Genomic DNA, 69,956 nt, shown 5'->3' on the forward strand with positions numbered 1-69,956 from the left:
ATTTCTTACTACACCTTCAATTTTTTTTCCAAACAAACTGTATTATTTTTTAAAAATGTGTTATATTTGGTTATGAAGGGACAGACACAGATTTGGGGGAAAATACTATTGTACCTTTCTTATCCACTATTCCTTTCTCTATTATGCTTCTTTAGATAGAATACTTACAAAACCCTGGAACCTGTCAAATCTCTACCAGTTCCTAATAACCACACAAAAAGTCCTGCTAGGCTCAGAAGTCAGCGTAGTCTAAGCAGGACAGCCGCTTTAATCTGTCAGAGACTGAGGACACACCTATACCTTCATCTGTAACTAGAGCCCGTAGAGCAACGAGAGGAGGAGACCACGTTTTTCTCTAACACTTTCTTCTTTTCTTTTTTTAATGCTCTTGGCATTTTAATCTTCAGAGCTAAGATTTATTGTGGATGCTGTTGTACACAACTTTAAATCATTCCCTTTTCCTAACTGTTAAGTCAATAGACATGAGCTAGTGAAAGACAGGGAAGCCCGGCGTGCTGCAGTCCATGGGGTTGCAGAGTCGGACACGACTGAGTGACTGAACAACAAAGCAGAGTAGCATTCTGCTTTGAAGTTCTTACAAGATGTGAAATATTCCTAAATATTACCAAGTGACACAGAACTTTTCCGAAAACCCCATGGCCTAAATGGAATCAAAGTGAAAGTGAAGTTGCTCAGTCATGTCTGACTCTTTGCAACCCCGTGGACTGTAGCCCACCAGGCTCCTCCGTCCATGGGGTTCTCCAGGCAAGAATACTGGAGTGGGTATTTTGTTGAAGTTATAAATACTAGTTTACAAAATAAATTGAAGACTAAAACTGATATGATACAGTTTATATTATTCTTCCTCATATGATTCTTTAAGTTTTGTAAACATTAATTGGCTCATGAAGGATAGAATATTCTTCCTAAACTATTATAGCCAACAAACTCTTTTTACTCTTTTTAAAATTAACTTTTATTGGAGTATAGAAACTAACAAAGCTGTTAGTTTCTACTGTACAGAAAAATGAATCACTGATATATACACATATATCCTCTCCCTTTTGCACTTGCTTCCCATTCAGGTCACCACAGTGCATTAAGTAGAGATATACTCTCTTAATAGTCCTATTAACATCAATCTAGTCTCATAACAAGCGCTTCCCAAGTGGCTAAATGGTAAAGAAACTGCCTGCCGATGCAAGAGACTCAGGAGACATGGGTTCAATGACTGGATCAGGAAGATCTCCCAGAGGAGGAAATGGCAATACACTCCAGTATTCTTGCAGGAGAATCCCATGGACAGAAAAGCCTGGGGGTGGGAGGTGGCGCTACAAGTCCATAGGGTCACAAAGAGGTGGATATGACTGAGCATGTTCACACACATTCCCATAGGAAATTGAACTATTGCAATGTCTTAATTACTTTGTACATAACATTAATGATTCTCAATTATTCATTTCTGCATATTTAACTCTGATAAGAAGAAATGTGTGTGTATTTCAACTGACTTATAGAATTTGAACATATGAAGTACACAAGATTATTTTCACTCCCAGTTTCATCTAGAAATTCTTACCTGTTCTTTAAAGTATATAGATGTTAAAAATAAAAGCAAATAAACAAAATTGTTTTGTACAGCTGATAAAGCTATGCTAATTAGGTATGAAACTGACCTGCAGGATCACAGGAATATTGGCCACATCCAGTTTCCATAATGGGAGGAAGGGCCTTGAAAGAGATTTTGGCAATTCAGCCATTTAGAATTATCCAGCTTCTGAAACCAAGTGGTAGATTTTGGCCAAATACTGAGGTCAATGCCAATCTTCAGTGTACTTAACTACTAATCTTTTTCACTTTCTCTTTTCTGGCCTTTCATTTTCCTCTTTATGTTTCTATCCTTTCTTCTCTGTTACCATTCTTTCTTCTTTTTGCCTTTCTTCAACTTCTTTGTCTTCCTTCTTCCCCTTCTGTCTTTCTTTTTCCTTCCCCTTCCAACTTTCTTTTTCCTTTTCCTTCAGCAGAAATGGAGGCAGGAGCACTCACTTCAAAGGACTCTTAGATCTTCCTACATGCTTACTCTAAACAGTCTTCCAAGAAGTGAGCATGCTCCCCTAGGCACAACCATGCTAGATGCTGTGATGAAAATGCTGAGTTAAATATCACCCTTTCAGTCTATGTTTAGATATCTTCAGTCAGGTACACACTCTGGTATGTAACAGAGAACTGAAAAAAAAAAATCTAACTTTGTTTTGAGCAAGCAGAAACACTTTTTATAGAAATCAAGTCTTCGTGTTCTCAGTTGTCCAAGATTTTCAGAATTTCTAGAATCTGCTATAATGTTAGAGTAACAATTAAGCTTAATTAGTCCTCAGAATAACCCTTTGATACAGGTGTTATCACCAGAGATTCTCAGAAGTCAAGAGAAGTCTATTTTTTCTATATGAACATTTTTTAATGAAGAAATGTCAACAAATATTATAAAAACTGTAATTAATCTTAAAAGGTCATATAGAAAAAAGTAAAACTATAGCACAAAAGAATATAATGCAATATTGCATATACAGTCAAAAGATAATTACAGGTTTTATTACTAAAATAGGGATTTATAATACCCTACCTGTAGCCTGGACACGACTGAGCGACTGAACTGAACTGAGGGATGTGTAAGAACAGACTGGTTCCAAATAGGAAAAGGAGTACATCAAGGCTGTATATTGTCACCTTGCTTATTTAACTTCTATGCAGGGTACATCATGAGAAACGCTTGGCTGGAGGAAGCACAAGCTGGAATCAAGATTGCCGGGAGAAATATCAGTAACCTCAGATATGCAGATGACACCACCCTTATGGCAGACAGTGAAGAGGAACTAAAAAGCCTCTTGATGAGAGTGAAAGAGGAGAGTGAAAAAGTTGGCTAAAAGCTGAACATTCAGAAAACGAAGATCATGGCATCCGGTCCCATCACTTCATGGCAAATAGATGGGGATACAGTGGAAACAGTGTCAGACTTTATATTGGGGGGCTCCAAAATCACTGCAGATGGTGACTGAAGCCATGAAATTAAAAGATGCTTGCTCCTTGGAAGGAAAGTTATGACCAACCTAGATAGCATATTCAAAAGCAGAGACATTACTTTGCCAACTAAGGTCTGTTTAGTCAAGGCTATGGTTTTTCCAATGGTCATGTATGGATGTGAGAGTTGGACGGGGAAGAAAGCTGAGTGCTGAAGAATTGATGCTCTTGAACTGTGGTGTTGGAGAAGACTCTTGAGAGTCCCTTGGACTGCAAGGAGATCCAACCAGTCCATTCTAAAGGAGATCAGCCCCGGGATTTCTTTGGAAGGACTGATGCTGAAGCTGAAACTCCAATACTTTCACCACCTCATGCGAAGAGTTGACTCATTGGAAAAGACTCTGATGCTGGGAGGGATTGGGGGCAGGAGGAGAAGGGGATGAAAGAGGATGAGATGACTGGATGGCATCACCAACTCGATGGATGTGAGTTTGGGTGAACTCCGGGAATCGGGGATGAACAAGGTGGCCTGGCATGCTGCAATTCATGGAGCATAGCCATAGCTATGACTAGAAGAACCATAGCCTTGACTAGACAGACCTTTGTTGGCAAAGTAATGTCTCTGCTTTTTAATATGCTATCTAGGTTGGTCATAACTTTCCTTCCAAGGAGTAAGCGTCTTTTAATTTCATGGCTGCAGTCACCATCTGCAGTGGTTTTGGATTCAAAGCGTTGGACACGGCTGAGCAACTGAACTGAACTGACCTGTACCCTAAGATTCAGCTGCAAGTTCAATCTTTAAAGATAGAAAATTTCTTTCAGTTCTATCATAGTGAATTTCATTTGGAGACAACACTAAAATGATAAGTGTGAGGCCCTTTATGAATATAAGTCTTGGACCAAGTGGTCTCTCTGATGGCCCTTCTAATCAGGATCTTAAAAGTCAGTGGTCCTCAACACAATCCAATACAATATCACCAGTTTAATTGTGCAATGCTCTACCTACAGTCCTGAAATGACACTTAATAGACAATAAAACCTATCTACACACATTAAAAATATGTCAATCACTGTAGCCTCAGTTGTAGTGTATAGGATCTCTTTGGATTTTTCACCTACAAATACACATACACTGGGTTTCAAAAGTTGTTTGAAATATTGGAAAAATCATTGAGCAGGATTTTAAATGGTTTCCAATATCTGAAAAGAAGTAAGAAAAAGGGCATCCCTGGTGGGCCAGATGGTAGAGAATCTGCTTGCCATGCAGGAAACCTGGGTTCAGTCTCTGGGTTGGGAGATCCCCCAGAGAAGGGAATGGCTACCCACTCAAATATTCTTATCTCATCCTAAACGAAACAAAATCACCCCTAATAAGAATCATTATATAGTGATTGAAAAAAATCTGAGTCAAAGATTATAATCCAGGATTATACACTCATTCAGAAAGAGCACAGTTCAAATCCAAAGCCACATCATATGACATTTAATCCAGTATATTGTGTCAGCATGTCACAACTGCCTCTTTATTTGGAATGGTTTTTCAGGGTGACATCTGACCTTTTTGTGTCTTGTCCAAGATCTGTTTATCTTTTCAGACATGGAAATCATGCAGCACATATTTTTCCTCAATACAAATAATATACAAATCATAGTCCAACTTGCTGACATTGATAAGTGATATTCAGTTCAGTTCAGTTCAGTCGCTCAGTCATGTCCGACTCTTTGTGACCCCATGAATCGCAGCATGCCAGGCCTCCCTGTACATCATTAACTCCCGGAGTTCACTCAAACTCATGTCCATCAAGTCGGTGATGGCATCCAGCCATCTCATCCTCTGTCATCCCCTTCTCCTCCTGCCCCCAATCCCTCCCAGCATCAGAGTCTTTTCCAATGAGTCAACTCTTCACATGAGGTGGCAAAAGTATTGGAGTGTCAGCTTCAGCATCAGTCCTTCCAATGAACACCCAGGACTGATCTCCTTTAGGATGGACTGGTTGGATCTCCTTGCAGTCCAAGGGACTCTCAAGAGTCTTCTCCAACACCACACTTCAAAAGCATCAATTCTTTGGTGCTCAGCTTTCTTCATAGTCCAACTCTCACATCCATACATGACTACTGGAAAAACCATAGCCTTGACTAGACAGACCTTTGTTGGCAAAGTAATGTCTCTGCTTTTTAATATGCCATCTAGGTTGGTCACAACTTTCCTTCCAATTAGCTATATATAACCAGTTCTTTGTATTGACATCCAGAGGCTATGAGGACTGGCTGGACTCTCTTTTATTTGAAGTACTTATATAACCATTTATAAATTTTCTGTTTATACATAACACTGCCTACTTGATGTATTATCTGGCACATAGATAGGCATCTCAAACATAAAACTACTAAATCCCACTCTTCATTTTCCTCACCACTAACACACATATATACCCCAAACTTGTTCCTCCCTTAGCCTTATTCACCTTGGTAATAACATGTCTAAATATTCAGTTTCTCAGGCCAAAAGCTAAAGCATGATCCTTCATTCTTTTCTTTGCCTCCTGTATTAGTTTGCTAGAACTGCCCTAACAAAATACATGAGATTGACTGGCTTAAACAACAGGAAGGTATTTTCTCACCTTTCTGGAAGCTAGAAGTCTGAGACCAAATTGTCAGCAGGATTGGTTTCTTCTAAAGTCTTTCCTATGCTTGTAGACAGCCTCTCTCCTCCGTCTGTTATCACATGGTCTCCCCACTTTGTGCACCTGTAACCAAATCTTTTCTCCTTATAAACACACAGATATCCTGGACTTGGCCCATACCAAAACCTCATTTTAAGTCAGTTACCTCTTTAAAGACCCTCTCTCCAAATACAATCTGAGGTACTGGGGCTTAGAACTTCAATACAGAAATTTGAGAGGGGAGACAATTCAGCCCTTATCACCTCACTACCTTCCTACCTATATCATCAGCAGATGTTTGTACTTCTCTCTACCTCCACAGCCTCTGCCTTGGTCCAAAACACTATTAACTCTTAATCATTACTCTAAGAGCCTCCCGAGTCGTCTCTTTGCTTCCAGTCTTGCATCCTAACATTCCAGTTTCTATGCAGCAACACAAGTGATCTTTCTCAAACACATATAGGATCTTATCACCCCCGAGATTAAATCCCCACAATAGTGAGCCATTATAATTAGAATACAACACAAGATCCACTAAAGCCTTTGACTCTGTGGATCACAACAAACTGGAAAATTCTTAAGGGGATGGGAATACCAGATCACCTTACCTACCCCCTACGAAACCTGCATGCAGGTCAAGAAGCAACAGTTAGAACCATACATGGAACAATGGAAAATTGGGAAAGGAGTACGTTAAGGCTGTATATTATCATCCTGCTTATTTAACTTATATGCAGACTACATCATAAGAAATGCTGGGCTAGATGAATCACAAACTGAATTCAAGATTGCCAGGAGAAATATCAACAGCCTCAGATATGCAGATGATACCACTTTAATGGTGGAAAGTGAAGAGGAACTAAGCCTCTTGATGAAAGTGAAAGAGGAGAATGAAAAAGTTGGCTTAAAACTCAGCATTCAGAAAACTAAGATCATGGCATCTGGTCCCATCACTTCATGGGAAATAGATCGGGGAAAAAAAGGAAACGTGACAGACTTTATTTTCTTGGTCTCCAAAATCACAATAGATGGTGACTGCAGCCACAAAACTAAAAGATGGTTGCTCCTTGAAAGAAAAGCTATGACAAACCTAGGTAGCATATTAAAAAGCACAGACATTAGTTGGCTGACAAATGTCCCTATAGTCAAAGCTATGGTTTTTCCAGTAGTCATATACGGATGTGAGAGCTGGGCCATAAAGAAAACTGAGCACCGAAGAACTGATGCTTTTAAACTGTGGTATTGTAGAAACTCTTGGGAGCCCTTTGGACAGCAAGAAGATCAAATCAGTCAATCCTAAGGAAAATCAACCCGGAATACTCATTGGAAGGACTGATGCTGAAGCTGAAGCTCCAATACTTTGGCCACCTGATGCAAAGAGCTGAGTCATTGGAAAAGATCCTGATGCTGGAAAAGATTGAAGGCAGGAGAAGTGGATGACAGAGGATGAGATGGTTCGATGGCATCAACAACTCAATCGACATGAGTTTGAGCAAACTTCAGGAGATGGTGACGGACAGGGAAACCTAGAGTGTTATAGTCCATGAAGTTGTGAAGAGTCAGACATGACAGTGGCTGAACAATGAACAACAAATGGAAAGAAACCTATGTTACTCATTTATGAGGCTAATCAACTTGTTATATAAAGTATAGAAGTACATGGTTGCCCTTGTTCCTTATTATTATCATCCTCATCCAGATAGCATTCCCTGTATTTTTAGGACATCACACTGTTCTCCAAGGGCTTTCACATTTATCATCCTCTTTTCATGAACACACAAGCAGTATGTAAGCTTACCAGGATAGTCTCCATGTCTATATTGCAGATGAGAAAATAAATATACAAAAAGCTAGTGGCAGAGCCAAGAATCTTTCAATCCCCTGGCAAGGTAAAGGTTAATTCTTTGACAAAAAATAGAAGGAAAGCAACTATAGTCCACAAGCCCAGTTCACTGTTGACCATTTTTCTAGGGTTAAGATAACACTATTAAACAAAGGAAATTCTGACTACCCTTTCCAATCTTAAGATGGTTCCTACAGCACTCAAACCTTTTCTTATAGACTTTGTACCTACTGTATTCATGACTGCTGTTCACAAACTCAGTTATTAGACTTAGCTATGGAGGAAGCCCTGAAAATAAACAGCTTACTGAATTGGAAACATAAGTTGGTCAGAATAATTGCCCATTTCTTCTTGCCAAAAGGATTAAGTTGTAATAGTATACCCCATGAGGAAATGTAAAGCATCTTGCTTCTTGTGTAACTATGTGGGAGTCTGGTAAACAGAGGTTTCAACTTTGTGTTGAGTCCATGCCACAGATATGTAGAAAGTCCAAGGCACTCCCTGACACTGGGAGAAACTATAGAGGCAATGGGGTTTGCTTTGGAGTTACAAGATTTCCCTTTATGCTTTTGTGCTTCTTGGTATATTTGCCATGTTATTCCTATAACATGCTTTCATACTTCCCCTACTTTCACACTAACCTCAACAAAAAACCTGTAATTCACTTTCATTAAGGTTTACTGAAAACTGCTGACAATGTCATCTCTGCTAAGATGTATATTTCAACATCTCATTTACATGATTAGTACTTTAATTCTGTTCTGTACATTTTTATTGGAGTATAGTTGATTTCCATATAGTCAAGGATATGTATGGTCTTCCCAGTGGTCATGTACAGTTGTAAAAGCTGGACCGGAAAGAAGGCAGAATGCAAAACAATTGATGCCTTTGAACTGTGGTGCTGGAAAAGATTTCTGAAAGTCCTTTGGACAGCAAGGAGATCAAACCAGTCAATCTTAGTGGAAATCAACACTGAATACTCGTTGGAAGGACTGATGCTGAAGCTGAAACTCCAGTATTTTGGTCATCTGATGCAAAGATTTGACTCAGTAGAAAAGTCCCTGATGCTGGGAAAGATTGAGGGCAGAAGGAGAAGATGGCTGGAAGACATCACTGATGCAATGGAAGTGAACTTGGACAAACCCCAGGAGATGGTGAGAGACAGGGAGACCTGACATGCTGCAGTCCATGGGGTTACAAAGAGTCAGACATGACTGGGCAACTGAACAACAACAACTGATTTACATTATTGTGCTAGTTTCAGGTGTACAACAAAGTGAATCAGTTGATATTCAAGAGGACGGCAAGGTGGTAATTTCTTTCTCGTAGCAATAATGAAGACAAGACAGTGAGTTTCCAAGTGGTAGCAATAGTCAAAGTCTTACAAATGGTTCCAAAAAACACTGTGGTTCAATATGGTCTACCCATTTGAGTAAGAATCCAGCCAGAAGTAGATGGTATGAAAAATTCCAGCTATTGAATGGAAAGAAGGGATTATAGATAAGAACCAGACAGGCTCTCAGAGTACCACTCAAGTGGCCTGGAGACCAGATTAGGGTCTTTTTAAACTTTTCTGATTTTAAAAACAAAGAGGGTAAAAGTCCAGTCATAAGAGAAAGTTTTAGTCCAGGGTACTCCAAGAAGCATATACCAAGACAGGACTAAAAAAAAAACTTCATTCCAAACTAACTAGACGATTTACATTTCACTCTCTGAATAAACCTATCTTCATGCCTATGTGTGTTCTAAGTCACTTCAGTCATGTCTGACTCTTTGCAACCCTATGGACTATAGCTCACCAGATTCCTCTGTCCATGGGATTCTCCAAGCAAGAATATTGGTGTGCGTTGCCACACTTTCCTCCAGGGGACCTTCCAAACTCAGGGATCAAACTCGCATCTCTTATGTCTCCTGTATTGGAAGGCAGGTTCTTTTTTTTTCAGTGTAGCATTGTTTATTTATTTATTTATTTTTATTGGTTTTGCCATACATTGACATGAATCTGCCACAGGTGTACATGAGTTCCCATCCCTGAACCCCCCTCCCACCACCCTCCCTATATCATCTCTCTGGGTCATCCCAGTGCACCAGCCCCAAGCATCCTGTATCCTGTATCGAACAGAGACTAGCAATTCATTTCTTACCTGATAGTATACATGTTTCAATGCCATTCTCCCAAATCATCCCACCCTCTCCCTCTCCCACAGAGTCCAAAAGTCTGTTCTTTACATCTGTGTCTCTTTTGCTGTCTTGCATACAGGGTTATCATTACCATCTTTCTAAATTCCATATATATGTGTTAGTATACTGTATTGATGTTTTTCTTCCTGGCTTACTTCACTCTGTATAATAGGCTTCAGTTTCATTCACCTCATTAGAACTGATTCAAATGTATTCTTTTGAATGGCTGAGTAATACTCCATTGTGTATATGTACCACAGCTTTCTTATCCATTCATCTGCTGATGGACATCTAGGTTGCTTCCATGTCCTGGCTATTATAAACAGTGATCTTCTACACAGAAAACCCTAAAGACTCCACCAGAAAATTACTAGAGCTAATCAATGAATATAGTAAAGTTGAGGGATATAAAATCAACACACAGAAATCCCTTGCATTCCTATACACTAATAATGAGAAAGTAGGAAAAGAAATTAAGGAAACAATTCCATTCACCATTGCAATGAAAAGAATAAAATACTTGGGAATATATCTACCTAAAGAAACTAAAGACCTATATATAGAAAACTATAAAACACTGATAAAAGAAATCAAAGAAGACACTAATAGATGGAGAAATATACCATGTTCATGGATTGGAAGAATCAATATAGTGAAAATGTGTATACTACCCAAAGCAATCTACAGATTCAATGCAATCCCTATCAAGCTACCAGCGGTATTTTTCACAGAGCTAGAACAAATAATTTCACAATTTGTATGGAAATACAAAAAACTTCGAATAGCCAAAGCAATCTTGAGAAAGAAGAATGGAACTGGAGGAATCAACCTGCCTGACTTCAGGCTCTACTACAAAGCCACGGTCATCAAGACAGTATGGTACTGGCACAAAGACAGAAATATAGATCAATGGAACAAAATAGAAAGCCCAGAGATAAATCCACACACCTATGGACACCTTATCTTTGACAAAGAAGGCAAGAATATACAATGGATTAAAGACAATCTCTTTAACAAATGGTGCTGGGAAAACTGGTTAACCACTTGTAAAAGAATGAAACTACAACACTTTCTAACACCATACACAAAAATAAACTCAAAATGGATTAAAGATCTAAATGCAAGACCAGAAACTATAAAACTCCTAGAGGAAAACATAGGCAAAACACTCTCCAACATAAATCACAGCAGGATCTTCTATGACCCACCTCCCAGAATACTGGAAATAAAAGCAAAAATAAACAAATGGGATCTAATTAAAATTGGAAGGCAGGTTCTTTAACACTAGTGCCACCTGGGAAGCCCCCTTCATGCCTACAGATACAGTTATCTTTCTGCTTGGAGTCTAAGCATCTTTCAAACCCATCTTAAATCTAAACTCTTTCCTGCTGAGTCAGACTTTTTACCTGTTCCCCTGGAACATGCTAAGGTCTAACTCTGACTATGGATCTAAAGGCAACAAAGGATAGATAGGGGTGTATCTTGAGGATAACAGCCACCCTTTCACAGTTATTACAGGATCTTTAAGCATCCTCAGATATGGAAGGTAGGCTGCTTCCAGGAGTAGAGTGACTCACAAGTATAAGATTCTCAACTTCATTGAAAGACTTGATGAGGCTGGGGATTCAGCTTATGCTATGATTCTGAAACCTACAAAAGTAAAATTTGCTCTGATTTCCAGCAAGATTACCACTGAAGCTAAAAGAAATAAGAGGTTCTTTTAAGTCCACCACAAAAGCTCTGCCTCTCTGACCATTCATTGAGCCCAGAGTCTAAAGACCTAAGCCTGTCATTTTCCTTCTTAAGCACTTCAGTTTGTTCAGAAGTAGACATCCCTCCACTTGACCTTTTGAGCATCTTTGTTGCCACACAGGTAAGCATAAGAGCCACTTGTTCCTACAAGGCACTTGCTTTAGTACACTATTTGCCAAAATCAAACATAGGTGATAATATGGTTAGCTGTGATACCACCATTTTCCATGGATTACTGCATCCTGATTCACAGTTATCAAAGGGCTCAACACTACATTCAGATCTAAGGACATGACCAAGCCAGCTCCCAAATGTTCTTTTTAAGTGTTTGTTGTATTGGACCATTCCTGACAGCAACTTTTGTATTAGTCAGTACCCATTCACCATTTATTTTAATATAAAGAATATAATATTTAAAATTGTTGGTGAGATACTAGAAACCCTAAAGAACAAAAAGAGGATACAGAATATCATAGAGGTAGTAACTGCAGAAAGGGCTACCACCTCCAGGCCTAAGAGACTGGGATGATCGGAACTTAGAAGCTTAAAGGAAACTTGCAGACCTGAGATTGCACCTCTGAGGAGGGTGCCAGCTGGCTAGTGTTGGCTCTTTGAAGTAGCATGTAGAAACTGGTTCTATGGGTATTGGAACAACTATAACCTGGAACTAGCCATGGAACCAGTATATTGCTGCAGTAGTGCTGACAGGAACAGGAAGCAAATAGAAAGGAGTAAGTCCCTTCTTTTCTAGGTTCTAAACTCCCCCAGACGAGGAGCCAGCTGGCAAAGAAGAATGAGGTTTGCAGAGTTCCAGGCCCAGAATGTAGAGCAGAAAAGAACAGGTTTGATGAAAAGACAACCTACTGAATGGGAGAAAATATTTGCCAATGATATGAACAATAAGGGATTAATATCCAATGTATATAAACAGTTCATACAATTCAGTATTAAATACAACCTGATTAAAAAATGGGTGGAAGAACTGAATAGGCTTTTTTCCAATGGGGAAATACAGATGGCCAGTAGGCACATTAACAGATACTCAACTGATTCATACTGTTGTTGTAACAGAAACCAACAGAACATTGTAAAGCAATGAAAAAAAAATTTTTTTAAGATACTCAGTATCATTAATCTTCAGTTCAGTTCAGTTCAGTCACTTAGTCGTGTCCGACTCTTTGCGACCCCATGAATCATGCCACACGCCAGGCCTCCCTGTCCATCACCAACTCCCGGAGTTCACTCAGACTCACGTCCATCGAGTCATTGATGCCATCCAGCCATCTCATCCTCTTTCATCCCCTTCTCCTCCTGCCCCCAATCCCTCCCAGCATCAGAGTCTTTTCCAATGAGTCACCTCTTCGCATGAGGTGGCCAAAGTACTGGAGTTTCAGCTTTAGCATCATTCCTTCCAAAGAAATCCCAGGGTTGATCTCCTTCAGAATGGACTGGTTGGATCTCCTTGCAGTCCAAGGGACTCTCAAGAGTCTTCTCCAACACCACAGTTCAGAAGCATCAATTCTTTGGCGCTCTGCCTTCTTCACAGTCCAACTCTCACATCCATACATGACCACAGGAAAAACCATAGCCTTGACTAGACGGACCTTAGTCGGCAAAGTAATGTCTCTGCTTTTGAATATACTATCTAGGTTGGTCATAACTTTTCTTCCAAGGAGCAAGCGTCTTTTAATTTCATGGCTGCAATCACCATCTGCAGTGATTTTGGAGCCCCAAAAAATAATTCTGACACTGTTTCCACTGTTTCCCCATCTATTTCCCATGAAGTGATGGGACTGGATGCCATGATCTTTGTTTTCTGAATGTTGAGCTTTAAGCCAACTTTTTCACTCTCCTTTTCACTTTCATCAACAGGCTTTTTAGTTCTTCTTCACTTTCTGCCATAAGGGTGGTGTCATCTGCATATCTGAGGTTATTGATATTTCTCCCAGCAATCTAGATTCCAGCTTGTGCTTCTTCTAGCCCAGCGTTTCTCATGATGTACCCTGCATATAAGTTCAATAAGCAGGGTGACAATATACAGCCTTGACGTACTCCTTTTCCTATTTGGAACCAGTCTGTTGTTCCATGTCCAGTTCTAACTGTTGCTTCCAGGGAAATGCAAATCAAAACCACAGTGAGAAATCACCTCACAACTGTCAGAGTGGCTATCACCAAAACTCTACAGATAACAAATGCTGGCAAGAATGTGGATAAAAGGGAACCCTTATACGTTAGTGGTGGGAGAGTAAATTAGTGCAGCTACTGTGTAAAACAGCATGGACGTTTCTCAAAAAACTAAAAACAGAACTACTATGTGACCCAGCAATTCCATTCCTGGGTATATACAAGAAAAAAACAAAAACACTCTAAAAAAGATACATTCACCATAATGTTCATAGCATCATTATTTACAATTACCAAAAGATAAAAGCAACCTAAGTGTTCACCAACAGATGAATGAATAAAGAAAATGTGACATATATACAATGGAATACTACTCAATCATAGAATGAAATTCTGCTATTTGCAGCAACATGGGTGGACATGGAAGGCATTATGCTAAGTGAAATAAGTCAGACAGAGAAAGACAAATACTGCATGATATCATTTATATGTGGAATCTAAAAACTTACAACAAACCAGTCAATATAACATAAAAGAAGCAGACTCACACATATAGAGAACAAACTAGTGGTTATGGGGTAGAGGGCAATATAGGGGTAGGGGAATGGCAGGTACAAATTACTGAGTGTAAGATAGGTTCAAGGATGTATTGTACAACATGAGGAATATAGCCAATATTTTTTAATAATGATGAATGAATGATAATAATAATGATGAAATAATTTAAAATTAACTTTTAAATTGTATAAAAATTAAAAACAATAAAAAAATTTTTAACGACTTTGAGTCAAAGGAAAATAATCAGCCAGCATTCTTTAAACCCATCCCAAATACCACTGCTGCTGCTGCTGCTAAGTCGCTTCAGTCGTGTCCGACTCTCTGTGCGACTCCATGGACGGCAGCCCACCAGGCTCCCCCAGCCCTGGGATTCTCCAGGCAAGAACACTGGAGTGGGTTGTCATTTCCTTCTCCAATGCATGAAAGTGAAAAGTGAAAGTGAAGTCGCTCAGTTGTGTCTGACTCTTAGCAACCCCATGAACTGCAGCCCACCAGGCTCCTCCATCCATGGGATTTTCCAGGCAAGAGTACTGGAGTGGGGTACAATTGCCTTCTCTGTCAAATACCACACTTCCACCATAAAGCCTCTCAAGTTACTCCCATATAAATGTTTGTTCTCTCTCACTTGAGTCAATATAGTAACTTGGTTTCCTTTTGGTATCACTTGTATTTTTCCCTAAGTAGATTTATGCTTGTACTTATCTTAATCTCTCCCCTCCCCATTGTCTTTCTCCTCCATACATGGACACATCCATGCTGGTTAGTGAATACTGAAACAGTAATTCACCTCTCTCCACATCCCCTGTGACTTCCCAATAATTAGTTGTATTGATTCACTGCCACATAGTAGGTATACATATTTTAATGAGTGACTAAGTTAGTAAATAAATTTAACTGATTGAGTATCAGTCTAGGGAAATCAGACTTGGATAACACTAGGGGTTTTTGAACATAGGAACACCTTGGTTAAACAATATATCATTTGAGGAAATAGAAGAAAATGGCCTCTTTGTGGAGTGATTGACCCAATTTCAAACTCAGGAAAATTCTCAGCATCTAATTCACTGTACCTTCCTCCTTATCCTCCTGACCATGTCAGAGGGGGGATATATGCCAAAGTTTCACAGACTTAAGTGGATCCAAAAACTGAAGCCAGTTTCACATAACACAACAAATAGAGAGAACATATTTTGCAACCAGTAAGAAAAACAAACTTAAAAAAAAGCATCTGGTGTAGACTTATCTGAAAAGTTAAACAGAATATTATACTCAGAACAAAGGAAGGATGGCTCCAAGTGTTCTTGTGGGAAGAGATGAAGTCTGTTCCAAATCCCAAGAAACCAAAAAATACTTCTGGCAGATGAGCTGAATCACTGTTCTGTGTTACTAATAAGAAAATATTTAGAATAGGGTCACCAAGTTAAATCAACATTTACTTATAGAGCTCCTACAGAATACCCAACTCTACTGGGTGCTGAGGAAGATAAAATTTAGGTACACATTATGGTCCATGATGGGAAATATTGAATCAGTCAAACAGAGGTAAGACTTATGTGACAATGAGCACACCATCCCAGAAGTCTCCAAGGTAAGTCAGTGTGGGACATCATATTTGATCTACAGGAACTCATCAGCAAAGTGTTTAGGTACTAGGAAGGCTTCTTGAGGAGACTGAAGTTTATTCAGGGTCTGAATGATGCACAGGACTTGTACAGACCAAATGGAGGTAGAAGAGTTCCTCCACCCCTGAATTTAGAGGCCTGCACCAGGAGAGAGCATGACCACAAGCAGAGAGATGAGAAGGAGTGGGGTGTATGTGATGGGTAGACAGGGTGTGTGCACAGAAATGGTGGATGGCTAGAGCAGGGCAGAGTGTGACTGCCAGCAGGAAGTGATCTTCGACTCCTAAGAAGGGGCATGACATAATAGGTGCTTCGGGAAGATTAATTTCTCAAAGTCACTTGAAGTCCCAGCTTCAGAAGAATGACCCTTGGGAAAGAGCAAAAAAAAGAAACACTGCTAGCTGCAGAAGAGCTCCTCAAAGAGAATGGAGGTGAGTCTAAGTTCATTAAAGTCATCACTGAAGAAAGGAAAGGGGATACTGCCATTCTGACCCTTCAGACTTTCTTCTGACTGAACAGCTTTCTTCTCTGTGGCCCAAGGCCTCCTCTTAGATAAACCTGAGGGGTCACCTTCAAGGCAATTGCCATAAAATCTTGTTCTTGAAGAAAACTTCCAGGAAAGAGAAACCTAAATCTCTTTTCCCATCTCCCTCTTCTATATTTGGCATAAACCAGGTAAAGCTAGGCATCAGCTCAGGGAAAGGAGTAAGGGAGTAACTCTGTGGTCTGAGCAGTTCTGGAGATGCAATGACATGAACCCCAGGGATCTAGAATCACAGTAAAGCAAGGCCTCTGGCTACAGTGGTGAGTCTCCCAAGACTCCACTAGGTTCAGCAAAATACAATAATGAGAATTACAAGATAGGAAGTGATCTGGAAAATCTTCCCAAACCCTCACATAGTCTGCAATAATCAGCTTGTCTGTCAAGCATCAGTGCTTCTCACACCTTATACAAGGCTCACAGTAAATTCTCTTATTCTCCCCCAGCCTCCAAGAATTCTAGTCTGCTTCCCAGGGAAGTCAGACAACAGGCAGCCTGTCCAAACTACTTCTGCTCTGTCCAGCATTCAAACTACAAACCACCTATGGAATTTGGAAAATGGAGAACTGAAGAAAGAGGAATGAAAAAGCTGGTTTAAAGTTCAACATTCAAAAAACTAAGATCATGGCATCCAGTCCCATCACTTCATGGCAAATAGATGGGAAAACAATGGAAACAGTGACAAATTTTATTTTCTTGGGCTCCAAAATCACTGCAGATGGTGACTACAGCCATGCAACTAAAAGATGCTTGATCCTTGGAAGAAAAGCTATGACAAACCTAGACAGCATATTAAAAAGCAGAGACATCACTTTGCTGATGAAGTTTCGTCTAGTCATAGCTATGGTTTTTCTAGTAGTCATGTATGGATGTGAGTGTTGGACCATAAAGAAGGCTGAACATCAAAGAATTAATGCTTTCAAACTGTGGTGCTGGAGAAGACTCTCGAGAGTCCTTGGATAACAAGGATATCAAGCCAGTCAATCCTAAAGAAAATCAATACTTAATATTCTTTGGAAAGACTTGATTCTGAAGCTGAAGCTCCAATACTTTGACTACCCAAAGCAAAGAGCCAACTCAGTGGTAAAGACCCTGGTGCTGGGGAAAATTGAGGACAGGAGGAGAAGGGGGAAACAGAGAATGAGATGGTTGGATGGCATCATCAGCTCAAAGGACATGAGTTTGAGCAAACTCCAGGAGAAGGACAGGAAAGACTGGTGTGCTGCAGTCCATGGGGTGGCAAAGAGTTGGAAACAACGTAGTGACTGAACAACAATAACAACAATTCTTATATAGCTCGTTTGGCTTATACTTCAGAGGCCCTAAACAGTAGTAGTTTCTCCACAATAGTCCCCTTGACCCAGAAGGGGAGGCACTGGGAGGTACTTCCTCAGCAACAACTCCTCACAGTGGGGTCCCATGCTGCTTCTAGGCAGCTGTACTGGACAGGATTTAATATAACCCCATTTTAGCTCATCTTGGGAGGCTCACATTTGGCCCTCAATAAACCATTTCACACATTTTGTTGCAACCCCTCTGGGAGTCCATGCCAAAGCCAACACAGAAGATTCTTCTTAGGTAGCCAGCCAGAATCTGGTCCTCTAGATTTCCCAGGCAGGAGGCAGGTAGACAAAGTTCCTCTCTCTAAGTGATTGAATGGAGCTCCTCCTTTATGCATGTGGCAAGAAGCAGGTCTTCTGATCCCATTGCTTTGATGGAAAAGAGACACACAGCACACCTGCAGCTCTTTCCAGAGAGATTCATTTCAAGATTCTCTCTCGAGCTCCATTTTCTTGACACTCTTACACTTTCAGTTGCATCAGCTGAAGCTTCCATTTTAACTTGGCTCTTAGCAGCCAAATTAAATCAACTTTTGGACATTAGGGTCATATAGAACAATCTCTTAAGCAGTTTAAGTATATTTGTGTTGTCTTTAGCTTACATTTTCTATCTTTGAAAGGTTTAGTTTGATTTATTCAGTAGATTGGGCTTCCCCGGTGGCTCAGCAGTAAAGAATCTGCCTGGAATGCAGGAGCCGCAGGAAACACGGGTTCCATCCCTGGGTTGGGAAGATCCCCTGGAGGAGGGCATGGCAACCCACGCCAGTATTCTTGCCTGGAGAATTCCATGGACAGAGGAGCCTGGCAGGATACAGTCTATGAGGTCATAAAGAGTCAGACACAACTGAAGAGATTTAGCATGCACTCATGCATTCAGTAAACCAACAGATTCAGAGAACGTTGGAAGGATGCCATTAATAGTTCAGTTTTCTCATTTTACAGAGTAGAGATCTGAAGTCTTGTGAGAATTAACACAAAATATACAACCAAAGGGGTAAATCACTGAGTATTTATTATATAGCCATTAGAGAAGAGTATGAATGTGTTTAGGGGTTCTAGGAATACAAAACTGGTTTCCAATTCTTTTTTGTTTTTTTTGACTGTGCTGGGTCTTTTTGCGGGCACGTGGGCTTTTGCTAGTTGCAGTGCAAGGGCTTCTCTTGCTGGGGAGCACAGGCTGTAGGGTGTGCAGGCTCAGTAGTTGCAGCATGTGGGGTTCTCTAGTTGTGGCACACAGGCTTAACTGCCCTGTAGCATGGGGGATCTTAGTTCCCCAGTGAGAGATTGAACCCTTGTCCCCTGCATTGGAAGGTGGATTCTTAACCATTGGACCACCTGGGGAAGTCCCTGGCTTCCACGTCATACCACATAACCCACGGTGCTAGACACTGCTCAGTGACATTGACCCACTCCTGTAGGGTCCCTCCTGCATCCCAATACTAAATTTCTAAGACTTGTTTGCAGTTAAAGCTTGGATACAATTTAGGTTTTCCCATTGAGATAAATATCTGGGCTTAGAAGGCAAAGGGAAACAGAGGCTACATTTCTGTGACATGTTGGTGGGCAAACATGTTCCAACAGATGTGTTTACATCAGTCAGACTCCATACCTCACTGTTTGAAGACATCTGTTGTAACAACAGAAGTTTCCTGTCCTTTGGGTGGTAGCTCTAATGATATGATCTTACAAGGCCTGTGGCAGCCCTCTGGTTTCTGCTCCTCCTGCCCTTTTATCTACTCCTTTTTTTGTGAAATAGAAAATTTTCTGCTTCCTGTTCTAAATCATGAGTGATATGCATATAGGCCATGAATATAAAATCTTAAAGATGGAAGGACCTTCTTGGAGGCATCAATTCTATAATCACCTAGCAAGTCCCCAAACATCTATCTCCTAAATATTTCATATGGCCAGTCTCTATTCTCCTTTCTGCTGACATTGCTCTGATTTAGGTCCCCCACATCTCTGCCTAGACCTCTGAAATAACCTCCTGGGTTTTTATATGCTTTATTGTAGTTATTGTCCATTCTAGTTTCCATGTGAATCTGGTCTTCTCTGATCTTATCACTCCCTTGTGCAAAATTCCTGAATGGATCACCACAACCCAGAGGATATATCCAAACCCTTGAATGTGGCACTTTAGTGCTCTTCATAATCTGGGCCCTGCCTGATTAATTCATCTGCTATTCCCATCACCTTCAGTTCAGTTCAGTTCAGTCGCTCAGTTGAGGAACTCTGACTCCTTGTGACCCCATGAATCGCAGCACTCAAGACCTCCTTGTCCATCACCAACTCCCGGAGTTCACTCAAACTCACGTCCATAGAGTTGGTGATGCCATCCAGCCATCTCATTTTCTATCACCCCCTTTTCCTCCTTCCTCCAATCCCTCCCAGCATCAGGGTCTTTTCCAATGAGTCAGCTCTTCGCATGAGGTGGCCAAAGTACTGGAGTTTCAGCTTTAGCATCAGTCCTTCCAAAGAAATCCCAGAGCTGATCTCGTTCAGAATGGACTGGTTGGATTTCCTTGCAGTCCAAGGGACTCTCAAGAGTCTTCTCCAACACCACAGTTCAAAAGCATCAATTCTTCGGCGCTCAGCTTTCTTCACAGTCCAACTCTCACATCCATACATGACCACTGGAAAAACCAGAGCCTTCACTAGATGGACTTTTGTTGGCAAAGTAATGTCTCTGCTATTTAATATGCTATCTAGGTTGGTCATAACTTTCCTTCCAAGGAATAAGCATCTTTTAATTTGCTGCAATCACCATCTGCAGTGATTTTGGAGCCCAGAAAAATAAAGTCTGACACTGTTTCCACTGTTTCCCCGTCTATTTCCCATGAAGTGAAGGGGCCAGATGCCATGATCCCATCACCTTACAGTTCAGCAACACTGAACTAATTGCAGCTTGCTCTATCTTGTTCTCTTTTTTGTGCATTTGCACATATTTTTCTTTCTATTTTATGTTCCTTGCCCATCATCTACCTAAGAAACCTCTATTCTTCCTTCAAGATTCAGCTTTCTTCTCACTTCCTCTTGAAGTTTCTCTCACTCCTCTTCCAGGTGGACCTAGATGTTCCTACCTGAGTGCCAGCACTCCACTGAATCACACTTCCATTGTGACTTTGATCACCTCTCTCCATTAGACTAAATGTTTCTAGATGGTAAAAGTGTTCTTTCCATCTTTGAGCCCCTAACAGACTACTATAATGCATGACATGGGAAGCACTCAGGGAAGTGGATGGAAGGGAAGGGGGGAAGAGTAGGAAGAAGGTATATAGAAACAGGAAAAGTGAGACAGAGACAGAGCCAAGATTCAGTGACTGAAATTCTGCCTGTTTCAAACTTTGAAGCTCATTGTCTCCAAGAGTTAACTCATCTCATCAAGCCCTCCTAAATTTCTAGAAAATTGAGACTTTTTTTTCCACTGTTGGCCAAGCAAAACCTTTCATTATAGTCCAGGTGCATAGTCTTTGTTTACATACTCTATAATTCCAGAGCAAAAAGAAAATTTAAAAACCATTGTTCCTCTAATCTCCCAGGGGGTTCATTTTACAGCTTTAATAACCATATCATAGTTACTGCCTTATTTTTTGGAACTAGAACCACAGACTTCATCCTTGCCTTTACCCTTTTCCTTTCTTCCTCTGCCCCCCACCAACTTCCCCGCCCCTGTTCTCCTATGCCTACCACACTCAACCTTTCTCTTCCAAGTTTTCTCTTCCCAGGGCTCTACGTCATGAAAAATACAAGTAAAAAGGAATTTTTACTTTAAGAAAAATAACTCCTCCCCTTTCCCAATTTTTACATCAAAAGACATTCTTAAAAGCCATTCTCTTCTATGTTTAGAGAACTGTAACTTCTCTGGGGAAAGAAGGTTGTTGATTAAGAGTAAGGCCCCTTAGCGCCAAACATTCCAAGTAAGTATAAGGGATCTGTTATGGTGGGTTTTTATGTAGAAGGCTTGAATTCTTGTTCCAGTTCTTATACTTATAAACTCTGAGACCCTGAAGAAGTAATTTCTAAACTTCTTGGAATGACAGTCATTTCATTTGCAATTGAGAGCATTAGATAGATGATTTATAAGGTCCTCACTGCTCTGGGGCTCACTGGCTCTGCTATTTTTGGCATCTTGAATAACCAGAAGAAGTCAGATTCAGTATCTTACTATAGCAAAAGTGGTAAAAAAAAGAAAAAAGAGCATAAACTTTTTTTTTTAGCATAAACTCTTAATGTGTATCTATGTCTTCTTGAGTGTTAAGGTGAGGATTGTGACATACAAACCTCAGCTGATTATTTCTACTGAAAAAACTTAAGCATTTAGGGATATCTTCTGAAGAAGTTCTCTCCAGATCCTCCTACAGGCAACAATGGTGAAGAGAGTGGCCATCATTGGAGCTGGTGTCAGTGGCTTGGCCTCCATACGGTGTTGTCTGGAAGAGGGGCTGGAGCCCACCTGCTTTGAAAGGAGCAATGAAGTTGGAGGTCTGTGGGAATTCTCAGTGAGTAAGACAATAGAAAGTGATGGGTTTACACTGCAAATCAAATGTGAGCAGTTCTTTCAGACTTGACCACAATGTTCCAGATGCTCTGAAAAATAAAATCTTCTCTCTCCCATCCTACTCAAGTCCTATCATTTAAAACTATCTCATACCAGCAAGGCTTCAGACTTGACCACAATGTTCCAGATGCTCTGAAAAATAAAATCTTCTCTCTCCCATCCTACTCAAGTCCTATCATTTAAAACTATCTCATACCAGCAAGGCTTATCCTGAAGAAGACTTCTCCAGCTCATTAAATGTTGCCACCTACATGGCAGAGCCCAAATCTCTAGGCTTTTAAGGGTTAAAGGGTCAGAAGTTAACAGAAAAACTATACTACTGCCTCCCCATGTAACTGAAAGATCCTATGCCTATTGCTATTAAATCCTGAGAACATCCTATGCCTATTGCTATTAAATCCTGAGAACATGGGGGACATGTGAAAAAGAAAAACCTAGACTGGGGTCAGAAGTCCTGAGTTCCAATATCAACTCTGATTTTTTAAGCAGACAGATTTCAGGAAAGTCACTTTATTCTTCCACCCTTCAAATGCTTATTAGTCAAATGCAGAAGCTGAAAATTAAGTTCCTTCTAACCTGCCTCACAATTATAGCAGGATATGATTTTTTAATTAATTCATGTCTATTAGGCACATATTATAAGTTTTGTAAATTTTGATTGTGTGTGGTGTGCATATGGACATTAAATACTCTTGTCAGGCCATATCCAGAGAGAAAAATGATTATCTCTGCCATTCAGTTCATAGCTAGAAAAACAATATAATCAGGAAATATTCATTATAAAACCAATTCCTAAATTTCAAAAAGCAACTTTGGGGAACTTCCAGATTTTCTATCCTGAACTTCCTAGCCATTAGGATCATATATAGATGATACTTATCTGGCTTGAAGATATTCTAGCCACATCATTTATCTTGTAACCTCAGTCTGTCCTGATCTCTGTATTGCCTAACCTGCAACAATATGTTGCTCTGGGGGTCCTATAACTCTGAAACTATTGCATGAAATACAGACCATCAATTTGTAATTTCCACTAGGAAATAATCAAGGTATTTCTTTTATGAATTCAATTTTTAATTTACATTTGATCAGGGAGACATGATCAGCTTAATCTAAACCATGAAATGGTTGTTAATTGACTTATTCAGTTCAGTTCAGTTCAGTCACTCAGTCGTGTCCAACTCTTTGTGACCCCATGAATCGCAGCATGCCAGGCCTCCCTGTCCATCACCAACTCCTGGAGTTTACTCAAACTCATGTGCATCAAGTCGGTGATGCCATCCAGCCATCTCATCCTCTGTCGACCCCTTCTCCTCCTGCCCCCAATCCCTCCCAGCATTAGGGTCTTTTCCAGTGAGTCAACTCTTCGCATGAGATGGCCAAAGTATTGGAGTTTCAGCCTCAGCATCAGTCCTTCCAATGAACATCCAGGACTGATCTCCTTTAGAATGGACTGGATGGATGTCCCTGCAGTCCAAGGGACTCTCAAGAATCTTCTCCAACACCATAGTTCAAAAGCATCAATTCTTTGGTGCTCAGCTTATTTCACAGTCCAACTCTCACATCCATACATGACTACTGAAAAAACCATAGCCTTGACTAGATGGACATTTGTTGGCAAAGTAATATCTCTGCTTTTTAATATGCTATCTAGGTTGGTCATAACTTTCCTTCCAAGGAGTAAGCATCTTTTAATTTCACGGATGCAATCACCATCTGCAGTGATTTTGGAGCCCCAAAAAATAATTCTGACAGTTTCCACTGTTTCCCATCTATTTCCCATGAACTGATGGGACCAGATGCCATAATCTTAGTTTTCTGAATATTGAACTTTAAGCCAACTTTTTCTCTCTCCTCTTTCACTTTCATCAAGAGGCTTTTTAGTTCCTCTGCACTTTCTGCCATAAGGGTGGTGTCATCTGCATATCTGAGGCTATTGATATTTCTCCCAGCAACCTTGATTCCAGCTTGTGCTTCTCCCAGCCCAGCGTTTCTCATGATGTACTCTGCATATAAGTTAAATAAGCAGGGTGGCAATATACAGCCTTGACATACTCCTTTTCCTATTTGGAACAAGTCTGTTGTTCCATGTCCAGTTCTAACTGTTGCTTCCTGACCTGGATACAGGTTTCTCAAGAGGCAAGTCAGGTGGTCTGGTATTCCCAACTCTTTCAGAATTTTCCACAGTTTATTGTGATCCACAGGGTCAAAGGCTTAGGCATAGTCAATAAAGCAGAAATAGATGTTTTTCTGGAGCTCTCTTGCTTTCTCGATGAGCCAGTGGATGTTAGCAATTTGATCTCTGGTTCCTCTGCCTTTTCTAAAACCAGCTTGAACACTGAAAGTTCATGCTTCACATATTGCTGAAGCCTGGCTTGCATAATTTTAAGCATTACTTTACTAGCATGTGAGATGAGTGAAATTGTGCGGTAGTTTGAGCATTCTTTGGCATTGCCTTTCTTTGGGACTGGAATGAAAACTGACATTTTCCAGTCCTGTGGCCGCTGCTGAGTTTTACAAATTTGCTGGCATATTGCGTGCAGCACTTTCACAGCATCATTTTTCAGGATTTGAAATAGCTCAACTGGAATTCCATCACCTCCACTAGCTTTGTTCATAGTGATGCTTTCTAAGGCCCACTTGACTTGACATTCCAGGATATATGGCTCTAGGTGAGTGATCACACCATCGTGCTTGTCTGGGTCATGAAGATCTTTTTTGTACAGTTCTTTTGTGTACTCTTGCCACCTCTTCTTAATATCTTCTGCTTCTGTTAGGTCCATACCATTTCTGTCCTTTATTGAGCCCATCTTTTATGAAATGTTCCCTTTGTATCTCTAATATTCTTGAAGAGATATCTAGTCTTTCCCATTCTTTTTTTTTTTTCCTCTATTTCTTTGCATTGACTTATTAGAAGTAATTAAGTGCTGCCTGAGCATCTATTATGACAGAGTTTGTACTAAGTCCTGGGATGACAAATATGGGTCCTAACCACTTTATGTAAATGGTTTCTACTTCATTTGGTGTAGCAAGCCTTAATAAAGGTCCACAATCTCATGACAGAAAAACTCATTTAATAGCAAAACCTGCCCTGAAATCATATGGTCAGGAAACATGACTGAACTGATATGACACTATATATATAGTCTTTGTCCAACTCCAGGTTTTGCTGTAGTAGTTTTATTACATTTGATGATAAGGTGTTGCACCAGATCTCTCTAGGAATATTAAGGAAAAACTTCAAAAATCTACAAATTCCAAAATGTTAATATGTCTGGTCCTAAGAGTACAAACAAAAGATTATATAACTTTACAACAATAGCCCGTGGTGACTGTTAATTAAATAAACAACTACCTTGAGATTTAGATAAGGCTGGACTCCTAAAATACTAGCAGGTCTAGAGAAATTTCCTATAGGGATAACACTTAGCTGAGACTTGAAGGATGTTCTCAGATGAGAAAAGTAAAGAACCATTATGTGACACAGCCCCAGAAAGCGAGGCATTCCCAGCAGTACAGACACCAGCAGTGTGCCAGCATCAGGTGGGAAAGGCTTCTAGGTAGCAGTGACCAGCAATCCATGAAAGGTGCAGGGAAGGCAATGAACATGGTATGTTCATGGATCTGTAAGCTAACCAGTAAAGCTAGATCAGAAAATTTATTTTAGGAAGCACTAGACAATAGATCCGGAGAAGGCAATGGCACCCCACTCCAGTACTCTTGCCTGGAAAATCCCCTGGAGGACTTGGAAGGCTGCAGTCCATGGGATCGCTAAGAGTCAGACACGACTGAGCGACTTCACTTTCACTTTTCACTTTCATGCATTGGAGAAGGAAATGGCAACTCACTCCAGTGTTCTTGCCTGAAGAATCCCAGGGCTGGGGAAGCCTGGTGGGCTGCCGTTTATGGGTTTGCACAGAGTCGGACATGACTGAAGTGACTTAGCAGCAGCAGTAGCAGATGATAGATCAATATGATTCAAAGTCAGACTCTGGGTTATCCACAAGAAGGAAAGATATCTTTTTCATAAAGTCGTTGTGTATAAGCAGAATTATTCTCAAGAGCCCTGTGGGAGTATGCTGCTGCTGCTGCTGCTAAGTTGCTTCAGTCATATCTGACTCTGTGCGACCCCATAGATGGCAGCCCACCAGGCTCCCCCAGCCCTGGGATTCTCCAGGCAAGAATACTGGAATGAGTTGCCATTTCCTTCTCCAATGCATGAAAGTGAAAAGTGAAAGTGAAGTTGCTCAGTCGTGTCCGACTCTTAGCGATCCCATGGACTGGAGCCTACCAGGCTCCTCTGTCCATGGGATTTTCCAGGCAAGAGTACTGGAGTGGGATGCCATTGCCTTCTCCGTGTGGGAGTATAAACATATACAAATATTCTAAACTTTAGCCCTCTCCATACACCCCACTTCCTCCCTCTTTTCTAAGAAAAGTTGCTTGGTATGCTGTAGTATCAGAGAGGAATTTTTGAAAAGTGTGTTACATTAAGCTTTTATCTTACAAGTTCTGTCATGTAGAAGGTATTCTGGGAGAGAGAAACCTGAGAATTCTGAACTTTTCTCTGTGCTTTTTCTGTAAAATAAAAATCAAATGGGATTTAAAAACTAGCAGGCTGAATGTGAGCATGTCTTAAATTTCATACACTCTAATATAAGACCTCATGACCTCAAAAGATTTTGTTGTGGCTGTAATAAAAGGTTGCTCAACAAGCCACATACAATAGGTCATTTGGGTTGCAAAGGGAAAAGTATTGAACCAGAACTATCTGAAATTTTGTTTCACTCATTCATTCCTTTATTCATTCAGCAAATACATATTTGAGTTCATTATGCATAGGGTACTACATTAGGCATAGCTGCAAACAAGAGGTACAGCAGGCATGCAGTATTCTAAAAGCAGAACGAAAATAATCATAATACAAATGAATAAACAGAATATGATTAGGATAGTAAAGACAATTAGAGCTTGGTGAAAGTAGAGATGACTTCCGATGTGTGGGATGGAAGATAAGGAAAGGCATGAGAAGGGGACAACTTCTGAGCTGGACCTTGAAGGTATATCTAAGCAAGCAAAAATGGGACTGATAAAATGGGAATATGAAAGATGATCAAGGCAGACTGCTAAAATGCATGCACAATAGTTTTGAATTAGTCTCTGACCTTGCCCTCAAGTTACTTATGTTCTAGTGGGGATGACAGGAGATGGATACAATGCAACCCAAGACAGACAATGCTAACATGCCCCATAGAGTGACATCTTATCCTAGACATCTAGGTCTATAACAAGCTCTTCCAGCCAGCAGGGAGCATCTGAGCTTAATTTCCTCCCTACTGGCTCAAACTACCCCACATATTTAAATAATGAAAATGTGAACTCTCTGGAGCTACTGTCTGTTGTTACATAAAATTTTTATTTTCCTCTGTTTGCAGAACAGTCTTTTAGGGGAAATTCTAAGGAGCTGTAGGGAATGTACTCTTCTCTTCTTGTGTTAAGATTGGCTGGAGTCCAGTGGTGAAAGAGTCCAGTAATTCATTAATGGTGGAAATAATTCATGGTCTTATTATCTCTGTTTCTCAGAGCAAAATCATACATTTTTTAAACCAGTCTCCAACCCACAGCTCAGCCCTCCCTTTAGTGGGCAGCTTAGAAAACTCCTTCTCACAAACACTAACACGAGTTACTGGCTAGGGGTGAACAGTAACAGACCCAAACATGAGAACCCACCAAGCCAAAGCGTTCACTCTTTCTCTGACCTTAGCAGAAATTTCCAAGAGAGGTTTAAAAAGTTAAAATCTCTGGGCTTACTTATCATGAGAAATGCAGCAACCACGAGTAGAGGAAGTTTATTTTTGTCACTTAAGGGGAAAGAGTGAAGACTCAGGCAGCCCCCCAGAGACACAGTTCTCTCATTTGGGGTTGTGGGACTGGAGGGAGTTAGCTGTCTTGAATCCAGAAGCAATATAACATTTCATCCTTTTCCTTCCTTTCATGAGAATTCCTTCAAGATGTGAGGAAAGATTGGTCGCCAGCTTTCAGATGTACTTTCAAGGCAGCACATTCTGTGAACTTTTATCCTGTTCTTGAAACAGAGAGGAAATGTTTGTTTTGAACTTAGCCTTCCACCGCTCCTCAAAAGAAGCCACTTCTCAATTACATGGTGGTTTTACTGTAAGATGCCAAAATTTAACACAAGTTCTAAGGCTTTTTGTTTCTTTGGTGAGGAGTGAATGCCACTAGTTGGTGAGTTCAGGAACTCCTCAAGCACAGAATTCATTCACACTACAGAAGTGGTCCTCAGGCTTGGTCCCTGGACCAACAGCATCAGCAGCACAGGGATCTTGTCAGAAATACACATTCTCAGACCTCACCCCAGACACACAGAAATTCAGAGGTGGGACCCAGGAAGCGACAGTCTAAGGAGCCCTTCAGGAAATGACTTCTTTAGAGAGTTCTATGGCTAGTGAAGAGAGAGTTCACCGAATTCCATACAGCCAATCAAATAGGCTAAAAGCCACAGCATCCATTGGACTATTTAGTTATGTTCTTAAATGTTCTTAATGTTCTTAAAATGAGTAGGAGATCAGACCCAGTGCTATGACTGGGGAAAAAAAAAAAAGAGCTAAATTGGAGCTAATCAGAGTAAAAGGATCAAGATGGAAGATTCACCAGCTCTGTGCCAGGTGTTGTTGAAGGCTTTCCTTTCCATGTCTTACAGACAGCAGTCAATTTTTTTCATTTTTTTTTTTCTAACATATGGAAAAAGTTTCAATCAACTGAGCATTGAATAGTCACTGAGGGGAATGCCATTCTTGGTTTGCTTTTTAAGCCTTATTATTCTTCTTCAGTTTGGTCGCTCAGTCATGTCCAACTCTTTGCAACCCCATGGACTGCATGCAGCACACCAGGCTTCCCTGCCCATCACCAACTCCTGGAGCTTACTCAAACTCATGTCCATCAAGCCAGTGATGCCATCCAACCATCTATTCTCCTGTCGTCTTATTCTCCTTAGGACCATTCAGAAGAAGGCAGAGCCAGCATCTACAAGTCTGTGTTCACCAACTCTTCCAAAGAGATGATGTGCTTTCCAGACTTCCCATACCCTGACGATTACCCGAACTACATGCACCAAAGCAAGGTCCAGGAATACATAAAGACATTTGCTCAAAAGAAGAATCTTTTCAGATATATACAGTTTGAGGTAAGGACCTTGTAACGTGTGCTGTTGACATCAATGTGTTTAAGTATTAGAGGAGAAGCAGAGATACAGGACATCATCCTAGAAAATAGAGTCAAAGGTTTGGACACCTCACCAATCAAATGTTGGTTCAGATTATAAAGCACTCATGAATTTTTTTATTTCCCCTTAAAATGTGTTCTCCAAAGTCTCTAAGAGCTTTCAAAACATCATAGAAAATGGTGGAGGCAGCTGTACCAGCCTAATGAACTTTCCACCCTCACATACTTATGTTTTAGAAACAACCCCAAAGTCTCTAGTTCACACTTAGGCTTCTGTAGGTTCAATGCCCAAGGATTTGTAATTCTAATAGGTGTGCATTTGTTAGAGATTCTGCCTTTAAGAAGAGAGCAACAATGCAAAAGAATAATTTTATTGCCCTTATTCTTCACACACTTAGTTCCTTAGATTAAAAGCCTTAGGAGTTATGGCATAGCAGCACTGTCTCTGTAATTATAAGTAATACTTCCCGTTTGTTTAGAACTCAACTTCAATCCATTAGTTATGTGCAGAGCACACATATATAGTGGGGAAAATAAGAAGAAAAATCATAAATTGGAACTTTACTTAATATTTTATTTATTTATCTGATTAAATTTTAAACAATTTTACTTATACCAAGCTCCAGGAGTTGGTGATAGATAGGGAAGCCTGACATGCTGCAGTCCATGGGGTCGCAAAGAGTCAGACACAACTGAGTGACTGAATTGAGCTGATATCAACATAACAGTCTTACAATGGAAGTGACTAATATTTCCAAAGGATAGTGTCCTTATATTGCAAAACAGAGATCAAGGATTGAAGCCTGAGATAATCGCATATTATTGGAGCAGATAGAAGAGGAAGCTAGAGAGGAAGCAGCCATGGATGTCAATGCAGGGTGACAGCAAGCAAATGATATGGCACCTTTCATAAGAATATGCAGTGCAAAGTATCCCAAATCTACTAACTAGATGTCAAAAAAATAAATATCCCCCAGTGAGTAATTATTCTTGTGAAATTTGAAGATTCACTGTGACTTCCTATTTTAATGCCTTTCCACATTATTCTCAATGACCATGAGAACACACAACAATTATTTTTTCCACAGAAATACTGCAAGGAACAAACAAACAAAAAAAAAAAAAACCTTGTAGAACTGTAAAAAGAAGCAATTTCTTTCTGGTTTTCTTTAAGACCCTGGTTACTAGTATAAAGAAATGTCCCAACTTCTTGATCACTGGCCAATGGGAAATTGTTTCAGAAAAGGGTGAGAAACAGGAATCTACTATTTTTGATGCTGTAATGATCTGTTCAGGACATCATGTGTACCCCAATCTACCAACGGATTCCTTTCCTGGTAAGTTTGGAAAATATATAAGAATCTTATACACAAACATCATGGAATAAGATAGAGTTTTCTGCAGATTGTACATAATGATCATTCTTAAGGTTCCAAATATTTTTTTAATTGTGTGATGATATGTCAAATATACTCATCATTGCCTTCATCCTAAAAGAATCAAGGACTTGCAGGTCAGAGATTAGATGAAGACACAGGTCCATAGAGAATAAACTTGGGTCTTAAAATTTCATCTATATCCACGTTTTGCAAATTAACTTTAAAAATCACAGTGAGTGTGTGAGTATGTATGTGTGTGAGTGTGTAGTGATACATTTCATTACTCTGCAGAAGTGGCAAATAGCAAATAAATACATAAGCAACCTCCCTTCCTTTTTCCTTTCTTCATCTTTCCTTCCTCTTTCCTCCTCCCTGCTTCCCCCCCTCCTTCCTTCCTATTTACCTCCCTCATTCCTTCCTTCGCAACAGGAATGCTTCCCCTCAAAAATATTAGAGCTCATACGCAGAGGCTGGTGTTCATATAAGTTAAAGTGAAAGTCGCTCAGTCGTGTCCGACTCTTTGCGACCCCATGGACTATACAGTCCACGGAGTTCTCCAGGCTAGAATACTGGAGTGGTAGCGTTTCCCTTCTCCAGGGGATCTTCCTAACCTAGTGATCAAACCCAGGTCTCCTGCACTGCACACAGATTCTTTACCAGCCAAGCCACAAGGGAGGCCCATATTGTTCATAAAACAAGGTAATTAAAAGAGTAGAGATTAAGGGATAATAGAAGATTGACAGAATTAATGCTAAGAGGCAGAATATTTGGGGGTTCTGAATGTAGATACATGGGCTCAACTCCTTATTCTACTAGATACTTACCATGTAACCCTAGACAACTCACTAAACTTCTTTGTCTCAATTTCCTTTTCTTTTAAAATAGAGATAATACTAGCACCTACCATTCAGAGGTGTTATCAGGATTAAATGACTAAGACAAGTAAACCCTCAACAAATACTATGATTATTAGCAAATATAAGTTCAAATTCCTTAAGTTTTTTTATGAAGTCTTTAAAAGTAATTAGTTAGGGATTTAGTGCCAAAAATATCCAAAAGGATAAGTGTTTTTCAATTAGGGAAATTTTTAAAATTAAAATTGCTAATAGGAGAATCAAACATTTGAAAATAATGGGGGGCTAACAAACACATGAAAAGATGCTCAACATCACTCATTATCAGAGAAATACAAATCAAAACCACATCGAGGTACCATTTCATGCCAGTCAGAATGGCTGTAATCCAAAAGTCTACAAGCAATAAATGCTGGAGAGGGTGTGGAGAAAAGGGAACCCTCTTACACTGTTGGTGGGAATGCAAACTAGTACAGCCACTGTGGAGAACAGTGTGGAGATTCCTTAAAAAACTGGAAATAGAACTGCTTTATGACTCAGCAATCCCACTGCAGGGCATACACACCGAGGAAACCAGAATTGAAAGAGACACGTGTACCCCAGTGTTCATTGCAGCACTGTTTATAATAGCCAGGACATGGAAGCAACCTAGATGTCCATCAGCAGATGAATGGATAAGAAAGCTGTGGTACATATACACAATGGAGTATTACTCAGCCGTTAAAAAGAATACATTTGAATCAGTTCTAATGAGGTGGATGAAACTGAAGCCGATTATACAGAGTGAAGTAAGCCAGAAAGAAAAACACCAATACAGTATACTAACACATATATATGGAATTTAGAAAGATGGTAACAATAACCCTGTACGCGAGACAGCAAAAGAGACACAGATGTATACAACAGTCTTTTGGACTCTGAGGGAGAGGGAGAGGGTGGGATGATTTGGGAGAATGGCACTGAAACATATATAATATCATATATGAAATGAATTACCAGTCCAGGTTCGATGCAGGATACAGGATGCTTGGGGCTGGTGCACTGGGACGACCCAGAGGGATGGAATGGGGAGGAAGGAGGGAGGGAGGTTCAGGATGGGGAACACGTGTATACCCATGGCAGATTCATGTTGATGTATGGCAAAACCAATACGATATTGTAAAGTAATTAACCTCCAATCAAAATAAATAAATTTATATTTAAAAAAATAGTAGGGGGAAGAAAAGTGACTGTTAAGCATTTCTTCTGGAAGTCAACTCAAACCACTCCCCATGGTCTGTTTAGGCCTCGACCGATTTCAAGGCTACTACCTCCACAGCCGGGACTATAAGGGCCCAGAAGTGTACAAGGGGAAGAGGGTCCTCGTGATTGGCCTGGGAAACTCAGGATGTGACATTGCTGTTGAGCTCAGCCGTCTGGTTACACAGGTATGAGATCTGAAATGTCTGGGGAAACAAACTTAGGATGGCTATGCTACAACAGCAGTATCCCAAGCACTGAGGATGGCATTCACCATGTCACACCACAAGAGATCCCTGCTGTATATGCCAATCCAATCAAGGACTTGAGACACTCTCCCTGTGAAGCAATGTAATGTGTCCCATGCTAATAAGGAAGTATAGTCTGCTGAAACCAGAGTTAAGTGCATGTATATATATGTAAACATGCATTTTTGGTTTTCATTTTATGTTCTGATCACCTCCAAGCAAACTGGTTGCTAGTCAAGCTCTGCCTTTATTTGTTTAACAGTATTTCTTATCACCTACCATGCAACAGTACTATGCTTACCACTCTGGAAGAAACAAAATTTAGGTTTTACTATTGTTTACCTATTCAACAGCCAACAAATAACAGACTGTTTTTTATGTGTCAGCACTGCATCAGGCTAGAAATAAACACAAAAGTCAAGCTACTTCTTGACTTCAAGGAGGAATCAATGGGTAGAAGTAGGATGGCAGGTACACGATCATCATGAAAGGAAGCAATGAGACTTCAGTTGTGGCTGCGGCAGCACCATGACTAGATAATCGAACTTTGCTGGATGAATTGTCAAAGACGGCTTCCCAGAGGACTCCGTGCTGAGTCATACATAACCAGTAAGCCCAAAAGAACTTAACATATTTCTAATACAAGATTAAACTTGTCACAGTTGCATACAGAGCTCTCTTACTCCCAGGTGTCAGGTAGTCATTCTTTCAACACCTACACACTTGATCTCTGGGGTGGAGAGAGGGTAGTTCTGCCTCTAAATACCTAGTTTCAATCATGGACTATTCATCTTAACCTACCTCTAAAAGTGCTCCTACCTGGATATTAAGGGAAATGTATATGGAGATATCCATAGATACGTACTAACATATTTCTAAAGGAAATAGGTGCTCAATAAATAAATTCGTAAATGGATATTTAAAAATACCTAAGGATTATTCAAAGTCAGACTCCCTTGGGTTATCACAAAAGTGATAAAATAGATAAGTAGTCTGGGCTTGTCTTGGGCTAAAGCAGCTGCCCAGGGTCCTGGAGTGTGTGTGTAGTAAGGCCTAGAATAGAAGACCAGGCACAGAGAACAGAATTAAATCCTTGGCATTTCCTCAGGCTAATTTCGGCCAGCAAGTTAGCTGCATTTCCCCCACTCAGCCAAGCAACTACCACCAGCCACCACCATTGACTGATCTTTACTAGACCTACCATTTTAGTCTTAAGGGTCTGCAAAGATTATACTTGTCACAGTTGAATAATGCATGCATGCTAAGCCACTTCAGTCATGCATGATTCTCTGTGACTGTACAGACTGTAGCCCACCAAGCTCCTCTGTTCATAGGATTCTCCAGGCAGGAATACTGGAGTGGCTCGCCATGCCCTCCTCCAGGGGATCTTCCCCACCCAGTGATCTAACACACCTCTCCTGTGGCTACTGCACTGCTGGCAGATTCTTGACCACTGAGCCACCAGGGAACAGAGAACTCTCATATTCCAAGATGTCAGATAGTCATTCTTTCAACACCTATGCCCTCGCCCTCTGAGGTGGAGCAAGAGAGGTAGTTCTGCCTCTGTTTCGCTTCTGTCATGGACTACTCATCTCGACCTTCCTCTTTAGAAGTTTTCCTACCTGAATAACGTATATAGATGTCCATAGAATTGTGTTGTATCTGCTTAATTCTTACAGAGCAATATTGAAATCTGTTACCTTCCCTACCAGGTCATTATCAGCACCAGAAGTGGTTCCTGGGTCATGAGTCGGGTTTGGGATGACGGCTATCCTTGGGACATGCTGTATGTTACCCGCTTTGCATCCTTTCTCCGGAATGCCCTTCCTTCATTTGTCTCTGACTGGTTATATGTCAAGAAGATGAACAAGTGGTTTAAACATGAGAACTACGGCCTGATGCCTTTAAATAGGTACTACAAATAATACATATCTTATTATTAAAAAAAAGTGAGTGAGTGAAGTCACTCAGTCGTGTCCGATTCTTTGCGACCCCATGGACTGTAGCCTATCAGGCTCCTCCCTCCATGGGATTCTCCAGGCAAGAGTACTGGAGTGGGTTGCCATTGGTAGGTTGCCATTTCCTTCTCCAGGGGATCTTCCCGACCCAGGGATCAAACCCAGGTCTCCCACATTCCAGGCAGACGCTTTAACTTCTGAGCCACCAGGAAAGCCCTAAAAAAAGTGAAGCACTGGTTTAAGTTGAATTCTTTCTAAGCCTTGCTTTAGTTATCACATTAAGCCTGGTGAAATTAAATTAAGGACTGCATAGATGACATGGTATAATCAGAGACCATGAATGGGATGAAAATCTTTTTGAAATTAGTCTAGTGGTAAAAGTAGTAAGAAAGAATACAAATTGGGGATGGATCTGGTAGCTAGAACACCCTAACATGCAAGTTTCATCTGGGGTTGCCACAAGCAATAACACAGAATTTTGAGGGCTGAGACATCTCATAAATGTTTTTCTTGAGGAACATTTTGTCCATGCTTATGGATGAATATGGATAGCAATAGTAAGATGTACTCAAGACTGTTGTGGTATTCAGTGAAATTTAAAATATAAGAATTACTTTGTGAACTATAAAGCTTTGCAAATATCAGTTCATATTAGTGTCTTCTAATGGGCATGAGGAGCAATTAACAAAGTAGTGTTAATCAACATGTCTCAGCAAGTAGAGTCTCAAAATGAATGTGCATGCCTCCGTGGAAGGGTTGACATTTCTGCAGGACAGTGAGGAGGCGTGGAACATATAAGGCAGGGGAGAGGCACAGAACTGATGTAACCTGGCAAATTAATGATTCATTTATTTACTTCTCTATAAAGACAGAGTCCAACAGCTACTAATTAAAAAGGTATCTAGGTAGATGAATCAGTATATCTGAAAAAAAAGAACATTTAAGTGGGTAAGAAAAAAAAAGAATTCCTTAGAAATTTCATCTTTGGTCCATGAAAAGCAAAAGCTTTTCATTGTGATTAGAAATACAGGCTTAAAAAGTGAGAGCAAATTGTAAACTATAGTAATAAATGCAAGGTTTAGTAGCAAATTCTCACTCTGTAGCACTTGTCTTACTTTGTCTGGCAGACTGCAATACCCTCTTGAGAAAAATGTTGATTTCATGCATTTAGAATTTTTTTTAATGTAATAGAAGTTTCAGAGCTTGAACTGGTAAAGATTTTTTGTCTTGTAATAGTAACTGCAAACCATATTTTGGCTTTTTCCTTCAGACAATAAAAACATAGAATTGGAAATCCACTTATCCAGGAAGGGTTCCAATTACCAAAAGGTGTTGATGATACCTTCTCACTCCTCCCTTTGTAGGGAGGGTAACAGGGGAGAAAAACAGGTTTGGCTGTGACTTACTTATTGCCCATAGGGTTAAAGAAGAGGTTGCAGAATTAAAGAGGTAGAGAACAGTGTGGAATATAGAAATAAATTCTAAAATTTATAAAGTTTCTTAGTCTTTGAGATAGTTAGAGGAAACTCCAGAATCGTTGAAACTTCAGTCAAAATGAAGAATGTCATCAAAAAACAGCATTCCTAGAATTTTGGCAACTGAAGTGCAGTATCAACATTGTACTTTTTTTTTTTTTTTTGCAACTACAGTTAATGAAAGGAAACCAAACATAGCATTAAAATATCTCACCACAGTAGATCTGATTTCCTCATGTAAAATGAGAGCTTATTTATAATAACAGTTCACTTAGAAAAATGATGCTCGCACACGCCAGGCACTGTTTTAGGTGCTTTACAGATAACTGTTCATTTGACTCTCACAACAATTTTATGAGATAGCTTCTGTACTATCCCTATTTTCCATATAATACAAAATACAAATACAGAGAAGCAGCAGCTAGTAAGAGAAGGAGCTAGGTTATGAAGTTGGGCCACCTGGTTCCACAGTCAGCACTCTTAACAACTTTATTGTGACTAGGAATTAGTTTTATCCTCATCTATTTGGTGAGTCTTCAAATAGTTTAAGTTATCCACAAGAGAATATTCAAGTTTCAAGAAGCCAAAAGAAGCAGCTCAGACAGATATCCTTTATTTTTTTAAGTATAGTTGATTTACAATGTTTCAGGTGTAGTGAAGTGATTATTATACATATGTGTTCTTTTTCAGATTCTTTTCCACTATACATTATTATAAGATGTTGAATATAGTTCTTTGTGCTACGCAGGTCTTTGCTGTTTACCTATTTTGTATACAAAAAACGTAAAGTGGAAGTTGCTCAGTCATGTCTAACTCTTTGTGACCCCACAGACTGTAGCATGCCAGGCTTCTCTGTCCATGGAATTCTCCAGAAAAGAATACTGGAGTGGGTTGCCAGGCCCTCCTCCAAGGGATCTTTCTGACTCAGGGATCAAACCTGGGCCTCCGGCATTGCAGGCTGATTCTTTACCATCTGAAGCACTAGAGAAGGGCATTTTATACATAGTAGTTGTGTATCCGTTAAACCCAGTTTCCCAACTTATCCATTCCTCGTTTCCCCTTCAGTAACCATAAGTATGTTTTCTCTGTCTGTGAGTTTATATCATTCGTTTGTACCATTTTTAAAGATTCCACATGTAAGTGATGTCATATGATATTTGTCTTTATCTTATTTCACTTAGTATGATAATATCTAGGTCCATCCACGTTACTGCAAATAGCATTATTTCATTCTTTTTTATGGCTGAGTAATATTTCTGTGTGTGTGTGTGTGTGTGTGTGTGTGTGTGTGTGTGTACCACATCTATTTTATCCATTCATCTGTCAATGGACACTGAGATTGCTTTCATGTCTTGGATATTATAAACAGTACTACAATGAATATTGAGGTGCAAGTATCCTTTAGAATTAGTGTTTTTATCTTTTCCAGATATATGCCCAGGAGTGGGACTGCTGAGTCATATGGAAATCTATTTTTAGTTTTCGAAGGAAAATCCATACTGTTGTTCATAGTGGCTGCATCAATTTACATTCACACAAACAGCGTAGGAGGGTTCCCTGTTCTCCATACCCTCTCCAGCATTTAATATTTGCAGACATTTTAATTGAAGTATAGTTTATTTACAATGTTTTAGGTATACAAAGTAATTCAATTAAATATATATATATATATTCAGTCAGTTCAGTCGCTCAGTCGTGTCCAATTCTTTGCAACCCCATGGACTGCTGCATGCCAGGCTTCCCTGTCTATCACCAATTGCCAGAGCTTTCTCAAACTCATGTCCATTGAATAGATGATGCCATCCAACCATTTCATCCTCTGTTGTCCCCTTCTCATCCTGCCTTCAATCTTGCCCAGCATCAGGGTCTTTTCCAAAGAGTCAGTTCTTTGCATCAAGAGGACCAAAGTATTGGGAGTTTCAGCTTCAGCATCAGTCCTTCCAATGAATATTCAGGACTTGATTTCCTTTAGGATTGACTTGTTTGATCTCCTTGCAGTCCAAAGGACTCTCAAGTCTTCTCTAGCACCACAGTTCAAAAGCATCCATTCTTCAAAACTCAGCTTTCTTTATATCCAACTCTCACATCCATACATGACTACTGGAAAAATCATAGCTTTGACTAGACCAACCTTTGTCAGTAATGTCTTTGCTTTTTAATATGCTGTCTAGGTTGGTCATAACCTTTCTTCCAAGAAGCAAGGGTCTTTTAATTTCATGGCTGCAGCCACCATCTGCAGTGATTTTGGAGCCCCCAAAAATAAAGTCTGTCACTGTTTCCACTGTTTCCCCATCTATTTCCCATGAAGTGATGGGACTGGATGCCATGATCTTCATTTTCTGAATATTGAGCTTTAAGCCAACTTTTTCACTCTCCTCTTTCAATTCCATCAAGAGGCTCTTTAGTTTCTCTTTACTTTCTGCTATAAGTGTGGTGTCGTCTGCATATCTGAGATTATTGATATTTCTCCCAGCAATCTTGATTCCAACTTGTGCTTCATCCAGCCTGGCATCTCGCACGATGTACTCTGCATATAAGTTAAATAAGCAGGGTGACAATATACAACCTTGACGTACTCCTTTCCCAATTTGGAACCAGTCTGTTGTTCCATGTTCGGGTCTAACTGTTGCTTCTTGTCCTGGATACAGATTTCTCAGGAGGCAGGTAAGGTGGTATGATATTCCCATCTGTTGAAAAATTTTCCAGTTTGTTGTGATCTACATGGTCAAAGGCTTTGGCATAATCAATAAAGCAGAAGTAGATGTTCTGAAATTCTGTTGCTTTTTCTATGATCCAATGGATTTTGGCAATTTGATCTCTAGTTCCTCTGTCTTTTCTAAATCCAGCTTGAATATCTGGGAGTTCTCTGTTCACATACTGTTAAAGCCTGGATTGGAGAATTTTGAGCATTTCTTTGCTAGCATGTGAGATGAGTGCAATTGTGCAGTAGTTTAAACATCCTTTGGTATTGCCCTTCTTTGGGATTGGAATGAAAACTGACCTTTTCCAGTCCTGTGGCCACTGCTGAGTTCTCCAATTTTCTGGCATATTGCGTGCAGCACTTTCACAGCATCATCTTTTAGCATTTGAAATAGCGCAACTGGAATTTCATCACCTCCACTAGCTTTGTTTGTAGTGATGCTTCCTAAGGCCCACTTGACTTCAAATTCTAGGACGTCTAACTCTAAGTGAGTAATCACACCATCATGGTTATCTTGGTCATGAAGATCTTTTTTGTATAGTTCTTCTGTGTATTTTTTCCACCTCTTCCTAATATCTTCTGCTTCTGTTAGGTCCATACCATTTCTGTCCTTTAGACAGAAGCTGAAGCTGAATGGTTTTATGAAGACCTACAAGACCTTCTAGAACTAACACCAAAAAAAGATGTCCTTTTTGCCTTGAAATGAGTCCATCATGAGAAATGCTGGGCTGGATGAAGCACAAGCTGGAATCAAGATTGCCAGGAGAAATATCAATAACCTCAGATATGCAGACGACACCACCCTTACGGCAGAAAGTGAAGAAGAACTAAAGAGCCTCTTGATGAAAGTGAAAGAGGAGAGTGAAAAGGCTGGCTAAAACTCAACACTCAGAAAACTAAGATAATGACATTTGATTCCATCACTTCATGGTAAATAGAAGGGGAAGCAATGGAAAGAGTGTCAGACTTTATTTTTGGGGGCTCCAAAATCACTGCAGATGGTGGCTGCAGCCATGAAATTAAAAGACCCTTGCTCCTTGGAAGAAGAGTTATGATTAACCTAGACAGCATATTAAAAAGCAGAGACATTACTTTACTGACAAAGATTGGTCTAGTCAAAGCTATTGTTTTTCCAGTAGTCATGTATGGATGTGAGAGTTGGACTATAAAGAAAGCTGAGCGCCGAAGAATTGATGCTTTTGAACTGTGGTGTTGGAGAAGACTCTTGAGAGTTTAGACTGCAAAGAGGTCCAACCAGTCCATCCTAAAGGAAATCAGTCCTGAATGTTCATTGGAAGGACTGGTGCTGAAGCTGAAACTCCAATACTTTGGCCACCTGATGCGAAGAACAGACTCAACTGGAAAGACCCTGATGCTGGGAAATACTGAAGGCAGGAGGAGAAAGGGACAACAGAAGATGAGATGGTTGGATGGCATCACCGACTCAATGGACATGAGTTTGAGTAAACTCCGGGAGTTGGTGATGGACAGGGAGGCCTCGTGTGCTACAGTCCAAGGGGTCACAAAGAGTTGGGCACAACTGAGCAACTGAACTGAACAGAGATCATTCTGTCGTTCTTGAGATTGCACCCAAGTACTGACTATGAGGGCTACTCTGTTTCTTCTAAGGGATGGAGGACATATAGATATATTCAGTTAAAATATATTCTTTTCCAGATTCTTTTCCATTACAGGTTAATAAAAGATACTGAATACATTTCCCTGTGCTTATTTTATATAGTAGTATGTATCTGAAATTCCTAATTATTATTTGTAGACTTTTCAATGATTCCCATTCTAACCAGTGTGAGTTAGTACATCATTGTAGTTTATTATTTCTCTAAAAATTAGCAATGTTGAACATCTTTTCATGTGCCTGTTGGCCATCCATATGTCAAACAGATGTCTTAAGGACTATTAATATCAACAGGAATGAATTTTCCCAAAAGAAGAGAGTTTAGTTACCCTCTATGTCTTCATGCTGATGTTCAACTGCTTAAATTTGGTTTCAGTGCTATGGACTGTTGCAGATATTTCTTGGAAATGAGGTACTTTATAGCATGGGCCTCTTTCTCTTATTTCTCCACAGCACCTTGAGGAAAGAGCCTGTGTTCAATGATGAGCTCCCCTCCCGCATCCTATGTGGCACTGTATCCATCAAGCCCAATGTGAAGGAGTTTACAGAGACTTCAGCCATATTTGAGGATGGGACAGTGTTTGAGGCCATTGATTATGTCATCTTTGCAACAGGCTATGGTTATGCCTACCCCTTCCTTGATGACTCCATCATCAAAAGCAGAAATAATGAGGTCACCTTGTTCAAAGGCATCTTCCCCCCATTCTTGGAAAAGCCAACCTTGGCTGTGATTGGCCTTGTCCAGTCCCTTGGTGCTGCCATCCCCACAGCTGACCTGCAGGCCCGCTGGGCTGTTAAAGTATTTGCAAGTAAGTGGGCCATTCTGTCTTTCATTCATTTAGCCAACAAATATTTACTAAGCACATACTGCATGCCAAGCTCTGTGACAGGCGCTGGGGATATAAAGGGAATAAGACAGACATGAGCCTTGACCTCATAGAGCTTAAAACAGGGTAGCAGGAATGCTACAACAGGGAAAGGTTTAGGGTGTTGTGGTGAGGACAACTGGGTTGTAAGTTATTGTCTAAAAATAGAACAGCCTGAGGAAAGGTATAAAGGTAAGACTCAGCATGGAATGTGTGAAGAATGAGAAGCATTTTTGTGTAGTGAAATATAAAGCAGAGGTAGAGAGTAGCAAGAAAGGAAGGAAGGAAGGAACCAGAGCACGGAGGGCCTTACAAGCAATGTCAGAGGGCTTAAACTTCTCATAGGGGATTGATAGGACTTTGAAAGCCTATAAAAGCAAGAGGACAGCAGTGGGTCACTGCAATGTCAAGTTACACTGCAAAGATTGAAAGGGCCCTGATGGGTGTCAGGTCATGCTGGAGACATTTTTGGTGTCAACTCTGCCAAAATAGCAGTGTCAGGCCACTTCTATGCTCTGTTGATAATCTTCTCCCCCTTCCTCCACCTGGATCCTGTGGGCTTCAGGGGCAACGAGTATGTCTGTGTGGACAAATCAAGAATATAAGGGTTACATGGAGAAAAACAATGTCTCAAGTATTGATTTAATTTACTCCAGAAAACTAAAATCATGGCATCTGGTCCCATGACTTCATGGCAAATAGATGGGGAAACAGGGGCTGACTGTGCACATGGTGACTGCAGCCATGAAATTAAAAGACAATTACTCCTTGGAAGGAAAGTTATGACCAACCTAGACAGCATATTAAAAAGCAGAGACATTACTTTGCCAACAAAGGTCCATCTCGTCAAGGCTATGGTTTTTCCAGTAGTCATGTATGGATGTGAGAGTTGGACTATAAAGAAAGCTGAGCACCGAAGAATTGATGCTTTTGAATTGTGGTGATGGAGAATACTCTTGAGAGTCCCTTGGACTGCAAGGAGATCCAACCAGTCCATCCTAAAGGAGATCAGTCCTGGGTGTTCATCGGAAGGACTGGTGCTGAAGCTGAAACTCCAATACTTTGGCCACCTGATGCAAAGAGCTGACTCATCTGAAAAGCCCCTGATTCTGGAAAAGATTGAAGGCAGGAGGAGAAGGGGGCAACAGAGGATGAGGTGGTTGGATGCCATCACTGACCCCATGGAGATGAGTTTGAGTAAACTCGGGGAGTTGGTGATGGACAGGGAAGCCTGGCGTGCTGCAGTTCATGGAGTCACAGAGTTGGACATGACTGAGCTACTGAACTGAACTGAACTGAATCATATTGATCACCACTGTTAAAGTGTGCTTTTATTCAAGGATTCAAAAACCTTGGCCAGTATAGTTGTACCTTACCTAACATACTGTCCATAGAAATTTAGACTATAGGTAATAAAGAAAAAGTTACAATCAAAGAGCATATGTGTATGTTTTCTTAACATGTTGTGGATAAGTAAATTTCTATTTCAAATGTACCATGAAGGATCATTACTTTCAAAAACCCATCATGAAATCTTTTGTAAGTGATCCTATTATCTTTTTCTCTTGAAAGGCACAACACTCTTATGGGAAGATCAGATACAGTTCATATATCCAAGAAATTTACATAAAACTAAGTGAAAGTGAAGTCACTCAGTCGTGTCTGACTCCTTGTGACCCCATGGACTGTAGACTACCAGGTTCCTCCCTCCATGGGATTCTCCAGGCAAGAGTACTGGAGTGGGTTGCCAATTCCTTCTCCAGGGGATCTTCCCGACCCAGGGATCGAACCCGGGTCTCCTGCATTCCAGGCAGATGCTTTAACCTCCGAGCCACCAGGGAAGCCCACATAAAACTAAGGGCATCATTTATTCATTCAACAAATATTCACTGAACACCTGCTATGCACAAGGCTCTGTCTTGGCACTTAAGATACATCGAGCAAAATGACCAGAATTCTGGTCCCTTACTTTCTCATAGGGGCACAGCAAATATCTGACCACAGGGTACCAGCAGGCTGAGGTGAGATACTAACAATGATTAGGGAGTATTCATGAGAATGTCATATATCCCCTGCCATTATTACAGAGCCAAATGAGCTACAGTTAGCAATTGGAAGAGGCCTCCATTAATGTGAAATTTACAAAAAACTAAAAATTTTCTGTCATCCCTTAAAATATCCTCCTTGGCTGCAGGCTGATGTTGGAAAATCCAGATTTCCTTCCATTGTCCCAATTGAATTGCCATGGACCTTAGATTGAATTATTTTACCAGACTATCTCTTGAGATAATTCTTAGTAAGAGGATGCAGAAAGAAATATGAAGACACTGGTAAGCTATTATATGCATGAGTCATGTTGAGGATTAGGCCCTCCATAATGTCATCAGAAGTATAAGACTCAGTCACTTGAAGCTACAAACTTTTCCACTGTCACTATCTCATGGAAGGCCAGCTTTGCAATTCCCAGAGCAAGTTCATTGGCTTCTCAAATCTTTGTTTCTGTGAATTGTTATTCTGCTAAACACACTAAAGATAGTTCCTCTTGATAGAAAATCTTTTATGGATATAGTTCATAAACACTAAGTGAAATTCATCATGTGTAATTGCATATTTCTGATTTCTTTTTCTTTTTCAATATCTCTGACTTCATTTCTTTTTTAGATTCATGTACCTTGCCAACTACAAATGAAATGATGGATGACATCGAGGAGAAAATGGGGAAGAAACTCAAATGGTAAGAGATGGTACTTGCTAATGAACAAATCTTAACATTTGCCTTTTATATAGGAAAACATTAATAGATTCTATAACCTTGTCATTAGTCAGTTCACATTTTTGAAACACTTGCTATAATCAAGCAGTATTAGATGGGCAAATAATAATCATTATATTTCTCCTCTATAACTCTAGCACACAGGTTCTCAAACAGGGGTGATTTTCCCCTACAGGGGACATTTGGCAAAATCTGGAGACATTTCTGGTCATTGCAAGTGAAGAGGGCATGCTACTGGTATCTAATGGGTAGAAACCAGGAATGCAGAGGACAGTCCACCTATACAAAGAATTATCCATCTCAAAGTGTCAATAGTGCTGAGGTTGAGAAATGACTGTTTTCCCAAGAGCTTCTTTCCCATCAGCCACATGTCTACCACAAATTAGCTAACTGGAAAGTGAGCAGTGGCAATGCTGTAACAAGAAAACCAAATACAGTATTAAATAGAGTTCACCTGCCCTAATATTTTCTACTAAAAGAATAGTCACTTCTGATCCATCCAATCATGAGTTTTCACGTAACCATAAATGGGACTGGTAGGAAGTTAAGTGACTCAACATCAGATGTATAAATGTACTCTTTTCTGTTAATCACTCCTATAAAATTCAGTCCTTTTTAAATTAAACATTAAAATCTATTAAAAATAATTAGGTAATGGATCACATATAGATGAATAAGTGACCATATAGGAAGTATTTATACTTTAAAATCTCTAACACATCATTCATTAAAGGCCCAAGAAAGTCATTGGCTAAGGGCCTAAAGAAGAGAAGACATGGGTATACTCAGACTCAACAAAACCTTCCCTATTTCATACAGAAAACCATCACAATATTGTAATTATCCTCCAATTAAAATAAATAATTTTTTTTAAAGTAAAAAGATCAGCCAAAAAATACCTCCCCTGCACCTCCTCCAGTTCACAGGACAGCTCTGTGAAATGAGCACTCCTATGTGCTAACAGTTCATGCAGCTTACTCTGCTTACTACCCTTTATGACTGAAGCCAATAAGAAGAAAGAGGAGGGAAAAGAGAGGCCTCAATGTCAATCTTATTCTTAAAGAGTTTCTAAAAGCAAATGAGCTCACATTCCAACTAAATGTATGAAACAATTTATAAATTGCAGCAAATATTAAAACTATTCATAAACCCAATTTAAAACACATCAATATAAAAATCTAACTCTGGAGAAGATCTTAAGCAAGTGTCATATAAAGAATAATCATGTATCAAAGACTAAGTTAATCAGTCACCTTGAGACCCTAGGGTCAGTTCACCCATGGTTAGAAGCAAAAGCCCAAAATGACATCATAGTTGAGTAGAGGCTAGAAAGGAGAGGAAAAAACAAAAACAGGTCATTTAAGTCAAAGAACATATGATGCATTCTATGTTGTGAGAAAAGAGAGGAGTCATGGGGTATTACTGGAGGTAAGTGAAAGTGAAGTCGCTCAGTCGTGTCCGACTCTTTGTGACCCCATGGGCTGTAGCCTACCAGGCTCCTCTGTCCATGGGATTTTCCAGTCAATAGTCCTGGAGTGGATTGCCATTTCCTTCTCCAGGGGATCTTCCCAACCCAGGGATCGAACCCGGGTCTCCCGCATTGTAGACAGACGCTTTACCGTCTGAGTAAAATGCTACTTTTCTGAAAGTTAAAAAAAAAAATGAAATTTGTGCCTCTGTTTACAAATGTGGCACTCATTGCAATGTGTTATTTTGTTTCCTCAGGTTTGGCCAGAGCCAGACTTTGCAGACAGATTACATCACATACATGGATGAACTGGGCTCCTTCATAGGGGCCAAACCTAACATACCATGGCTCTTCCTGACTGATCCCCAGCTGGCCCTGGAGGTGTACTTTGGTCCTTGTAGCCCATACCAGTTTCGACTGATGGGACCAGGGAAGTGGGATGGGGCCAGAAATGCCATCCTGACCCAATGGGACAGGACATTAAAGCCAACCAGGACAAGAGCTGTCAGTGAAGCTAAAAGACCCCAACCCTTTAACAATTTGCTTAAAATTCTTTTATTCCCAGTGCTTCTTCTGGCTGTTTTACTTGCATTTTATTGATAAGAAATTTATTTGGGTCTCAGAATTCAGCCTAGAAGTTTAATTGCAGATATGTATATACATATATTAAATTTTACAGCTGTTGTTTCCTTTCTTGCAGATATAAGAATAAATCCTAGCCCATCTGACTAAAGTCTAAATAAAATGGAAAATAGTATCTATCTTTATGATAAGAATCTATACTTTAAATAGATTTTCACATACTGAATTGGCAAGTTTGGAGATGATCAAGATAAAGAAAAAGATGGGAGGGTATATGGGAGTGAGCCCAGATTTGTTGGCTGAATAAAGTTTAATAAGCTTTTTAAAGTGTGTTTGGTCATGGGGAGAATTTACATCACAAAAAATGTTAAGTCTTATAACCCATGACACTGTATATCTCTCCATTTTAGATCTTTAATTTCTCCCTCTGTAGTTTTTAGCACTGTGCCCATTTTATGTCATGTTTATCCTGAGTATTAAGCATTTTTGAATATTATAGTTTAATTTTTTAATTTCTTATTGTTTATTGCTAGTATATAGAAATGCACTCCTTTGTTCTAGGAACTTTATGTAGATCCTATATACTCTACATAAACAATCATGTTGTCTAAAAATAAAGACATTTTACTTCTCTCATTTATAATTAAATGTCTTTTATTTCTTTTTTCTGCATTATTGCACTGACTAGAAACTCCAGTATTTTGGATAAAAGTGGGGAAATCAGACATCCTTGCCTTGTTCTTGGTCTTAGGAATAAAACATTCAGTCTTTTACCATTAAACATGATCTAGCTATAGATTTTTCATTAAACTGAAGAACATTCCTTTTGTTCCTAGTTTTCTGACAATTTTCACCAAGAATGGATTTTGTCTTTTTCAACTACTTTTTTCTGCATCAGTTGAGATGGTCTCTTTTTTGTTTGTTTTAGTTTATAAATATGGTATTTATAAATATGGTGAATTCCACTGTCTGTTAAACCAGTCTAGCATTCCTGAAATAAAACCCAACTTGGTCATGATGATATTATCCATTTTATATGCAGTAGGATTATATTTGTTAACATCTGATAAGAAATTTTATACTCTTTTCTGTCAGGGATATTAATCTGTCTTTAAGTTCTCATAATATTTTTGTCTGGTTTTGGTATCCATGTAATGATGGACTCATAGAACAAGTTGAAGAATATTCTGTCCTCTTTGTCTGGCAGAGTTGTACATAATTGGCATTATTGTTTTCTTAAACTTTTAATGGGATTTACCAGTGAGGCCATCTTTAATCTGAAGTTCTTTGTGGGAAAAATTTTAAACTAAAAATTCAAGTTCTTTCATAGGTGTAGGACTATTCAGGTTATATGTTTCTTCTTAAGAGAGTTTTGGCAATATGAGTATTTCAAGCAATCTGTACCTTTTACCTTAGGTAATTCAATAGTGACATGATAGTCTTATCAACAAGTGGTACTGGAACAATTGGATATTTATATGATATAAAAATAGTTATTTGAAACATAAAAACACTTGAGAACAAGAAAAGTGAAAATTTGAACTTCCCTGGTGGCACAGGTGCCTATTAATGTGGGGTACATGGGTTCAATCCCTGGTCCAGGAAGATTCCATATGCCACAGGGAAACAAAGGCTGTGTGCCACAAATACTGAGCCCATGTTCTAGAGTCCATGCGCGGCAACTACTGAGACCATGTGCCACAACTTCAAAGCCCTCATTATCTAGAGCCTGTGCTCTGTAACAAGAGAAACTACAATAAGCAGAAGCCCACACACAGCAACTAGAGAGTAACCCCACACACAACTAGAGAAAGTCCGTGCACAGAAACAAAGACCCAATGCAGCCAAAAATAAAAATAATAAAAATAAATAAATAGAAGAGAATGGAATGAAATATTTTTTAAAAAAAGAAGAAAAGCGATATTCTGAGTAAAGATGTCTATGCTTCAAGAACATGTTTCAGGGTGTGAAGAGTCTCTTCCCAATCCAGACCCAATGCTACGGGATGCTTTCCCCAACGAAGATTCTCATGGAAGTGTGGATAAGTACAGAGTTGGCTCTTTTGATCAAAATAATAATAATAATAATAATAAGCCAACTGGAAATTTCATTGGCAAATTGGAGTAGTTGGTATCTTATTCAATCAACAGGACTATACTGATTTTTATCAAACTAAATTTGATGGGATGCTATTTACAACGTCTGTGTACTTAGTCCTGTGTAGTAAACAGACTTAAGTATGTCTTTTTCGCATCATATTTACCAGTTATGCAAAATAAGATGAGAACAAAGGAACACTGAGGAGCAACAGGGGTCTACAGAGCAAGGCAACTCAAGGGCACTTCATATTCCTGACTGAGTACTTAGCTGGATCTTTGGTGAAATTCATGTTGTATAAGAATGTGTGTATGTAGGTGTGTGAATATGTTTGTTACTGAATTCAGTGTGAGGATTATAGCAGGCAAACTCATTAAGAAAGTAAACAAACAAAACCTTTTTTATCTGTTCATTATCATTGATAACCACTGATTTTTTTTTACATCAGATTGGGAGAAAATCTAACAGTTAAGCAACTGCTGGTTTCCCATCAAACACAAACTTCTTTTCCCCCAAACTTTAAACTTTTTATTTTGTATTGGGGTACAGCCAATTAACAATATTGTGGTAGTTTCAGGTCAATAGCAAAGGGACTCAGCCATACACAAACTATTTTTAATGTTCTCTTTTCCTCCTAAAATCCTAGCATACAGTAATAAATTAAAGTGAGATAATATACTTAGTGTGACCATCACAGAACTCGTTACCGTTGACTCTCTTTCATGTTTGAGAGTACCTCATTAATCTTTGTGGCATTCCCTCTAACAGTCCATGGGGTCACAAAGAGTCGGACACAACTGAGTGACTCTATTATCATCACCTTGCCCCATTTTACAATGAAGTGGGAACTTTGAGGTAACATGAGGATTAAGGATAGCATTAAGGAGTCCTTTCCAAGAGCTAATTGACTAGTTCCTATTATTTTCTCTAACCAACACATGAGAGCATTGAGAACAAAAAGGACATATTTATGTCACCACCCATGTATTGATAACATTCTTCATACACAGAAGTACTCTTCAGGAATATGATTAAATGTACTGTGTACATTATATATGTGTATGGGTATATACACATATATGTGTGTGTCTATATAATACACATATACATGTTTGTATATACAAATGCATATATACATATATATTGTTTGCATGTGTATGTATAAATATGGCACAATGCATTTAATCGTCTTTCTGAAGAGTACTATACTTCATATGTGAATATACTGTATATGTCTTTGTGTGTGTGTGTACATATATAAAACATAGCAAAAATGTAACCAAGATTACAAAGACAATGTGAGAGGAGTAGTGTAGGAAACAGAGAAATATTTCCTGGACTTCTCTAGAAAAGGTTCCCAGAGGAGGTGTCATTTGTTTGGACATATGAAGAATATGCAGGAGAAGATGGAAAACAGTATTCTAATAAGGAATGAACTCATCAAAGCCATGAATAAAACAAATTCAAGTTCAGTGATAGAAGTAAAGGATATAAAAAGGCAAGTGATAGAAAATAAGGATGAACAGGAAGGTAGGGTCAAACTAGATACAGTGTTATATTTTATACTAAGGGCTTTCAGTTTTATGACATTGAAGTGCAGCACAAGTCACCCCAAAATATGCCACTATGGCAAAAGGATTATCTTGAGGTGAAGCCAACTGGGAATCAGACACAAGAAAAGCTATCTGCCCAAAAGCAAGACAGAAATTCACAAAGAACAAAGGTTAATACCTAAAGACAACTTTAGACTCTATCAGCCTGGAAAAAGCACTAGAGGAATCTACATAACAAACTTTAATAAATAGTGTCTATCTTCACCCTTGAAAGCAAAAATCTGCTTTATTTTGTCCTGTCATTTCTCCACAAGTTTATTATCTTTTTGTTGAAAATGCTATATAAATTGGAATTCTAAGCCATCTTGGGGAGTTACTCATTTTCCTCTGGGCATTTCCCATGTATATATGAGGCATACATGTTAATAAACTTCTGTTTTTTTCTCTTATGAACTTATCTTTAATTACAAGGGTCTCAGCCAAGAACTCAGAAGTCTAGGGGGAAAATTATTTTTCCTTCACTAGAATGTCTACTGCCAAGAGCCAATAGAGGAAAAAATAGATCATACAATCTGAATTTTTTGAAACTTTAGGAGTTCAAAATTAACCTCAATTTATTTTTTCAAGCATACAACATTATATCTATACTTCTATATAACCTACAGTGTGCTCAACACCAAAAATTTAGGTTTCATTGATCACAATACATTAGATCGCCTTCACCCATTTGATCCTCTCCCTCTGATAAACACTACTTTGTTCCCTACAAGGTTGGGGGGTTTTGTTGTGTTTGTTCTTTGATTTGTTATATCTCACATATGATAAAATCATATGGCTTTGCCTTTCTCTGTCTGACTTATTTCACTTGGCAAAATACCAAGGTCCATTCACTTTGTCACAGTTGGCAAGATGTTATTTTTATGTCTGAGTAGTATTCCATCACACATACATACACACACACACACACAAACACACACACAACCCTTTATATACACTGCTTCTTTATCCATGTATCCACTGATGGGCATTTAGGTTGTTTCTATATATCGGCTATTGTAACTAGTGCCATAGTAAACATACTGGTGGAAATAGCTTTTCAAATTAGTGCTTTTTATAGTTCTTTGGATAAAGATGCAGAAGTGGGATAGCTGGATCATATAGTAGTTCTATTCTTAAAAGTTTAATATTTAGAGGAATCTATATGTTGTCTTCCAGGATGGCTGCACAAATTTTCATTCCTACTTTTTCCTATATCCTTGCCAACATTTGTTATTTCTTAGCTTTTTGATAATGTCAATCTAACAAACATGAAGTAATATATCATTGTGATTTGATTTGCATTTCCCTAGTAATTAGTAATTCTGAACATCTTTTTATGTGCCTGTTGACCATCTGCATGTCTTTTGTGGCAAAATGTTGGTTCAATTCCTCTGCCCATTTTTTAATTGGGCTCTTTGGGTTGATTTATTTATTTATTTATTTATTTATTTGCTGAACTGTATGACTTCTTTCTGTATTTTGGATATAGTTACTTATCGGATATATTATTTGCAACTACCTTCTCCCATTCGGTAGGTTGTCTTTTTATTTTATTAATGGTTTCCTTTGCTGTGCAGAGGCTTTTTAGTTTGATATAATCCCATTTGTTTGCTCTCACTCTTTTTTTATTTTTATTTTTACGTTACTTTGCTTTACAATACTGTATTGGTTTTGCCATACATTGACATGAATCCGCCACAGGTGTACATGAGTTCCCAATCCTGAGCTCCCCTCCCACCTCCCACCCCATATCATCTCTCTGGATCTTCCCCGTGCACCAGCCCCAAGCATCCTGTATCCTGTATCAAACATAGACTGGCGATTTGTTTCTTACATGATAGTATACATGTTTCAATGCCTTTCTCCCAAATCATCCCACCCGCTCCCTCTCCCACAGAATCCAAAAGACTGTTCTATACATCTGTGTCTCTTTGGCTGTCTCGCATACAGGGTTATCATTACCATCTTTCTAAATTCCATATATATGCGTTAGTATACTGTATTGGTGTTTTTCTTTCTGGCTTACTTCAATCTGTATAATCGGCTTCAGTTTCATCCACCTCATTAGAACTGATTCAAATGTATTCTTTTGAATGGCTGAGTAATACTCCATTGTGTATATGTACCACAGCTTTCTTATCCATTCATCTGCTGATGGACATCTAGGTTGTTTCCATGTCCTGGCTATTATAAACAGTGCTGCGATGAACACTGGGGTACACGTGCCTCTTTCAATTCTGGTTTCCACAGTGTGTATGCCCAGCAGTGGGATTGCTGGGTCATAAGGCAGTTCTATTTGCAATTTTTTAAGGAATCTCCACACTGTTCTCCATAGTGGCTGTACTAGTTTGCATTCCCACCAAAAGTGTAAAAGGGTTCCCTTTTCTCCACACCCTCTCCAGGATCTACTGCTTGTAGACTTTTGGATTGCAGCCATTCTGACTGGTATGAACTGGTACATCATTGTGGTTTTGATTTGCATTTCTCTGATAATGAGTGATGTTGAGCATCTTTTCATGTGTTTGTTAGCCATCCATATGTCTTCTTTGGAGAAATGTCCAATTAGTTCTTTGGCCCATTTTTTGATTGGGTCCTTTATTTTTCTGGAATTGATCTACATAAGTTGCTTGTATATTTTTGAGATTAGTTGTTTCTCAGTTGCTTCATTTGCTATTATTTTCTCCCATTCCAAAGGCTGTCTTTTCACCTTGCTTATAGTTTCCTTTGTTGTGCAGAAGCTTTTAATTTTAATTAGATCCCATTTGTTTATTTTTGCTTTTATTTCCAGTATTCTGGGAGGTTGATCATAGAAGATCCTGCTGTGATTTATGTCGGAGAGTGTTTTGCCTATGTTCTCCTCTAGGAGTTTCCTAGTTTCTGGTCTTACGTTTAGATCTTTAATCCATTTTGAGTTTATTTTTGTGTATGGTGTTAGAAAGTGATCTAGTTCCATTCACCATTGCAACAAAAAGAATAAAATACTTAGGAATATATCTACCTAAAGAAACTAAAGACCTATATGTAGAAAACTATAAAACACTGATAAAAGAAATCAAAGAGGACACTAATAGACGGAGAAATATACCATGTTCATGGATTGGAAGAATCAATATAGTGAAAATGTGTATACTACCCAAAGCAATCTACAGATTCAATGCAATCCCTATCAAGCTACCAGTGGTGTTTTTCACAGAGCTAGAACAAATAATTTCACAATTTGTATGGAAATACAAGAAACCTCGAATAGCCAAAGCAATCTTGAGAAAGAAGAATGGAACTGGAGGAATCAACCTGCCTGACTTCAGGCTCTACTACAAAGCCACAGTCATCAAGACAATATGGTACTGGCACAAAGACAGAAATATAGATCAATGGAACAAAATAGAAAGCCCAGAGATAAATCCACACACCTATGGACACCTTATCTTTGACAAAGGAGGCAGGAATATACAATGGATTAAAGACAATCTCTTTAACAGGTGGTGCTGGGAAAACTGGTCAACCACTTGTAAAAGAATGAAACTAGATCACTTTCTAACACCATACACAAAAATAAACTCAAAATGCTATCACTTTTATTTCTCTTGCCTGAAGCGACATATATAGAGAGATATTGCTAAGACCAATGTCAAAGAGTATACTGCCTAGTTCTTTCTATGAGTTTTATAATTTCTATGACCTGAATTTTTTAGGAAAAGTCTCTGGCAGTTGTATGGAAGTTGGCCTCACAAAAGAATAGTTTGGTACGAAAGATCACAGTTAGGAGACTGTTCTGGAAAACAAAGATGGTAATCTCCTAACTTAAACTGATGTGGTGGTGATGATATTGGAAGAGAGAGGCTAAATTCCAGGGTAAATTGATGGAGTTAGTGTCTACCTGAACATGTAGAATACATAGAAAGGTAGAGACAGAGACAACATTACAATTTCCATTGGGAACCTAAGTGGATGGTAACTCTTCCACCTGAACTAAATAATCTCAAAGGACCAGGTTCAGATTAGAAACAGTGATGACAAGTTAGAATGAGTGAAATTTGAAATTATTTTGAAAATGTCCCAGAGGCATTTGGAAGTATAGTTCTAGAAGACAAGAGTGAGAGTTTCAAAATTAACATGGGCAAAAATAGTTGTTGAAGCTAAAACCATGAGTGAAATCAGCTAGGGAGAACATGTAGTGTCAAAAGAAAATAGACAGCCCTAGTAGGAAAAGTAAAAGAAGGAAATTAAAAAGAAATACTTAGAAAGATAGGAGTAGAAACTAGGAATAAGTAACATGCTGAAATATGAATAAAGGAGTTTTGAGGTGTTTATAAACCCAACAAAATACAAATTGCCCATTAGATGACAATTCCAAAATTAATCTGAAATAATTAAAAAAAAAAGAGGAGCCTAGAAAATTTTGATGAACACAAATCTGGGAGAAAATATATCTCTGTCAGATTTTTAAGTATTGTGTAAAGATTTAATATGATAAATATACTATTATTTCAAATGAATACACAGATTCATGGATGAGAAAAAATGATCCAAGAAAACATGAAGTCCTCAGGAGAAAATCTGTGTTGATTGCAACAAGCCTAACCCAAAATGCCAAGTGCAGACTTGTTTTTAGACTTATTCCCCTGAATCCACAAGGGAAAAAGATTTATTTTCCAAAGTTTATTAAAACTCAGCTTGTCACCTCTCCTCCTAAATCTAATTGGGTCTAATATCTTCAAAATGATGGAGAAGGGGGCTGAGATATTAATCGCAAAACTCTGATTCACAACTTGGAATTCACGGATATTTCCAACCCCTTGGTGTCCATTCCACAAACTGGGGCAGAACTATGTCCCATTTTAGCAGGAAATAGCCAGAGTAGTTAGCACCCCATTCCCTCAAAGATTGGGAGAAGGCTGAAACAGGAGTGGGCATTGAAACCAACTCCCCCTAAAACCTAGTTCCTCTGCCAAGTTAACCTTTCTATCCAAAATTTTATACCCTTTCTTGTCCTGTTACCCAAAAGCGAGGTTCACCTTTTGGTGGCTGTCAAGCCAAAAGATACAGCCACACCAAAGGTCAGGGAAAGGAAGGATTTATTATTACTTGTAGCAAGTAAGACAGAGAAGGCAATGGCAACCCACTCCAGTACTCTTGCCTGGAAAATCCCACGGCGGAGGAGCCTGGTAGGCTGCAGTCCATGGGGTCCCTAAGAGCTGGACACGACTACGTGACTTCACTTTCACTTTTCACTTTCATGCATTGGAGAAGGAAATGACAACCCACTTCAGTATTCTTGCCTGGAGAATCCCAGGGACGGGGAAGCCTGGTGGGCAGCCGTCTATGGGGTCGCACAGAGTCGGACAGGACTGAAACGACTTAGCAGCAGCAGCAGCAAGTAAGAACACTAGAGATCTTTCCCAAAGCAGCATTTCCTCAAACAGCAAAAATCAGAGAAATTTTAAGCTTCTCTTTCTCTCAGTTCAGTTGCTCAGTCGTGTCCGACTTTTTGCGACCCCATGAATCGCAGCACGCCAGGCCTCCCTGTTCATCACCATCTCCCGGAGTTCACTCAGACTCACGTCCATCGAGTCCATGATGCCATCCAGCCATCTCATCCTCTGTCACCCCCTTCTCCTCCTGCCCCCAATCCCTCCCAGCATCAGAGTTTTTTCCAATGAGTCAACTCTTCTCATGAGGTGGCCAAAGTACTGGAGTTTTAGCTTTAGCATCATTCCTTCCAAAGAAATCCCAGGGTTGATCTCCTTCAGAATGGACAGGTCGGATCTCCTTGCAGTCCAAGGGACTCTCAAGAGTCTTCTCCAACACCACAGTTCAAAAACATCAATTCTTTGGCACTCAGCCTTCTTCACAGTCCAAATCTCACATCCATACATGACCACAGGAAAAACCATAGCCTTGACTAGACGGACCTTAGTCGGCAAAGTAATGTCTCTGCTTTTGAATATGCTATCTAGGTTGGTCATAACTTTTTTTTCCAAGCAGTAAACTTCTGTTAATTTCATGGCTGCAGTCACCGTCTGCAATGATTCTGGAGCCCCAAAAAGTAAAGTCTGACACTGTTTCCACTGTTTCCCCATCTATTTCCCATGAAGTGATGGGACCGGATGCCATGATCTTTGTTTTCTGAATGTTGAGCTTTAGGCCAACTTTTTTGCTCTCCTCTTTCACTTTCATCAGGAGGCTTTTTTGAGGACCCCTTAACCTGTCTGCTTACAGTCCAAAGACTGAGGAGTATCAAAGAAAAGGGGTCACTGAAACAGTAGAACTCTATGGGTCCCTCTTGTTTAAAAATCCTGTTCTCTCCATTTCATATTTGAAGGGAAAATGTTTCAGCCTCCCAGATCTTCCCTGAGTTCCAAAGGGCAGATTATAACAGTTGCTATTGGGTTGCTGAAAAAGTTTATTCGGGTTTTTCCATAAGATATGCTGGGAAATGCAAACAAACTTTTTGGCCAACCCAATGATCAAGGAGGTGAGACAGAGGATGGTAACTTCTGAGCACAAGATTCCTGGAACAGAACCCTGCTACCTCACCACCAATTCATAGGAGTAAAGTCACACATCATGCAGCCATCAAGCCATCACCTCAAATGTTGCCTTTTGGACTCTGTGGGAGAGGGAGAGGGTGGGACAATTTGGGAGAATGGCATTGAAACAAGGATACTATCATGTAAGAAACGAATCACCAGTCTAGGTTCAATACAGGATACAGGATGCTTGGGGCTGGTGCACTGGGATGACCCAGAGAGATGATATGGGAAGGGAGGTGGGAGGGGGGTTCAGGGTTGGGAACTCATGTACACCTGTGGCGGATTCATGTCAATGTATGTAAAAACCAATACAGTATTGTAAAGTAAAAAATTAATTAATTAATTAATTAAAAAAAAAAACTTACCTAAAAATCATCTGGGAATTCAAGCTTTTTTCAGTATCCATCCAAAAGCAGCAAAATGCACATTCTTTTCAAGCACACATGGAATAATCTCTGGGATAGATCACTTGCTGGGCCACAAAACAAGTCTCAATAAATTTAAGAAGTTTGAAATCATATCAAGTATATTTTCTAACTATACCAGGATGTGATTAGGAATCAACTACAAGAGAAAAACTGCAAAACCCCAAAACACATAAAGGTTAAACAATACATTACTACACAATCAATGGGTCACCAAAGAAATCAAAGAGAAAATCCAAAAATACCTTAAGACAAATGAAAAAGAAAACACAATGATCCAAAATCTATGGGATGATCTAAAATGAAAGTTTATAGTGATACAAAACTACCTCAGCAAACAAGGAAAATCTCAAATAAATAATCTAATCTTACACCTAAAGGAAATAGAAAAAGAAAAACAAACAAAATCCAAAGTTAGTAGAAGGAATAAGTTATAAAGAGCAGAGAAGAAATAAACAAAATGGAAACTTTAGAAAACAATTTAAAATATCAATAAAACTAAGAACCGGCTGGTTCTTTGGAAAAGATAAACAAAACTGATAAAAACCTTAACCAGATTGAACAAGAACAAAAGAGAGAGGGCCCACATAAATAAAATGAAAGAGTTATAACTGACACCACAGAAATTCAAAGGATCCTTAAGAGAATATATAAACAATTCTATGCCAATTAAATGAACAACTTAAAAGAAATGAATAAATTCTTAGAAATGTTAAATCTCCTAAGACTAAATCAGGAAGAAGTAGAAGGTATAAACAGACAAATTATCAGTAATGAAATTAATAATTTTAAAATTCCTAAAACAAAAGTCTGGGAACACATGGCTTCAGTTGAATTCTACCAAACACTTAAATAAGAGTTAACACCAATCCATCTCAAATAATTCCACTAACTTGAAAAGGGAAGAATGCAGGTCCATTACAGTCAAATTTTCTAAAAATTTTGAAAGCTTAGTATTGATATTTATATCTGTTATTTTATTTTATGGATTTTTAGTGTGGCAACTTTTTTGAGATTTTTAAGCCTGGGACAGGCCAGTAAGTACAGTTTTCAGGGGCTTCTAGTTTAAGATCTCTTTCTTGCCTTCCTTGAAACAGTAAGTATTGCCTTCATTTGGTCACCATTTCAAAGTTCAAAGGAATTTTTTTTTAATTTTTATTTTTACTTTATTTTACTTTACAATACTGTATTGGTTTTGCCATACATTGACATGAATCCACCACGGGTGTACATGTGTTCCCAATCAAAGGAATTTTAAAGACTGCCTAGTCCATTCCTTGATAAAGGTTTGTGTTTTCTGCACAATATCCAGCCTCCTCTTTGATACCTATTTAGGCATATGATTCATGCATGACCTTCTGGAGCAGGCTTCAGATCACTGACTGCCTCTAGCACATATCTAGTATGATCACTATTCATTCACAGTGGTGACTAACCCTGCGATGTCTGTAATTTTCAGAGTCAAATGAAGGAGCCATGTTCTACTTGCTCAACAACCAAAAATAAAGCACTGAATTCATTCCAAGCTATGGTTTTAATTACTTAAATGAATATTGAAAAAGACAGCATTACCTCCCAGAATCTATCCTATACAAATGTTTGCATAAATGCACAAAGATGGATGGACAAGGAGATTCAATGCAGCTTTGTTTGTAATCATGAGAAACTGGAAACAATTCAAATATCCACCATAATGTAAAATAATATACTGAAAAATATATGAAATCAACTTGACATGGAACTCTACAAAACATATTGTTTAATGAAAAAAAACTAGTAATTAAATAATACGTGCAGTGTTTTCTCATTTATGTAAATGCACATGTATATATGTACATGTATGTTTTCAATATGATTATGTTCATATATACCTTTCTTAAAATTTTTTAAGAGGTATCATTCAGTCTACAAAGCACCTACAATATGTTTGATTAAGTTCATGAAGACAAGAGGAAATAAAAGATTTTGTGTATAAGAATTTCACCCTCAACTGCAAATTAATTGTCCTGCTTTCTCAGTGACATTCCTTTGTGATGTGTATCATATTACCACTCCCTGTGCTCAGATGACTGAGCTTTATCCATTATATAACAATGTTTACTGCAATTCTATCTTAGAGGACTGTAATTAGAGAGTTTTGTACTCACTTTTAGAATGCACTTCATTAAATAAACAGTCATAGATGAGTTAACAAAAGCTCAGGCAAGATTGTGGACAAACTCACAATGCCCAGCCTGTGGGATAAATACTCTGGGGTCAGAGTGTCACAAGCCAATAACAGTATACTTTGCCTTATAGATAAGAGAAAGGAAGAAAGAAAAGTGAATTGTGAAAGTCTCCAGGTAACTGATACAAATGATGTTTCATAATACATCATCCAGACAAATGCACAGGACTGCAAAAGAGACAATAATAGGGTGTTGATAATGCCCTGCCACCCCCATCCATCCTCCTTCACACTGCTACAAGTCTGGCACAGCAAGCCCATCCTCAATATTCTTCAAAAGCTTCCCATGACCCTTTGGATAATGTTCAAGCTTGATAGCATACCAAACCCATTATCTGGCTGTAGCCTACCTTGTTCTTACCTCTCCCTGCTGCCCTCTTTATACTCTGGTGACGTTGAACAGGTCATATTTCCTAAACTCATACCATGACTCATTGCTTTCCCTCAACAGTTCATGCTATTCCTCTTGCAAGATAGCCCCCATGACCTCATGCTCATTTCTACGACCCCTGGGATAACTCCTGATATTTTATTATTTATTTTTATCCATAGTGGCTATTCCTGGAGGTCATTGCCCTGACTCTTCTTTTGCTCACAGTTGGCCCATACATTTACTTCTCCTCTTAAAGAAAAAAAAAAACTTCTTTCAGTAAAAAAGAAATCTGACAAATTAATTTACACTCCATTTTCAGTGACTGACATCTGCTAACACTGGTGAGCCCTTCCAAAGAAGACTGATAAAATTGGCAAATAAAAATACAGAGCATCCAGGTAATTTTAAATTTCAGGTAAACAACAAATAATGTTTTAGTATTAATGCAGCCTGTGGAATATTTGCATTTCACCTGGAAACTCCAACACCAGGGTGTCAGAATCATCAATGTAGTGACTACTTGGTAAGGTGTTCTGCTAATGCTGCTGCTGCTACTGTGGCTGCTAAGTCGCTTCAGTCGTGTCCAACTCTGTGTGGCCCCATAGATGGCAGCCCACCAAGTTCCGCCATCCCTGGGATTCTCCAGGCAAGAACACTGGAGTGGGTTGCCATTTCCTTCTCCAATGCATGAAACTGAAAAGTGAAAGTGAAGTCACTGAGTCGTGTCCAACTCTCAGCGACCCCATGGACTGCAGCCCACCAGGCTCCTCCGTCCATGGGATTTTCCAGGCAAGAGTACTAGAGTGGGGTGCCATTGCCTTCTCTGATGCTAATGCTACAGGAAGGAAAAAAGTATCAAAGACTTCACTTAATGAAATGGATAAAGACCCAAGAGTGGGGCTTTGAGCACCTGTCAGCAGATGGAGAGGCATTTATCTGACCAGAGCCTTCCCAACACTCCTGGGTAAAATACTGAGAGAAAGATTTTCTCCTAAGTCCAGCCTTTGAGGGCTCACATGCTCATTCTTCTGTGAGTTTTCTCTTTGCCGTGACTCTCACCTCATCTATCTTTAGCCCTTACCTAGCTATTGCTCAGGCCCAGATATTCTGCTGTCTTTTAGGCATTCTAGCAACACTTCTAAAGCCAATTCCAAATAGGCTACAAAAAGAAGGCTCTTTATCCGAGTATATGATGGTCTACAAGGCTAAAAATCTTACAAATAATCTTTACTTTCTCTCTCTCTCTTCTTAGCTATTTATACCTATTATTAAGTCATCAGGTCCTGAAAATAGATAAGGTCAAACCCAACATATCTGCATTTTCCTTGCTCTCCTCCATCTACATACACACAAATTTGACTGTGGAGTACGTTGTCCTTAAAATAAACTAATTAATTTTGTGGGCAACCTTTGCTCTTGTTCTCACTATTCCCTTAAATAAATCTAATTCCATGAAGCATTAGCAAACAATTCAGATTGTCCTGTTGGAAAACAAAGGGATACACTTGGCACCATAAGGGAAAACTTTATCGAAAAATCTTCATCAGACACCTCCACTTCCTCGCAAAGCTTCTCTTTGATTATTATGTCATTCTCATCATCTTCTCCACCCTTTCTAACCACTGCTACTCCATTCTCCAGTACCAAACAAACCACCTCCTCTACCTTCTCCTTGTTAACCTTTTCAGTCCACTTCAGTCGCTGAGTCTGACTCTGAGACCCCATGAATTGCAGCACGCCAGGCCTCCCTGTCCATCACCAACTCCCGGAGTTCACTCAAACTCACGACCATCAAGTTGGTGATGCCATTCAGCCATCTCATCCTATATCATCCCTTCTCCTCCTGCCCCCAATCCCTCCCAGCATCAGAGTCTTTTCCAATGAGTCAACTCTGCATGAGTGGCCAAAGTACTGGAGTTTCAGCTATAGCATCAGTCCTTCCAAAGAACACCCAGGACTGATGTCCTTTAGAATGGAATGGTTGGAACTCCTTGCAGTCCAAGGGACTCCCAAGAGTCTTCTCCAACACCACAGTTCAAAAGCATCAATTCATCGGCGCTCAGCTTTCTTCACAGTCCAGCTCTCACAGCCATACATGATTATTGGAAAAACCAAGGCCTTGACTAGATGGACCTTTGTTGGCAAAGTAATGTCTCTGCTTTTGAATATGCTATCTAGGTTGGTCATAACTTTCCTTCCAAGGAGTAAGCATCTTTTAATTTCATGGCTGCAGTCACCATCTGCAGTGATTTTGGAGAGCCCAAAAATAAAGCCTGACACTGCTTCCATTGTTTCCCCATCTATTTCCCATGAAGTGATGGGACCAGATGCCATGATCTTCGTTTTCTGAATGTTGAGCTTTAAGCCAACTTTGTTGCTCTCCTCTTTCACTTTCATCAAGAGGCTTTTTAGTTCCTCTTCACTTTCTGCCAAAGGGTGGTATTATCTGCATATCTGAGGTTATTGATATTTCTCCTGGCAATCTGGATTCCAGCTTGTGCTTCTTCCAGCCCACGTTTCTCATGATATACTCTGCATATATGTTAAATAAGCAGGGTGACAATATACAGCCTTGATATACTCCTTTTCCTATTTGGAACCAGTTTGTTGTTCCATGTCCAGTTCTAACTGTTGCTTCCTGACCTGCATATAGGTTTCTCAGGAGGCAGGTCAGGTGGTCTGGTATTCCCAACTCTTGAAGAATCTTCCACAGTTTATTGTGATCCACACAGTCAAAGGCTTTGGCATAGTCAATAAAGCAGAAGTGGATGTTTTTCTGGAACTCTCTCGATTTTTCCATGATCCAGCAGATGCTGACAATTTGATCTCTGGTTCCTCTGCCTTTTCCAAAACGAGCTTGAACATCTGGAAGTTCACCATTCATGTACTGCTGAAGCCTGGCTTGGAGAATTTTGAGCATCACTTTACTAGCGTGTGAGATGAGTGCAACTGTGCGGTAGTTTGAACATTCTTTGGCATTGCCTTTCTTAGGGATTGAAATGAAAACTGACCTTTTCCAGTCCTGTGGCCACTGCTGTGTTTTCCAAATTTGTTGGCATATTGAGTGCAGCACTTTCACAGCATCATCTTTCAGGATTTGAAATAACTCAACTGGAATTCCATCACCTCCACTAGCCTTGTTCATAGTGATGCTTTCTAAGGTCCATGTGAATTCACATTGCAGAATGTCTGGCTCTAGGTGAGTGATCACAGCACCATGATTATCTTGGTCATAAATATCTTTTTTGTACAGTTCTTTGGTGTATTCTTGCCACCTCTTCTTAATATCTTCTGCTTCTGTTAGGTCCATACCATTTTTCTCCTTTATCGAGCCCATCTTTGCATGAAGTATTCCCTTGGTATCTCTAATTCTCTTGAAGAGATCTTTAGTCTTTCCCATTCTGTTGTTTTCCTCTATTTCTTCACATTGACCGCTGAGGAAGGTTTCCTTATCTCTTCTTGCTATTCTTTGGAACTCTGCATTCAGATGCTTATATATTTCCTTTTCTTCTTTGCTTTTTGCTTCTCCTTTTCACAGCTATTTGTAAGGCCTCCCCAAACAGACATTTTGCTTTTTTGCATTTCTTTTCCGTGGGGATGGTCTTGATCCTTGTATTTCTACAATGTCACAAACCTCCATCCATAGTTCATCAAATAACTAATCTTTTACTTCTTTCTTATTAGAACAGTCCCATTTTCTCTAGTTTCCTCAACCATCTCAGTTAACAAAGGATTCTCCTTTGAACCATAACAACTACCTTTCTAATTTTCCCCATGTGTCATAATTGTCCAGTCACAAAAAAATCACGGGCAGCCTTGAAAGCGTAAAGGAAACACAAAGTAGCATCGTAAAACTGGAGGAATAATATAGAAAGAAGAAAAAGGTAAATGTCTTTGCTTTTTCTAGAGTTTAGAGCCACAGAGACTGTGATTATGGATTTTGTTCTAACATGTGGGGATTTTCTCCACATCTCTATTCAGTTCAGTTCAGTTCAGTTCAGTCGCTCAGTCATGTCCGACTCTTTGCGACCCCATGAATCACAGCACGCCAGGCCTCCCTGTCCATCACCAACTCCCGGAGTTCACTCAGACTCACGTCCATCGAGTTGGTGATGCCATCCAGCCATCTCATCCTCTGTCATCCCCTTCTCCTCCTGCCCCCAATCCATCCCAGCATCAAACTCTTTTCCAATGAGTCAACTCTTCACATGAGGTGGCCAAAGTACTGGAGTTTCAGCTTGGCATCTTTCCTTCCAAAGATTTCCCAGGGTTGATCTCCTTCAGAATGGACTGGTTGGATCTCCTTGCAGTCCAAGGGATTCTCAAGAGTCTTCTTCAACACCACAGTTCAAAAGCATCAATTCTTCGGCACTCAGCCTTCTTCACGGTTCAACTCTCACATCCATACATGACTACTGGAAAAACCATAGCCTTGACTAGACAGACCTTAGTCGGCAAAGCAATGTCTCTGCTTTTGAATATGCTATCTAGGTTGGTCATAATTTTTCTTCCAAGGAGTAAGTGTCTTTTCATTTCATGGCTGCAGTCACCAACTGCAGTGTTTTTGGAGCCCCAAAAAATAAAGTCTGACACTGTTTCTACTATTTCCCCATCTATTTCCCATGAAGCGATGGGACTGGATGCCATGATCTAAGTTTTCTGAATGTTGAGCTTTAAGCCAACTTTTTCACTCTCCTCTTTCACTTTCATCAAGAGGCTTTTTAGTTCCTCTTCACTTTCTGCCATAAGGGTGGTGTCATCTGCATATCTGAGGTTATTGATATTTCTCCTGGCAATCTGGATTCCAGCTTGTGTTTCATCTAGTCCAGCATTTCTCATGATGTACTCTGCGTATAAGTTAAATAAGCGGGCTGACAATATACAGCCTTGATGTACTCCTTTTCCTATTTGGAACCAGTCTGTTGTTCCATGTCCAGTTCTAACTGTTGCTCAGTGTCCAGTTCTAACTGTTGTTTCCTGACCTGCATACAGATTTCTCAGGAGGCAGGTCAGGTGGTCTGGTATTCCCATCTCTTTCAGAATTTTCCAGTTTATTGTGATCCACACAGTCAAAGGCTTTGGCATAGTCAATAAAGCAGAAGTGGATGTTTTTCTGGAACTCTCTTGCTTTTTCCATGATCCAGCAGATGCTGGCAATTTGATCTCTGGTTCCTCTACCTTTCCTAAAACCAGCTTGAACATCAGGAAGTTCACGGTTCACATATTGCTGAAGCCTGGCTTGGAAAATTTAGAGCATTTCTTTACTAGCATGTGAGATGAGTGCAATTGTGCGGTAGTTTGAGCATTCTTTGGCATTGCCTTTCTTTGGGATTGGAATGAAAACTGACCTTTTCCAGTCCTGTGGCCACTGCTGAGTTTTCCAAATTTGCTGGCATATTGAGTGCAGCACCTTCACAGCATCATCTTTCAGGATTTGAAAGAGCTCAACTGGAATGCCATCACCTCCACTAGCTTTGTTTGTAGTGATGCTTTCTAAGGCCCACTTGACTTTACATTCCAGGATGTCTGGCTCTAGATGAGTGATCACACCATCGTGATTATCCGGGTCATGAAGATCTTTTCTGTACAGTTCTTCTGTGTATTCTTGCCACCTCTTCTTAGTATCTTCTGCTTCTGTTAGGTCCATACCATTTCTGTCCTTTTTTGAGCCCATCTTTGCATGAAATGTTCCCTTGATATCTCTAATTTTCTTGAAGGGATCTCTATGTTTGTGCATTTTTTAAATTATCTAGTTGTTTCAAAGTTTGATGTTGACTAGATTTATCATTTCATCCATACATACTGTGAAATTTTTGCTGCGTAAATTTGTTACACACAAATCACATGCAAAATGGGACTAGCCTAAAAAATTTATAACTGCTGCGACGGAATGAAACACCAACACTGCAGAGTGGTTTAAATCTTTATATTTTAACACTTGCTTCTTACAGCTACATTATTTTATATCCCTAGCACAACAAGCTACAGGGCAAGCTGCCAAGCACTATGATTCAGAGACTACACAGTGCGCAGGCGCAGGGCGAGATAACCTTTACCTTGACTTATTTACTGCAGCTAAGACTGTGTTTTGGGGAACTTCCTTATCAACTTAGAATCCGTTTTGTCCCAGGGTCTGTTCCTTTTGAGGAATCAGAGAAACATCCTTGTGTGCAAGAAATGTTCTTTTCCCACGGGAACAAACAGGATTCTTAGCTGAACATCTCGTTTGCAAGAATGTTCAGCCCTGGTTGAGAGTCTCGTTTGCAAGCACTTCTCAACCTTCTTTATACCTTGTTCCCTACATATAACATATACTAAAAGGTTCAAAAAAATTTAATGGGAAACCAAATAGGGTTTTTTAAGCAAAGAACTGACATAAGTTAAACTAGCTATATAAGAAATTTCTCTAGCTTCAGGATGGAGAATGTGTTGTAAATGGGCAATGGTGGAAACAAGACTAGTTAGAAACCTATTGCAATAATTCAGGCCTTATTTCAATAATTCAGAAGATGTGATAATTCCAATAAGGATGTAAGTAAGGTATCCCTTTTTCTTATATATAAAAGGGAAGTTTCATGAACAGTTAACACTACAAAAAAAATTGTAAGAGAAAACACACTATTACAAAGTACAGAACATTTTAAATACTTTGGAAGCAATCATGTTCACATGACTAATGAGGAAGTTTTAAATGACTGTTTATTTTCAAAAGTATGTTCTTGAAAGACTTTGATTGGGCAACAACTGGCCCAAATTGTACTTTGATAAGTTGTTTAAGTATGTGCAATATTTGGCAAATACTTAGCACTCAATAAATATTTATTAAGTAACCGCACATATTCATTATTTCTTTAAAAATACCCCCTCATTCAAATATTATAACAGTACACCAGCTTCACCCTTTTCCCCAAGATTCTATCAATTAAGCTTTCAATCCATGAAATATTCTCCTTAAATAATATATGATCTATAATCCTAGTATGTATTTTAGAATATTCAAAAATAGATCAGATATCATCCTTGATTTATAAAGTAAAATCATGTAGTTTTAAATTACACTAAATATACTAGAATTAAAAGTATATGTCTGCAGAGAAGAAAACCAGCAAATTTCAAGTTGTTTATTTTTTTAAGAATTAGTGATACGGAAAGTGTACTGCTAATGAGATTTAAAGGATTTAGTTAAACATAATGAAGAACTCTTTGAGACTGAAGACTGCTAAAAGAATAAGTGACAAAGAGAATTGAGCATCTTGTTTTTTAAGAGGCTTTATAAAGATAATCATTTCAGTTCAGTTCAGTCACTCAGTCGTGTCCAACTCTTTGCGACCCCATGAACTGCAGCATGTCAGGCCTCCCTGTCTATCACCAACTCCCGGAGTTCACTCAAACTTATGTCCATCAAGTCGGTGATGCCATCCAGCCATCTCATCCTCTGTCATACCCTTCTCCTCCTGCCCCCAATACCTCCCAGCATCAGAGTCTTTTCCAATGAGTCAACTCTTTGCATGATATGGCCAAAGAGTTGGAGTTTCAGCTTCAGCATCAGTCCTTCCAATGAACACCCAGGACTGATCTCCTTTAGGATGGATTGGTTGGATCTCCTTGCAGTCCAAGGGACTCTCAAGAGCCTTCTCCAACACCACAGTTCAAAAGCATTCATTCTTTGGTGCTCAGCTTTCTTCACAGTCCAACCCTCACATCCATACATGACCACTGTAAAAACCATAGCCTTGACTAGACGGACCATTGCTTGCAAAGTAATATCTCTGCTTTTTAATATGCTATCTAGCTTGCTCATAACTTTCCTTCCAAGGAGTAAGCATCTATTAATTCCATGGCTGCAATCACCATCTGCAGTGATTTTGGAGCCCAGAAAAATAAAGTCTGACACTGTTTCCCCATCTATTGCCCATGAAATGATGGGACCAGATGCCATGATCTTAGTATTCAATGTTGAGCTTTAAACCAACTTTTTCACTGTCCTCTTTCACCTTCATCAACAGGCTTTTTAATTCCTCTTCACTTTTTGCCATAATGGTGGTGTCATCTGCATATCTGGGATTATTGATTTTTCTCCCGGCAATCTTGATTCCAGCGTGTGCTTCATCAGCCCAGCGTTTCTCATGATACACTCTGCATATAAGTTAAATAAGCAGGGTGACAATATATAACCTTGACATACTCCTTTTCCTCTTTGGAACCAGTCTGTTGTTCCATGTCCAGTTCTAACTGTTGCTTCCTGACCTGCACACCTGAATACTGGTTCCTCAAAGGTCAGGTCAGGTGGTTTGGTATTCCCATCTCTTGAAGAATCTTCACAATTTATTGTGATCCACACAGTTAAAGGCTTTGGCATAGTCAATAAAGCAGAAATAGATGTTTTTCTGGAACTCTCTTGCTTTTTCCATGATCCAGTGGATGTTGGCAATTTGATCTCTGGTTCCTCTATGTTTTCTAAAACCAGCTTGAACATCTGGAAGTTCACCATTCATGTACTGCTGAAGCCTGGCTTGGAGAATTTTGAGCATCACTTTACTAGTGTGTGAGATGAGTGCAATTGTGCAGTAGTTTGAGCATTCTTTGGCATTTCCTTTCTTTGGGATTGGAATGAAAACTGACCTTTTCCAGTCCTGTGGCCACTGCTGAGTTTTCCAAATTTGCTGGCCTATTGAGTGCAGCACTTTCACAGCATCATCTTTTGGGATTTGAAATAGATCAACTGGAATTCCATCACCTCCACTAGCTTTATTCATAGTGATGCTTTCTAAGGCCCACTTGACTTCACATTGCAGAATGTCTGGCTCTAGGTGAGTGATCATACCATCGTGATTATCCGGGTCATGAAGATCTTTTGTGTACAGTTCTTCTGTGTATTCTTGCCACCTCTTCTTAGTATCTTCTGCTTCTGTTAGGTCCAGACCATTTCTGTCCTTTATCAAGCCTATCTTTGCATGAAATGTTCCCTTGATATCTCTAATTTTCTTGAAGAGATCTCTAGTCTTTCCCATTCTGTTCTTTTCCTCTATTTCTTTGCATTGATCACTGAGGAAGGCTTTCTTATCTCTTCTTGCTATTCTTTGGAACTCTGCATTCAGATGCTTATATCTTTCCTCTTCTCCTTTGCTTTTCACTTCTCTTCTTTTCACAGCTATTTGTAAGGCCTCCCCAAACAGCCATTTTGCTTTTTTTGCATTTCTTTTCAATGGAGATGGTCTTGATATCTATCTCCTGTACAATGTCATGAACCTCCGCCCATAGTTCATCAGGCACTCTGTCTATCAGATCTAGTCCCTTACATCTATTTCTCACTTCCACTGTATAATCATAAGGGATTTGATTTAGGTCAGACCTGAATGGTCTTGTGGTTTTCCCCACTTTCTTCAATTTAGGTCTGAATCTGGCAATAAGGAGTTCATGATCTGAGTCACAGTCAGCTCCCAGGCTTGTTTTTGCTGACTGTATAGAGCTTCTCCATCTTTGGCTGCAAAGAATGTAATCAGTCTGATTTCGGTGTTGACCATCTGGTAATGTCCATGTGTAGAGTCTTCTCTTGTGTTGTTGGAAGAGGGTCTTTGTTATGACCAGTGTGTTCTCTTGGCAAAACTCTATTAGCATTTGCCCTGCTTCATTCCGTACTCCAATGCCAAATTTGCCTGTTACTCCAAGTGTTTCTTGACTTCCTACTTTTGCATTCCAGTCTCCTATAATGAAAAAGACATCTTTTGGGGTGTTAGTTCTATAAGGTCTTGTAGGTCCTCATAGAATCATTCAACTTCAGCTTCTTCAGTGTTACTCGTTGGGGCATAGGCTTGGATTACCGTGATATTGAATGGTTTGCTTTGGAAATGAACAGAGATCATTCTGTTGTTTTTGAGATTGCATTCAAGTACTGCATTTCAGACTCTTTTGTTGACCATGGTGGCTACTCCACTTCTTCTAAGGGATTCCTACCCACAGTGGTAAATATAATGGTCATCTGAGTTAAATTCACCCATTCCAGTCCATTTTAGTTCTCTGCTTCCTAGAATGTCAATCTTCACTCTTGCCATCTCCTCTTTGATCACTTCCAATTTGCCTTGATTCATGGA

The 69,956-nt window shown here is 39.5% G+C and overlaps 1 protein-coding gene across 1 annotated transcript; it reads left to right on the plus strand.

The window, feature by feature from the left end:
* Window positions 1-22,000: 22,000 nt before the first annotated feature.
* Window positions 22,001-46,636, plus strand: LOC128061535 (putative dimethylaniline monooxygenase [N-oxide-forming] 6). The gene is made up of 8 exons (XM_052653898.1): window positions 22,001-22,138; window positions 29,213-29,401; window positions 30,614-30,776; window positions 32,957-33,099; window positions 34,872-35,071; window positions 41,383-41,738; window positions 44,457-44,529; window positions 46,294-46,636. Exons 1-8 carry the CDS (start codon window positions 22,007-22,009, stop codon window positions 46,634-46,636), a joined length of 1,599 nt encoding a protein of 532 aa, XP_052509858.1. The 5' UTR covers window positions 22,001-22,006.
* Window positions 46,637-69,956: the final 23,320 nt, after the last annotated feature.

Source organism: Budorcas taxicolor, chromosome 16 (assembly GCF_023091745.1).
Source record: "Budorcas taxicolor isolate Tak-1 chromosome 16, Takin1.1, whole genome shotgun sequence".
Taxonomy (NCBI): domain Eukaryota; kingdom Metazoa; phylum Chordata; class Mammalia; order Artiodactyla; family Bovidae; genus Budorcas; species Budorcas taxicolor.

Excerpts from the sequence above, each read along its gene's own strand:
- LOC128061535 (XM_052653898.1), top strand. The coding sequence starts at position 22,007 with ATGGTGAAGAGAGTGGCCATCATTGGAGCTGGTGTCAGTGGCTTGGCC. Across the intron at positions 41,739-44,456 it reads GGCTGTTAAAGTATTTGCAA|ATTCATGTACCTTGCCAACT; the intron begins GTAAGTGGGCCA and ends TTTCTTTTTTAG. Across the intron at positions 44,530-46,293 it reads ATGGGGAAGAAACTCAAATG|GTTTGGCCAGAGCCAGACTT; the intron begins GTAAGAGATGGT and ends TTGTTTCCTCAG.